This window comes from Phoca vitulina, unplaced genomic scaffold (assembly GCF_004348235.1).
Source record: "Phoca vitulina isolate PV1807 unplaced genomic scaffold, GSC_HSeal_1.0 scaffold54, whole genome shotgun sequence".
Lineage (NCBI taxonomy): Eukaryota > Metazoa > Chordata > Mammalia > Carnivora > Phocidae > Phoca > Phoca vitulina.
The window spans coordinates 8,042,187-8,114,275 of record NW_022589757.1 but is presented as its reverse complement, the minus strand read 5'-3'; the positions used below and the strand labels follow the sequence as shown (position 1 = coordinate 8,114,275).

At 45.6% G+C, this 72,089-nt stretch overlaps 1 protein-coding gene and 1 pseudogene across 1 annotated transcript; both read right to left on the bottom strand.

The window, feature by feature from the left end:
• Positions 1-27,504: 27,504 nt before the first annotated feature.
• Positions 27,505-51,281, bottom strand: TBX19 (T-box transcription factor 19). Its single transcript, XM_032389483.1, has 8 exons — positions 51,079-51,281; positions 41,255-41,519; positions 39,815-39,949; positions 36,990-37,051; positions 35,697-35,758; positions 33,775-33,963; positions 31,532-31,667; positions 27,505-27,790 (listed from the first exon to the last, which is right to left on the bottom strand). Exons 1-8 carry the CDS (start codon positions 51,279-51,281, stop codon positions 27,505-27,507), a joined length of 1,338 nt encoding a protein of 445 aa, XP_032245374.1.
• On the bottom strand, positions 36,375-36,532 carry LOC116622807 (annotated as a pseudogene).
• Positions 51,282-72,089: the final 20,808 nt, after the last annotated feature.

Sequence of the window (72,089 nt, the reverse complement as noted above, 5' to 3'; positions counted from 1 at the left end):
GCTGTATGATAAATTAGTCATCAGCCATATTTTCAACTCCCCAATCATTGCAGATAGAATCACCATTTGGACTCTGCTGTCAGTGCCAACAAAAAGGTTCTTCTCTCCCGAGGTTATCCACATCCCAGACAGACGTTGGGGGTGCGGGGGGCAGAGAAGGGGCACAGGCCGAGCCTGGTTCCCCAAAAGGTGGCAACTGCAATGTTCCAGAGAACACGGGACCCCGAAGCATTGAGGAAAGGATGCCTGGACACTGGGTGGGATCAGAGACCTGACTGTCCCACTGATGCACCAAACAGCTTTCTTGCCTCTCTGGGCCTCAGTTTCCCCACCTTTAAAATGAAGGGCTTGGCTTTGTGCTCTCTGAGGAGTCCTCCAACTCTAAAAATAGTTGAGTCTATCCAAATACCGAAGATGACTTGATTCAAGCCAGGTCATCCCTCCATGCAAACATCTTCATTGGCTCCCCAGCACCCTTAGAATCAATACTCAGTACTGTACCCGCAACAGGATTGTGTGCTCTCACTCTGGCCTGCTCCTGTCTAACTCCCCACTTCCCATCCAGGTGAAACTCCTCCTTTCCCTATTGAACAGGCCCCTTCCCTGTTCCTCCTGTAACCACCTGAAGTACCTTCCCTCCTCTTTGCAGATCTGACATCGTCCTTCTTTTCTAGAACCAAGTCAAACCTCTGCTCCTTCATGCAACTGTCCCCAGCCGCCCAACCCACTGGGGCCATGACCTTCCTTATTTGTCTACAGTCTGGGTCTGCATAAGTGGATCAGACCACATGATTTACTGCCTCAGATCTTGCCTTCGTTGATTCCTACATAGGAGCATTTTCTCCTCGGTAGGAGTGGGGGCTTCTCAAGGAAGAGGTCCTGTCTTCTTTCTTGCCACCCTTTCCTCTTACCCTGCCTCAATAATCCGTGAGCCAGAGAAGAGTATTTGGTGAACAGTGGCTGAATAAGCAACTTGCTGGCTGAATCATACATCCTCCAAGTAGTCACGGGTGTTCAGAGGAAAGGGCTAGATGCGGGCAACGATAGAAGGCCCCACTGGTTTATCAACCACAAAGACAGTTTTCATAAACAAGATGCTTCAGGGTATGCCAGCTGTCTCATCAGCAACCAACCAGTCACCTCCCTCGTGTACCGGAGGCTCCTTCCAAGAAGAGAACCACACATTCCTACTGTCATCTTCCTCCTGTCTCATCTGGCCCCCATACATCCTTGGCCCCATCCCTGATGGTACCAGAAAAATCAAAGATGAAAGGAAATTCGAAAGAGAAGAGCCTATCAAAGCACCCCACCTCCCCGTGGGCCTCCTGCCAAACGTCAACCCGTCAACCCATTCTGGCCTTGTGGACCCAGTCTACTTTTCATGACTCATTTTTACCTAAAATGGACTCTCCTGACTGCTTATTTTCTTTTTTTTTTTTTTTAAAGATTTTATTTATTTATTTGACAGAGAGAGACACAGCAAGAGAGGGAACACAAGCAGGGGGAGTGGGAGAGGGATAAGCAGGCTCCCCGCTGAGCAGGGAGCCCAATGCGGGGCTTGATCCCAGGACCCTGGGATCATGACCTGAGCCGAAGGCAGACGCTTAACAACTGAGCCACCCAGGCGCCCCTTCCTGACTGCTTATTTTCTTTTCTCCAACAAGAATGCCAGGAATCCTTACCCAGTGGTATCTGTTCTGAAGTATCCAATGTTGCTGCTCCTTTCATGAGTCTTCCAAACATAGAAGACTCTAGCACTCACCTCCTCACTTCCCTCCCTCCTTCTGTGCACGCTTTCCATGCTGTGTACTAATAATCATCACAAGCACACTCACCAGGGTCGGCAAAGCCCTTCACAGCCCCCATCTCGTTTCTGTGGAGAAGCAGGCTCGCCAGGAGCCCTGCCCCTGAGCCCTCCACAGCTACCACCATCCCCAGACCTCCACCTGACGTCTAGGGACAGAGAGGCCTGCTGTGGTAAGGGAAAGTGTCCAGACAGAACGGCAGGAGCCGGGAAAGGTGGCAGGGAAAGACCGTGACAGGAGGACAGGCAGAAAGCCAAAACGCAAAGATCGAAGTGAACGGGTCAGTGGAAATAACAAGACCCATTTAGAAACCTCTCTCTCCTCTCTGGGTGTCATTTCCAGCTGGGGGTTTTCCCGGTGTCATGATAAGGTAGAGCTGGGGAATAAAACTGAGAACAGCACTTCCTTTCCCCCAAACCCCAGATGGTGCCAGATACAGATTTCTTTCGGCCACAGTGGTCTGCTGATTTAGAGCAGATTTAGAGTCCTCCAGCCCAGCACCCCGGTGGCCCCCGTGCAAAGAGACAGCGCTCCATTTGTGCCTAAATCAGCTTTACCAAAAAGACACTGCCCGGGGCACCTGGGTGGCTCAGATGGTTAAGCATCTTCCTTCAGCTCAAGTCGTGATCTCTGGGTCCTGGGATCGAGTCCCCACGTCAGGCTCCCCACTCAGTGGGGAGTCTGCTTCTCCCTCTGCCTCTCCCTTGTGCTTGTGCTCGCTCTCTCTCTCTGAAATGAATAAATAAAATCCTTTAAGAAAAAGACATTTCCCTATAGATTATTTTTATAAAGCATGGCTAGGTTCCAGAACCACCTGCAAAAAACCTATTTCCACCCAAAATGTAGCTGAAATAGTACACGCTTAGAAAAAGAAAAACCATTTAGTGGAGGAGGTGGTGGATGAGTGTGAAATACGGGATGAATACAAAGAAATGATGTTAAATAATGAGTAAAATTGGGTTGAGAGTTCCTTGAGGGCATGAGCTTTTCTTAGTGAATTATTTGTCTGCCTTCCAGGTCATAGCTCACAACCCATCACTGAAGGTTTTTGCTCCCTGAATTCCGGTGCTGGAGAATAAAGCCGGTTTCATCAGAGGCGGATAAGGAGGGACCTGAAGACTTGTGTGGATCTTCTAGAATGACTTCCAGGACTTTAGATCCTGATTGTCCCAGTTGTCTATTATCACCTCCGATTTAGAACTTTCCTTTCCTCGACACAGATACGTTGGTAGCAATATCCATGCATTTATCAATAATACCAAGAATCTTTTTTTTTGTCCAAAATGAACAAAACAAATTAAAAGGGAAAACAGAGGAGCCCAGAAAAGGAAGTAAGTGAAGGAGGGAGTTTTCCCCAAGGTTATCTGGGTAACAGTGTGGAAAGAAAAGAAACATTTTTAAGCTGGAAGAAGAAAGACAGCAAAAAGAGAAAAAAGGAGGGAAGAGGATGGAGGAGGAGGGAAACGGAGGGGAGGGAAGGAGGGGAGCAAAGGAAGGTGCCTAACATTTACAGGCCTCAGTTAACCCGCTTACAAATGGAAAAGTACCTTCCTCCAGGATGCGAGGATGAAAAGAAAGAGCCCAGTAGAATGTGAGGCGCAGTGCTTGGCATCCCGTGCATCCTCAAACACGGCAGCTGCCATTTTTGTTACTACCATAGGCCTCCTAAGAGTGTTCCAAGACCAGCAAGGTTGCAATGAGGACTGTGTCACCTCATGCCAACCCTCAGCTGTGGCCCACAGAGAGACACACTGCACATCACCAACCAGGACGCCGGGGAAAGGAAGAAATAGCAAAAGCAGAGGCTGCTGGCTGTGGACGGAGCACAAACTCACAGCGTGACCCAGGCGTGCAGGGCAAGGCTGTTCCCTCGGCACCTGGAGGTCCCTGGGAAGAGGTGCATTCAGCAGTGGGGGGACCGGGGACTTCTGCCACATTGTCCAGTTACCCAGCAACCAACCCGTTCCCTGTTTGGGAGAATTTCCTATTTTGTGAGTCTTTAAGGAAAGAGGCCGCTGCATTCACACTAGAGAAGACAGTGAACCGTATCGCCCAGAATGATAACTAAGACACCGTGTGCTCCCCGCCTCATGACCCACCAGAGCCAACCTGGTGCCCACTCGTTTGCCAAGTCTGCTTCTCCAGCTCCCCAGGTCTTTATGGACACCCGAAGGAGTCCCATCTGGCACCCAACTCAGGGGATCTGCACTGCCTGCCCAGTGATGACTTTGTCACTTCATCAGGTCACCTCCTGACTCAGCAACAGAGCACCTTGAAGACCTGCCATTCCACCCTAAGCAGAGATGCTCTGCACCCCACACCCAAACCAAAGGCCATCAGCCCCTCCTTCAGCGTCTCTGGTGCCCTGAGCCCCTACCTCCCCCGACAGCCCTTCTGTTCTTGAAGAACTCTGATTGGGGGCAAGTTCCCACTTACAACAAAATAGCATCTGGTTGTTGGAAACTCCCACCCATGAAACCTATCTGCTCATCCTATTTTCAAAGAGCAGTTACTTTGTCATAGGACTGAAACAAAACAGAGTTCCTGCTTTTATGCATTCTAGTGTGGAACAACAACCCAGAACAGAAAGCAGTTACTGAGAACAGAGGCTGGCCTGCTGCTAAGCTCTTTGCAGGAAGACATTTAATGCTCACAACTTCCCTGTGAGGAGGTGCAATTATCACCCCCCCCCCCAGGTTATACATGACGGGATGGAGTCCAGAGAGGTTGCCGAACATGCCTGAGGTTACACACCTAGAAAGACACAGGCCCAGGGTGTGAACCCTGCAGGCAGACGCCACAGCCCAGCATCCTATGCGAGGTCCCGCTGAGACAGAACAACGGCCCAGAACAAATGTCCTTGTTCAGTCGCTGACCTGCGCTTTGAAAAGAAGAGCAGCGAAGCGGGGAGAGGGGAATAGAGAGTAAAGGGTGGTGGGCTGACGTTCACATGCTCAGGGAAGGCCTGCAGGAGCAGAGGGTGCAAGCAGGGGAGGCCCGGGGACAGGGAACTCGTTCTGACCCCTGATGCCACCTGCAGCTAGTCAGTCCCACCTCTGTATGAACAACTCTCATGTCCCCCTTGCCCTTCTCTGCGCCTCCTTCACACACCCCTACTTTCCGTGTTTTGTTTGCTCTGGAGCCTGCTAACCACCTGCAGGCCGGCCCTGCCCACACCCCTGGGGCCCACGTCTTCCCCCACGGCAGGTGATCGGCGGGCGGCAAGGCCGCCCCGCATCCCCTCGCTCCGCCCAGGCCCGCGCATCTCTGAATTCTCACGATCTCTTCAGCTGCTGCATCGAATTACTCCCAGATCTTTTCCCAGAAGCAGTTCGCAGTCTATATTTGGACCGTTGCTTTTTTTAAATCTGTGAAGTTCTAACTTCATCCTGTTAGTTTCAGCCTGCTATTCCAGGCCACTGAAATTATTTTTGAATCTCTGGCCTGCCATCATTGTTACTAGGTTCCACGGAGCTTTGTCTCATCTGCTGGATTATAAAATGTCTCTCTCTTCAATTGACACATAACTAAAATTTTTGAACAGGTCAAAGCCAGGGTCAAAGACAAAGTCTTCTGCCTCAACCAGAGCCCATCCTCCAGGCTCAGAAAGGACGACGCCGTTATTCCAACGAGTCTGGAACATCTGACAACAGTAGCATCCAGTCAAATATGATACACTCTGCTCCCTGGAGATAACACGGAACACGCTTTCCTAATGTCAGGCAGAAACGGCAACACACTATATCCACAGCTCTCCTTAAACTTGCAAATTAATTGCCCTGTTTTTAGAAATAGACTGATGTTCATTTCTTATCTCTTTTTTTCCTATAGGAACTGATCCCTGCATCCATTTCAAAATATTCAGCATCTCTTTAAGAAATGGATTTTGAGGGGCGCCTGGGTGGCTCAGTCAGTTAAGCATCCGACTCTTGGTTTTGGTTCAGGTCCTGATCTCAGGGTTGTGGGATTGAGCCCCGTGTTGGGCTCTGCGCTCAGCGCAGGGTCTGCTTGAGATTCTCTTCCCCCCACCACTGGCTCTCAAATAAATAAATAAAACCTTTTTTTAAAAATGGATTTCAAATGTGATCTGTATTAATAGCTTACTTATCTGCCTGCAGTTCTCGGATTTCTCAGTGTCATCTGCGATAGTCTGAAGTCCTAGCTACATATTTCTTCAGGAGAGCTCACCATCACTTTGTCCCAGAGGAGAGGGGCCTGGCTTTTTTTAATTGTCCATTCTCTCTTCTGGAGAACAGGAAACTGGAAACACATTGGGGGATAAATAAGCATGAATAAATGTAATAAGAGAATCAGAAGAGAAGATTAATTTTTTAATATTGAATGAGCCCTCCATAGAGTGAGGATCTCTGGATCCAAACAAGGTTTCAAAAGCCTTTTCTAGGGCGCCTGGGTGGCTCAGTTGGTTAAGCGACTGCCTTCGGCTCAGGTCATGATCCCGGAGTCCTGGGATCGAGTCCCGCATCGGGCTCCCGGCTCAGCGGGGAGCCTGCTTCTCCCTCTGACCCTATCCCCTCTCATGCTGTTTCTCACTCTCTCTCTCAAATAAATAAATAAATAAAATCTTAAAAAAAAAAAAGCCTTTTCTATTATGCACAGCAACTTGTAGAAGTCTGCCCTGCCTAAGCCCCCTTCCTAACATGTTTTTCCCTAGGTATTGAGTATAATATTCTTTCCTTTTCTTTCAAGCTTCCTCCAGCAGGCAGCACCGAGTGGGAGGGCCAGTGGGGGTGGCCTGCACCCCCAGGTGCTAGCCCTGGTTTCTCCCTGGCTCAGTGCTGGCCTGTTTTGAGTCACTGCACAAGTTCACGCCACCACCCAAACCCACCAACCTTCCCTCTATACGGTCTGTCTTCAAGGAAATTGTTGGAGGTGTCAAAGCAAAGGGATGATATGAATCTAAGTCAATGGCTGAACACTTCCCCTCAACAAAAGGTGAAAAAAGGAAGAAGAAGAAGAAGAAGACACACACTGCAGTGAAGAAAATAAAAATAGAGACACCTGATTAAGATCTCAGTGCCATTATGTACCCAGGACCTGAGACCCGCTGACTTTAGGACAGTACACGCCGCTTTCTTCCAGCCATTCTAGACTTTCATGGGAAATGAAATGATGCCTTTGAAAAAAAGAGTAAAAAAATGATCATTCTTAATGCTAATGGGCATATGTGAAAAGTAGTGTACTTATTTAATGCCTGTCATAAGCTAACTTGGTTCAATCATTTTGCATCGTTAATGCAAAGCAAAGGTCAATACGAAATTCACACTCCCAGGAAGTTTCCCTGAAGAAACAAAGAGAAGACAAAAAATATTTAGACCCAACGTTTTTTGGTGCAGCATAAAAATGTCAGCCCTGCACAGTCCCAGTTAGATATTATGCACTCAAAAATATTTTTTGAAAAGCTAAATAAGTCCAACAGTCTGATAATGATTTAATAAATTTTGGCGAACAAGATGAACAAGAAAACAAGATGGAATATTATACAGAAATTAAAGTTACAATAGAAAGTCTCTAAAAAATATGAGGATGATTGCACAGTATAAAATTAAGTAAATATACTATATTTCATAATAACATCCACATTGATGGCAATTAAATAGATATATGCACACAAAAAGAGGATAATATGCAAAAATAGAAAGAGTTATGCAAAGTGAGAGCACTGAAAGAGATTTTTATAATTTTATTAACTTTTCTTTTATTCGGTTGTATTTTACCACTTCAGAAGTGCTTTTTGCAGGGGCCCCTGAGTGGCTCAGTCGGTTAAGTGTCCAACTCTTGGTTTCTGCTCAGGTCATGATCTCATGGGTCATGATCTCATGAGTCATGAGATCGAGCCCTGCGTCAGGTTCCACACAGCGGAGTCAGGGAGTCTGCTTGAGATTGCACCACCTGTGAAGGGAAGAGACTGTAAAGATCTTTGGGATATATTTAAACAATTATTTTAAAAATCATTTTGTATGACGCTTAGAGGGTTAAAATGCCTGTCTTAGTGGGAGATACTCTTAGCCTCCCTTAGACAGAACTGCCCAAACTGGATTCTTCCTTCTTGAAACTTAGTTACTTGATTTACTCTCTCAATAAAATGGAGGTTGAATATCTACTTTGCCGCTGGATTCTCATACTCTTTCTGAAAATACAATCGCTCTCTTTTTCTAATGTTGTCACCTAAACTTCTGGGGCTTGTTTTGGAAGTGCCTCTCAGGACTTGTCTTCCCTTCCAAAAGGTCACAAAAAAAAGTGGCCCGAATTCAACACATCACCAAAACCAGCCATTTGCAGGGCAGGGGGCACTGAGAGGAGCTATCTCTTGGGATCAGACATCTGGGTGAATCTCGGGGGCTCTCAGATGGCTGCCTTCTTCTCCCCAGAACACATGCAAAAAAAAAAACAAAACATATTTTAAACAGGCAATAACCAGGCTTTGTTAAACATGGAGGGTGCCATGTCCAGAAAGAAAAATAAGCACCCATCTTGCAGCCCAGGAAGAGTGTGGAAGAGAGAAGGGAATTCTTCCCAGCTCAGCCTTCGTACTGTTAAGAGGGCAGGTAATGAGGTGACTGCACAGAGATGATCCTCAGGCGAAGGAGGAGTGCATCTCCCGCCCAAGCACTAAGGGGCTTATAGGAGGGCAGAGATTCTTCCACTAGATCTCAGGGCCAGGCCATTGTATAACATCCTAGCAACTCTGATCAATTAGGAGATTGGGTCTACTAGTTTCTATTGAGCTTCGCTACCTCCAAAGTGCCAGGGATTGGACAGGTGTCACCTCCCTTGGATCTCACAACAGCCCTGCAAACTAGGTATTATGATCCCTCACTCTACAGAGGAGGAAGCAAAGGCACAGCAAGTTTTAAAAATGATGTCAACTTACTCATCAGGGCAACGGAGAGCCAGAGTTTCAAGCCAGGTCTGCCGAGCTCCCAGAATGGTGGTGCCTTTCACACTCCCTAACCCTATTTACCACGCCATCCAACAGAGGAAGAGTTTGGGGTGGAAGGAGAATCTGGTCCTTAGCAGCACCCAGCAATTTGCTCAAAGCCCGAGAAATAAAAGACTTGCTCCCCTGGTTTGTGCTTGTTTCCTCTCTTCCCAGTCTCCCCATCACTGTCATTGTGTCCCCTAAATTTGGAGAGCATTCGTATGGCTTTTCATAAATAAGATTCCTTTTGTTCTACAATAAGCATGCTAACTTTGATATTCAGGAAAAAAAATCAGTAAAACCACGTTTAAAATTCAGAAAACCGAGGAGACAGCAAAAGAAAACAAACTAACCAACATACAATTTTCAGCTTGGTTTTTAATCTCTCTTAACACAGTTCACATCTCCATCCATTGTCATTATGAGTGTGTATCCAGGACCTAATGATGTTAAATCTGGAACACTTTAAGCCATCCAAGCAAGGCTTGGACCTCAGGGACCAAGGAATTGGATTCAGGTAGATGCTGTGATCCCGCCAAGAGCCCACACCTTTGACCTAACCTTTCCAGACACGACACTTGCCCTCGTCTGGATTTGCCTCCCTGGGGCGCTAGCGCATGCGCACAACAGTGCCCCCACCCCCCACCCCCGCCCCGGGAACTCAGCCGGGACTCTCCAGCCCCGGGACTCTCCAGACCCGTGTAGCTCCTGCTCATACACAGCCACCTGCTGAGCCTTGTGGGCTCAGGACTCCTGGCCCCAAAAGTCGTTCTGAGGCGGCAGCTTTAAACGGGGTGACAGTCACCATTTAGACTGGCTGTGTGCTGGGACCCCAGCTTACAGTCATCAGAGCTCCCAGGTGTCTCTTTGCAAAAGAGATGCAAAAGATGCCCGCGCAGCCTACCAGGCAGTGCAGACTCCTCCAGCTATCCCTGAGGTGGGGGAATACGCACATGGGTGTCAGGGCTCAGAATGTGGTAGATGCCAGGTGACCTCGGTAGTCCACTCCTGCAACCCGGCCTCTCCTGAAAGTGGCTCTCTTCTGGGTCCATGGGTCCCCTGATCTGTGCCCCAGGTCCCGCCTGCGCAGTAGGCACCCCCTTGGCTGCCCAGGACCGCCGCGGCCCTCCAGGTCTGTGGGCTGGTCCTGAGCCACCTGCAGAGTCTCCTGAGGGAAAGGAGGCCCCCCACCACACAAATCTCTTTTGAGGCGACAGCTGCCCGTTGGGACTTGCTGCATGGCGGGGCCTGGAGCTTCTCCAGCAACTAGAGCTACCCTGAGTCATAGGAAGATACTCAGGCCAGCCCTCCCACCACCACCACCCCGCCCCCACCCCCGGCATTGCACTTGAGTTTCCTCCAGACCTGCCTTCAGGGAAAACGTTCTCTATTGAGTAGGTTAGGGCTTGCAACGAGGCAAATGACATATTCCTCCAAAAGACACTGTGACCTGGCCTCTCTTGAACCTCTTGCCCTGTTCCCTGTTCCTGGAGCCCCTGAACTATATGGACAGGACCAGGAGGCACCCCTCAGCAGACCTTGGGCAGCTGGAGCCCTCCAGGCCTGTGGAGTTAGGACCCATCCCCACCTGCACGGCCTCAGTCGTGGAGGGAACCACCAGCCCAGAAGTGCCATTAGGGTGGTAGCTGCAAACTGGTGATAGTCAGTCCCCATTTGAACTTGATACCTGATGAGGACCTAGCAACCACGGCTCCCAGCAGTCTTTTCCTGAAGACTGACCTGCTCTGCCCTGGGAAGACAGTAGAGTTCCCTCTTCCCTCCAGCTCCGCTGTCAGGGTAGGTTGGGGCTTGGCATTATGCTGATGCCTTGCTCACCCAAGAGGCCAATCCTGTGAGCCGCCTCTCCTGCCCCTTGCTGTGTCCCAGGTCCCTGTCTTCCCTGAGGTGCTGTGCACATGCCCCCGTGCAGCTCGGCGCACAGAGTGAGTGTCCTGTACCAGTGCCCTACTATATCTTTCTGAGCCTCCATTTCCCAGTTAAAACATGTGGATAATAGTTTTTGCAAAGGTCAAGTTAGATAAAAATACCTGACATCTCTTTGTAAGTTATAAAGCACCGCGGCCGTATTTTTGCATGCTATATTTTATACATGGATTTCCTTGATATTCTTCTTGTCAACCTCCTCATTTGCATGCTCTCTGGCAAATGGAAATCTGAGACACAGCGGAGTAATTCTGGAGACACAGAAAAAATGCAAATTATGAGCAAACCTAGCATTCATACACAGATTTATCGGGAAATGCTTTACATTATAAGCAAAGAATTAATTTTGGTGAGGTAATATGTGAAAATAGAATTGTAGAATTTGAATGTATGGGATTCCAAGTCTCATTCATTAAGCCAAGAAGGCTTTCTGAAGAAGGAGGGATTTCAGGCAACATATAAATATGAGAAAGATGAACCTAAAATGCACTTATGTGGGTGAAGTGGTCCACTGACCCAGCACAGCAAGTGGATGTATCTCATCGATCACCCCAGCTCTTAGGAGAACACACGGGGTACACGGGTCATGTTCTCCATCTCACTGAAGTCACAGGGAGACCTCGCAAGATGAGAAAGTCAACCCGGCCACTTGGATGGCAAAATCAGGTTTCTTATCCTCTGTAAACCTACAGCTCTCCGCTGCCCTTGGAACGGAAGGCTACTTAGATGATGACAAATGAGGAGAAGAAGAGACATCTGACAGGGGCTCTCCTGCTCGCACCCACCCTAGCTTCCTCTCCACAGCCTTTGGTAGCCACATAAATAGCTTTCAGGCAAGCTGAAAAACTCGTCCTCAGCAAGAAGATTGCTTCTGCAAGTGCAACAGGCTCAGCTGAAACAGGCTGGCTTCTTGGGGCGCCCGGGTGGCTCAGTCGGTTGAGCGGTGGACTCTTGGTTTCAGCTTGGGTCACGGTCATGGTCTCAGGGTGGCAGGATCGAGCCCCACATCCAGCTCCACACTCAGCACAGAGTCGGCTTGGGATTCTTTCCCTCTTCCTCTCCCTCCCGCTCTGCCCTTCCACATGCTTGGTCTCTCTCTTTCAAATAAATAAAATCTTAAAGAAAAGAAAAGGAAGGAAATAGGCTGGCTCCTTAAAAAACTTTGACAGCCCTCTAAAAAAATCCTGTTGAAGTAGTAGTACGTGTGGGAGTGAGGAGCAGGGGTGATGGGGGTGGGTTTACTAAATTCTAAGAACCATTTGGCCTTTGGGAGACAGGACTCAGGTTTTCTGGGCCCTAGGAGAGCACTTGTTTTCACACATACCCCTGCCCGCCCCCCTTTTGTCCTTTTCCTTCCTCTGGGATGCAGCTTGATGCGATGGGTCAATCATCTACTCTCTGAAGGCTCTGCCTTAGAAGTAGATAGATTCTTCCTCCTGAGCTAATCCTTGTCAATTAGAAAACCCATCTTGACATCTGTCTGGGGTCCATATGCTATCTACAAGATGCCCATTAATACTGCAGGGCCTGCGGTCATGGATCAGAAGGCGGACATCATTAAAGCATGCAGAACGACCTCCTCTACAGCCGACAAATTGTCATGAAACTTTCACATTTAACTGCCAAGCTGCCAGGAGAAAGCGCCTCGGAAAATCACAAGCTCTGCCTCCTTGCACACCTCCAATATCAAATGGTCAGCTCCGGAGCATCAGGACCAAAATTGTATTGTATTGTCCTCAGAGGTGTTTCATAAACGACGGCCTGTTTGGGGTCTTGTTTGTTTTGTTTGCCTATCCTATTCAGAAGGCAGCTTTTGTCCTGACAAAGTTTCACTTATGGCTATTGCTGTCTTTAGAGCTGCTCATCTTGCATGGGTAGGTATCTCTCTAAAAGGAAAATCTGCAATAACACTTTTTTTTTCTTAAGCTCTGCGGCAGAGGACTGCCGGGCGCAATAGGGTCGGCGCTTTGCTGCCACCTAGTGTCAGGCCTCGAGGTTGCAGCAGGAAAGAGGCCGGGGCCGCTGGAGGATGGGATCTTGCAGACCTTCACAGCCCGTGGTGGTCCCAGGTGAGGCCTGGCAGACTCCCGGGCCCAATGCTGCATGGAGACAAGGGTGAGGGATTGTGCAGAGTTCTGGGTCACGACTGATTTCAGGAGGCTGACCATACATACCCAGAGGCAGCAAACTGAAGCCTGCCCCCCACGTCCTCACCAGGGCAAAGTCGGTGTGGCCCCCACTCTCCCACTCCCCGGAAACCTTTCCTTTTTTTTAATACTGTGATTTTTTTTTTTTAAGATTTTATTTTATTTATTTGACAGAGAGAGAGAGAGAGCACAAGCAGGGGGAGCGGCAGACAGAGGGAGAGGGAGAAGCAGGCTCTCCGCCGAACAGGGAGCCCGACATGGGGCTCGATCCCAGGACCCTGGGATCATGACCTGAACTGAAGGCAGACCCTTAACCAACTGAGCCACCCTTGCCCACAGACTTTTCCAACTGGCCTCGGTGATTTTTTCTGCCTGAATCCCACGCCCCTCTGCCATTGATGAATAAATGGATAAAGGGCAGAGGAGAGAGGGAAATATTAGCAGTGTGATGTCTGGGCTCCGCAAGCCCCTACAGAGAGTTTGAGCCTAAAACCAAGACTGCTGAGGGAGAGAAGGCAATCCTAATTAAATCCGTGCCCAGAAATCTCCAGGAGACACCAGCCATCAAGGTGATGTGCGTGGTTTCTAGGAAGGGCTGGACAGGACCCCATGACCCAACTACAAACAAGCACTCAAGGAAAAAAGCTAAAGCTAATTTAACTAAACATATATCTGATGGTTGTTTGTGGTCCGCCTGCAAGTCCAAAGCCCCAGGAGCACCTGATGTGTATTCTGTATGGGAACAAAATGGAGAACACTCACACAAGATTTCCTCGAACCTTTAGTAATAATGCTAGGAACTTCACTTAATCAGAAGGATCGGGGTCAGGAAGGTTTAATTCTATTTTCTAGTGAACTGAGAGTAAAGACAGAAATTGTCTCTTATCCAGGAGAATGGTTTCTGGTAGTTACAATGCCCATAATCTGTGTCCTATGAATATTTCTGTTCATACATGGGAAGAAGACTCTGAGATGTGCTGATCAAATTTCATACTGCATAGGCTGGGGAAGATTGATAATGCGTTAGGTGGCAGAATTTTCATTCAAAAATCATTCAACAGGCGAAAATTCAGCAGACTTCTAAGAGATGAGACTAAAGCCTGCAAATAGTTTTTGTTGAAGTTGATCACACAAATAAAGCATGTGCAAACTTGGCTCGATAGCAGCAGATATGGGTTGCTACCCGCAGGTGACCAGGCACCGCTGCCGAAAATGCCAAAACAGTCTTCGGCGACACCCACAGAGACAGGTGCCAAAGGTGAACAGAGGCAGACGCTAGTTAAAGTAGTCAGGACGGACTGAATCAGGAAGAGGGAAGCGTCTGGCATGAGCTGAACTCCACTTCAGCTTGCACAGAGGTAACTGGGTGTCTGAGGGAATGGGGGAGTAGAGTCGGGGAAGGAAAAATGACAAAAGGGGGGAGGGGGTTGGTCCGTGTGACACCCCCGTCTGGGGGTCTGTGTGACACTCCCATCTGGGTTGGCAAACTGGCACTTCGTGCAGTTAGTCTCCTACCTCTCAGAGGCTGGGAGACAGTATCGCTGGAAAAACAAGAAATTCCTTTGACAGCCTTGGGTTTCCTAGCACTCCATCTCCTACCTCATCTTCTCTCCGTCGCTCTGCTTCTCTCCCAGCTGCCTGGATTTCTCTGCCTCGCCAACAGCATGGGAGAGAGGGTGAATGGAGGACCCAAGGGCGGAAGGTGGCCCCTCCCCAGCAACCTGGGTCATCGCTCTTCCATTGTAGACTAGCTGAAATTGAACTGGAATCTGAAGACTAACACCAGATTCCTGGGAAAGAGAGGGCAAAGAGCCTGGCTTGGGTCAGGAGGAACAGGGGAGGCAGAGGGGTTCGATGTAAGATAGTACCAACACCGCTTCAAGGTTCTCAACTCCCCCGGGAGTGAAGGAGCCCAGAGCTATGTGATTCACCCACGTTGAGTGAAGAGCGTGATTTCAGCGATTTCACCGGCAAAGGGGGTGGGTTTACACCATGCCGGGCCCTTTGCCAGCCTCTTGCAGAATGGTCAGGACCAAGGACACCTTCTGATGCCATCTGAGGGAGAGTAGTTCACTGGCTCACATGCTAATCAGGTTCCTATTTCCTAGAACTTATTTGGGGGGTTCTAACAACCCCTCCTCAGAGTTTCAGTGCTAGGTGAGGGCCAGTATGTGGTTCTGGCTCTCAGAGATCCCCACCGTGGCTCTTTTCTCCCCAGCCAACATTTATTCAACCGGAGAGCACTAGTCTGCTCTAAACCTGTGTCCTCACCTGGCTTTCCTGTCTACTGTTTAGTACACAGACGGTGATGCCCTGGTTCTTTTGGTCTTTCCAAGTCAAATACCTTTTTCTCTCAAAAATACTAACTTTTTACAAGTTGTGAGAGCCTATTTTGGATCACAAAAGCTGATGTGTGTCGAGCGCTTGGGACAGGCGTCGGTAATGCACGCCGACAGGGAAGGTGCAGGTAGTGACTTCAGGGGGTGTGGAGAATCTCAGTTTTATTCTGCTTCGTGTTAGAGATAATTTAGAAATAAGGAAACCATGATATATATGACCAGTTCTCTTTCCTCAGAGACCAGAGATACAGGAATCCCAAAGACTTTTTAAAAAGGGGGAGTGGGCAACAGAGGGGGCAGAAAATAGATGGTGTGACCATAGCCAACTCTGGCATTCCCCCAGGGCATGGCTAAATATGAGAATATTCAGCATTAAGGTTCCACAAAAGGTAACTCTACCCTCCCCTTTCTCACAGGCTCAGGAATTAAAGGTGTGAAATATAGTCAAGCCCAATTTCAACTTACCATCACCCTAGATTCACATAGCTCTTTTCCTCTCATTATCCAACTACCAGCCCCTGTTATATTCCCCTCAGAATCTTGCCCATGCAGTCTCTGGACCCATTTGCTGGATCCCTGCCTTGGGGATCTTGAATTTGCCTACATAGATCCCACTTGGGAGCAGGGGACCAGGGCTGTCTTTCCTTTGGAACGCTGGAGTGCCATATATTAAGCTGACCCTTTGCCCCGTGCTAAGAGGATCCATCCTGGACCGTGGAAAAGCCTCAGCCAAATGAGCAGCTGGCTCACATAGCCCAATCAATGCCTGGCAGCTGAGGAGAGCTGGGACCATCCCAAAGCCCCATGGCACTGAGGCTAAAGCAACTGCCCAATGACACGAAGCTCATTGGCAGACAGCAAATCTGGGGAAAGTGCCTGGTTCTCCAGCAGAGGGTTCTCCTACCAAGAAGTGCTTTCCAGCTGGATCCAGAGGCCCCAAGTGTTTAAACTTTCTATGAGCAGGGCATGCTGATGGGCCACTTGAGACACAAAGAGACATGATCCCTATCTATAAAGAGATTACAGAGCAGTCCAAGAGACATGGTGTACTCATTAAAAGGTAAATAACAATCTAAGGTAGTAAATAGAGTAAGTGAAAAAATGTCTGTTGATCACAGATCACTTCACATAGACTACCTGATTGGGTTCTTGCTACAGTAAGTCCTTGAAGGATTGCTCAGGGACAGCACTGGCCCAGATCTCATTCCCTTTCTAACTCCTCTGCTCCTGCCGGTGGAAGTTCTGTTCCCTTCTCAGAGATTCCTTGAGGAGTCCAGTCTGCCCTTGGGCAAGGCTTTGCTCTCTGGGACACACTCTCATCTTCTCCAAAGATAGGAATGTGTGACCGACATGATGGCTGATATCCAGGCTAAGATGTCCATCTAGTGGCTACAGAAATAGGGATGAATCTTACCGTCAGACACAGAATCAGCTCCTGCGTGATGAAGGCTTCCGGATCTGCCCCAGAAGTCATCGCCGCGGCCTCCGTGCTCACCACGTTGTGCACATCACCACTGCAGGGTCCTCCCGGCCTGTTCACAGAGCACCTGTCTCCCTCCACGTGAACGGGAATCGGGTTTGCTTCAGCTCAGGGTCACCAGCACCCGCGCCTGGCAGGGCCAGTGCCCAGTGAGCATTTAGTGCACCGTACCGCATTTAGTTGAAATCAGAGGTATTCGTAGGTATTTCACCTTCCTTTCCTTTTAGTTTGCATCTACTTTAGAGTTCTGTACAGCTTACCTAAAGAGATGTCTTCTGTTGTTGACCAGCGCTACCGATCCACTTGTCCAGTCCTTCTTCCATTAAGATGCCCCTGACTTGGCACAGAGTCAATATTCAATGTCTGTGATATACCGAGAACAACCTGCCTACAACCCCACAGCATGAGATGATGAAGACCTAAGACTGTCCACACTCACATGACTTTACTATTCCAGGATATTCTTTCCCAGAAAGATGAAATAGCAAATTACATTATTGTTTGCTTAAATGTCCTAGGGCGCCTGGGTGGCTCAGTTGGTTAAGCATCTGCCTTCAGCTCAGGTCATGATCCCAGGGTCCTGGGATCAAGCCCCACATTGGGCTCGCTGCTCAGTGGAGAGCCTGCTTCTCCCTCTCCCTCTGCTGCTCCCCCTGCTCGTGCTCTCTCTCTCTCTGTCAAATGAATAAATAAAATCTTTTTAAAAAAACACAGAAATGTCCTAAAAATCCATGCATCTGAATAATACATCATTCAAATAGTCCCTTTCTCAGGCAACTAGACAAACCACTTGCTTATTAAACTATTTATTCATCAAGACCTGCTTCAAAAGCCTCATGTCACTGTTCCTGCCAAACTTAAACTGTTATATCATGGGCTTGTCCATTCCCAATCAGATATCATCATTGAAATGCCCACTGTAAATCAGACCCTGAAATTCTATAAACATCCATCCTTGATCTTTCTCTTCTGAGACCATTAAGACTCTGTCAAGGTGGTTTATACTCCTTTACTGCAATAAGTAATAAACTCAATTTTGCTTCGTCAGCAGGTTTTCCTGGTGGTCTTTTTGGGGGTTGGCACACTGTGTTTTGTTCAACTGAACCCTGTCCCAGGCCTGGCCCTGAAGCTGTCCTCAAGTCAAGATCAAAAAGCCCCAATCCTCTGTTGGGTTCATGCCAATTAAGGTGCATCTGAAGTCCACAAGCCAACGAATTGGCAAATAAATAATATTCTTCCCAGTAACACAGGACATATGTAATGGATTGGGGTTAAATTATCAAGATTGAACTGTTAATAGATTCTAGTTGCTACAAGAGAGAGGGCCAGATGTCTCTAGGAAAGCCGATTATGGTTGATACTCGGATGCATCAGGCTCCTGAGGAGCCTGACAAGAGGAACGCCAGCCATCTCCATCATAGGGTTTAAGGGCCTGCAAGCAGAGGTGTCACAAGCCACCTCTGAGCACCTGAATTGCCACAGTGTGAGACCCATTCCTTTTCATTTCCAGGACTTTATTTCTTAAGTGGAGTTAACATCCTGTCATCATTTTAGCCATTTCCTATGAAAACCTGCAGTCGGAGGTAGCTGCCATGCAGTTGAGAGCAAAGCCCTTCCTTGGAACAGAGAAGATAGGATCCCAAGAGCAAGAGATGAAGCCTCAGTGGCAAAATGCCAAGGCGCTGGACGTTCCTTGTTCCTAAGTCTCTTGACGTGGAAGACACTGCAGTAGAATGAGTACAAAAATGACCCGCATTTGTCACTCCTTTCTGTATCCACACCTCTCGTGAAGCAAAATGGCTTCTTCTCGCCGGGAAGCCATGTGGGAGGGTCAAGTGAGTGATCGCTACAGTCTTGTTGAATAAAACCACTGAGATTCAGGGTTTTACCTGCTGCCGCATCCAGGTCCTTAACAAAGACGCAGACCTTCATATGCACTGGAGGGAGGAGGTATGGAATTTGTATTTTCTTTTGAATGTGGGTCGAACAGAAATAGAAACATCACCCCACAGGAGCACAGAACTAGGGAGATGCTTTTCTACCCTGCTACCTTTTAAGTGCATTGCACTGAAATATTTATGCTTGCTGCTTTGCAAATATACAGAATCATATAAATGCTAAACTCATAACATTATTAATTTATTGGATATCTACAGGCCTTTAGCTCCAGGAATGTCAGGGAGTTGTTAAACGACAAGTAACTTTTTAAAAAAAATTCCAAGATAAAATAATGAAGTCAGCAGGAATGAATGGATACTTAATAAAGGACAGAAGCATGAGGTCAAAATAGAAGAAAGAAGTTCATTTCCATTCAGAAACACTGGTTGAGCTTCTACCACAGAACGGGTGTTTGTGTTTATTGTTAGAAATACAAAGATGGAGATATAGCCGCTGTTCTGGGGGAGCTTCATCCCGCGTGGGAGAAAAGGCCTAAAAAAATAAAACAGAGGCATTTATAGGAACCCTGACCTTCAAAAGGTGACATTGTCCATAAAAGAGCGAACTTGGGAAAGTCCACCCACTGGCATTGGAAGAATTACGTGGAAGATTATCCATCTTTGTCTGGGCTCTGAGTGGGAGAAAAGTTCTCCCTTCATAGTTTAAAACTTTGAACTGAGACATTGGATTTAAGGTCAGTTAGTCTAAAACCTTGGATCTGAGACTCTGGACTTAGCACTGGCTCAACATTTGGGAACAAGCAAACCCCAAGTTGCAAAAGTAACATTAAAATCAAGACTGGACTACTGTGGCAGATGGGTTTTTTCAACAATGGCCATGAGAACATTTCCCATGTCACATTCTTTTCTCCCAGTATGGCTTTGGCATGCCTACTATCAAAAGGTAGAGTTCACATTCCCTCCTCCTTAAATCTGGATTGGTTGGAACTAGGACAGAAGGGATGCTATGACTTTCAAGGCCAGGTCATAAAAGGCAAGATAGTAATTTTTTAGACTTTTTTTTTTGAGAAAGAGAAAGAGAGAGAGAGATAGAGAGAGAAAGTGTGCACATGACCAAGGGAGGGCGGCGGGGAGGAGGGGCAGAGGGAGAGAGAATCCCAAGCAGGTTCCACACCCAGTTCAGAGCCCAATGCAGGGCTCGATTTCATGACCCTGAGATCATGACCTGAGCCAAAATCAATAGTCGGACGCTTAACTGACTGAGCCACCCAGGTGCCCCTAAATAGACTTTATTAGAGCAGTTTTAGGTTCACAGAAAAATTGAGAGGAGGTTACAGAGATGTCCAGTATGCCCACTGCCTTCACACAGGCATAGCCTCCCCATTATGATTGTCTCCCACCAGAGTCGTTACCATCAGTGAACCTACACTGACATATCATATGTGCCCCAACACCACAGTTCACATTAGGGTTCACACTTGGTGTTGTACATTCTATGGGTTGGACAAATGGATGACATGTATCCATCATTATAGTATCTATACAGATACTATATGCCCTAAAAATACTATAAAGATACTATTCACCACCCTAGAAACCCTCTGTGCTCTCCCTATTCATCCTGTCTCCCCCCAGGCCCTGGAAGCCACTGCTGTTTTTATTATAACCACTACTCTTTTAGCCAGCTTTTTCCTGGTTCTCTTCAGGATGTTCACTGATGTTCAGCCACCATGCCGTGAGCCTAAGCAGCTATTTGCAGAGGCCATATGCAGGCATTCTAGCCAACAGTTCCAGCTGAGGTCCCAGCTGACAGCCAGAGCAACCACCAGACACATGATTAACAAGTCTTCAGATGATTCAGCACCCAGCCTTTGGTTCTTCTCAGCTGAGGTCCCAGATATTGTGGAGCAGAGACCAGCCATCTCTGCTCTGCCCATTTTGAACTCCTGTCCAACAGAAGCCGTAAGCATTATAAATGGTGCTTGTCTCAATGCCACTAGGCTAGAGGTGGTTAGTTATGCCGCAATAGTAACCAGAACAACTGGGGATGAGCCAGATGTAGAAAATAGGAGCAAATGTCAACCTTTTTGAAAAAACATTCTCACAACTCAAACCAATCAAAAGTACAAATACACATGTAAGAATTTTATCATAAACACAAGTCAGCAGACTCAATAAGCTAGAGAATTAGTCCCCAAGAACCCAAGATAACAATACAACAATCAGGAAGAGCACATAAAGTAAGTATCTTTAAAAATTTTTTAAATAACAAGCCAATGTAAAAATTAGGAATAGATTTTGCTGCTGCAAATAACACAAAACCAAAAATAACTGACTTAAACAAGATAGATTTTTTTTTTCTTATGTAGACAAAGCCCAGAAGAAAGAGGTTCTGGGACTGGTATGAGGGTTCAAAGAGGTTGGTGAACTCAGAATCCTTCCAGCTTGTTCTTCCATCATTCTCAAATCGTGGCCCGGGTCCTCTCTGCCATCACCACCAACTGCAGAAGGAGGGGAAACAGAGGTGAGAATGATTGCTACACCACACCTTCCATACCTGTGATTCTCTCCTCACTCTGTGCTCTCTTATGTCTCTTGGCTGCCAAACACCTGCCAAGTTTTATGCAGTCATCAATAATCTCTTCACCTCAACCTGATGTCCTCTCAGGAACTCGTTCAATTACTAGCTAAATAATAGGTAATTTCTATTGCCTACAGCATTGTAAGCAACGGAAAATTGACTTAGATATTCACCACAGATAATATTTACATAATAAAAGAGAGTTTTTGTCTTAACCCAAAAGAAACACAAATTAGAAAAAAAAAAAAAACTGGAGTAGGTCAGGCTCCAGAAGATACATACTTTGGGGGTCCTTTTTCTTTGGCTTTCAAATCCTATCACATACTGTGATCGACTCCACTCATGGGTGATGCTAAACCAATGTTTTCTCATCTGAAAAGAGAACGGACTACAAAAATGCATTCTAAAACCCTTGTAACAAAACAATCTTGCAACAACCAGAAATGTGCAGGGGTTGAATTTACTATGCTGCGTTGGGATGTGGTTGTGATTCAGGGAGACAGAGAGAGTAAGCATCTTCGAAAAGAAGATAGACACTCTCTCTGCTAGTGATCCAGAGAGAAGGTGGGAAGCCACAGAAGAAAAATGCTTGCTTTCTTCTGGGCAAGTCTTGGTTTGGATATCAAAGAATTTAATTATCTACCGAGGGTATTTCAACTAATGAATGAAAAGATAATCTTCCAGGATGGAGGGTTAGGTGGGAGCTAGACAGGGCACTAAAGACACAGTGTTCAGACTCAAAAGGTTCCCTCCCTTTGCATTCCACTTAGATGAAGGTCAAGAACAGGTTAAACTAATATACACACTGAAAGTGGTCACAAGAGTGTTTATCTTGGGGGTGAGCCTTCTGGGATGCTGGAAATGTTCTCTATCTTGATCTTGTTGGGGGTTTTATAAGTAGATACATCTGTAAACATTCATCAAGCCATACACTTAATATTTGTTTACTTACTGAATGTTACATCTCAATACAAATAAAAAATCTTTAAAATAGACTCCAATAAATGGAAGGTGATTGAATTCTACCAAGTTTTCTAGATGTATGTAACCTGTCATGTTTCGTTTCCTTCTATAAGCACTAAGCCTTCAGAAAAAAAGACGTTACAGCTTGGTTTGAGTATCACTGCGGAATGGTCACGTGTCCACACCGGAGCCAGCCCCAGAGCCCAGTGCAACAGAGGCTGTGGTGATTTGAAAGATTCATCAGGAATCTAAAAGCTGCAAAATCTAACTGCCCCGCCTCACAGAACATTCTCCCTCCATTGCCAACCGACGAGGATCTGGGTTCGCTTCTGCTAATGGGAATGGGGGTTTCCCTTGCAGCCCCTTCTGTATACTTTGGTACTCATGATCCAAGACCCTAACAGCAGCCTAAGAACCAAGATGTGTGTGGTATTACCAGGCAGACAAGCTGAGCAGTGGGACAATGAGCGCGTCCCCACTAGGACCCAGCCAAGCATGGGGATAGTCTCCACGAGTCAATCAGAGAGAGATGTTTGTCCAACTAGACCGTGACTTGTGCTTAGCACGGAATCTAGCCAGTATGTTGGATCCTCCAATGGGAAAATCTTTACCTAAAAGGATCATCTCAGTCCCTTTTCTAGGCTGGACTAGTCATGTGTGCTAACAAAGCTGTCTACTTGCCACAGCTTTTAACCATTTGCCTTAATAGGTGTTTCCAATTCCATTTTGTTCACAATAAATGTCAAGTTTCAGCTCCATTTCCTCCATTTTGAAGGCATTTTTGGTGCATTTCCACAGGCCTAACATAGCCTGTAACATAGTGAAACTTGGACTTAATGAGCCTTCTGTGTGTTTGACCATGTTCGGCTGCTTGTTCTTCCTGTAGTTAATGGGACACCAGTAGTGAGTGTCAGAAACCCCCAAACCAACCAACACAGCAGGATGGAATGTGAGCATGGTGGCCCCCCACTAAAGACCTACAGGGTGGGAGGAAGGCAGACAGTTCCCCCATGAGTGTGGGGAGGGTGGTGTGGGATTCTTGTCCCAGAAGTTTGGGGTGCCGGGCAGACACAGATGTCTCTATAACAAGGATAGAAAAGATCTGATATCTCCAGACAACAGAAACTCTTCCCTTAGGCTTTTTTCGGCACCGTGTATCCCCCCCAGACCTCTGTTCCAGGAGGCCTGTGTTCGCTCTATCAACCTGCCCAGGAGCCACCAAGGGGTTCAGTGAGGTGGGAAAGGGTAAAGAAAATAAAAAGGAGAGGTTGAAACAAGTTATCAGTGGAATGCTTCAGTTGCTCTTCTCCAACTTTGACATGCAGTTTATAAAACCGAATTCATATTCTCCAAAATTGTGATATTTTAACTTGCTGATATTCATCCAAATCTATTCCAGTCTTGGGGGAAAGTGGCAAATACCTACTAGGCTTCAAATATCTTTTATTGAGGGTTTTTTCTTTCCAGTATTTATGTGACATTTTTATTTCCTTCTTTATGAACTCTGCTCATGTCATTGGTGATAACAAAAAGATGATGATGGTGGGTTTTTTCTTACATATTCATAGATACACTTTATATATTAAGGAAAATGCCCATTATATTAGGAAAGGCAAATATTTTCCCAGTTGTTAATGGTTGCTTTATATTTTAACTTTTTACTGGTGTTCAATATATAGAAAAAAGTTTACAAATCTTACTGTGCAGATAAATAAGTTTTCACAAACTGAACATACATGTAAAACCAATATATAGGTCAAGAAACGTAACTGAAGAGGAATCACAAGAGAATCCCTTTTTATTCACCTTCCTGTCTCTACTCAGTTCCAAAGATAACCATTATTCTGTTTTCTAATATTATAGAATGGTATGTAAGTTTTAAAAATTTATGAAATTTAAATCAAACAATATGTAATTTTTATATCTTGTCTCTTATGTTTGTGATACTACATTTGCAATATTGTTTATAATATTATGTTTTTAAACTTCCTCCATTCTATTTTGTGTAGCAAGTGATCAATCATTATTACGTATAATATTGCATTATTTAAATTATACCATGTTTATTTATCCATTTTGTTCTTTTTTTATTTAAATTCAATTAATTAACCTTAACCACATAGTTTTTTCACTCTCCTCCTATTACGTCCTTCTTCCCAGCCCTAGGAGGTGCCCACTGAGTGTCAGGAAGCACCTGGAAGCACCTGGCCTAGGTACGGTGGGCTGAGGTGTTTGGTGACAAGGCTGACTCACCTGGAGCAGCGAGGGCTGGTGAGGTCACACAGACCAAACAAAGGCCCCACAAGGGGAGACACCTTCACAGACCAGGCTTTGCTAAAAGAATTGTATTAACTCTTTATTCCAGTGGGATTTTTTTTAAGATTTATGTATTTATTTGAGAGAGAGAGAATGCAGGGGGAAGGGGCAGAGGGAGAGGGAGAGAATCTCCAGCAGACTCCTCGCTGAGCTTAGGGCCCGACGTGGGGCTCAGTCTCATGACCCTGAGATCACAACCTGAGCGGAAACCAAGAGTCAGACCCTCAACAGACTGAGCCACCCGGGCGCCCCTATTCTGGTGGGATTTAGGTTTCTCTTAAATTCAGTGTGACAGGCCTAAATCTCTGAAGTGGCATCACTGTTGTTTTATAATGAGCTGGGTGAAGAGGGTGCCTGGGCAAGGAAGGGGTATTAAAGGCTCCAAAGTTTGTCTGGTACATCAGAGACTCTGTCATTCATTAAAATGACTTAAGCAACCAAGGGTTGTTCTCCCAATCAGAAATTAGACTATCTGGAGAAACCTCCAGAAAGCATATCGCTCTGGTTGCACGGCTGACACCACGCAAATGGAGACCCTCGATGCAGAACCAGGTATCGTGTCACCTGTTCAAAAATCATGGCAGGGTCCAGGCTGATGAGACACAATCACCCAAAACTCAGCTAACGTTTACGCTGTCGCTGTACAGAGGACCCAGTCCCCCGAGCAAGATGGATGAGAAAAGAAGAAGGTTATCAGCTTCTTTCTGCTCTCTGACCTGGGCCAAGTTTCCCGTCCGCTCCAGGCTGGGGGGAGGGGGGCAGAAAGGGCAAGACCAGAGACGGGTTCATGGACCTAATTGTGCTTGCTGAGCTCCGGCTGCATGACCGACGGCTTTGGTGACCCCAGCAGAGCCTGGGCCAGGCCTGCTGGGCAGCTGAAGGCTGCCGTAGCCTAAACTTCTAACAGAATGAGAAACGGCCACTTTTTAAAACTTACCAAAATAGCATCTTGCAGAGATGCTAATATATTAATATCTTAATGGCCTCTTACGCTGTCACAGGGGAACTAGGGGAGCAAAAACACTCCTGCCTCAGGGATGTACTGAGCAGGCAGCTTTTCAAAGAGCAGCCGTGTTGGTACTTGGGGCCTCAGTCACTCATACATCAATTAGGGACCTGGAGCACTGGGCAGGCTGCCCTGAGAGCATAAAGTGGCTTCCCGGGACACCATGTGGCTGGAGGGGCATTGTTTCCAGAGAGCCGAGTCCAAAAATGGAATGGCACGGAAAGATCGGGCAGTACTAACCACAGAGTGGTGAAGGCCCCTTCCCTGTGGAAAGAGCCAAGCACTCAATAGCGTCATGTCTGGACACCCCAGACTAAGGCTTGGCGTGCGGTGGGCTTGCGTGGGCTCAGCTGATGGAAGAGAGGTGGGAGCAGGGTCTGAGCAGAACCTACTTCCACTGCCTCAGGGACGCCCCACGTGAGCACTCCGTCGGTGCAGGGTGATTGATAACGGACTGGGAGAGCGATGCATCACACCGGTCTGGAAACCTCACTCCCGTAGTTAGCAGCGCATCCCGCAGTGGTAGAAAAGGAAGAAGGCAAACCAAGGACCAGCGACTTTGCTCACTGGCTCCATTCTTGCTGTAGCAACAACCTTGGCCAGGGCGGAGGTCGAAACTCTTACCTGAAATGAGGTTCCTGCAAGATTTATCACTCTATTTCTCTATTCTAGGCAAGTCGGTTCCAAACTTGGCTCTGCGACTGTTGTCTGGAGCACTTGTTGACATGCAGATTCCTGGGCTCCAGCCCTAAAGATTCTGATCCGGTAGGGATGGAGTGTACCCGGGAATCTGTGTTTCTAACAGGTGCTCGTGGTCATCCTGGCACAGGGGATCCAAGGACCAATATTTGGAAGTAACCGCTCCAGCCCACACTGTCTCCATGGCATCAATCGCTGCAGATGGGCTATGGCTCAGACAGGGAGCCCGGGGGGAGCACCCAGCATGTTCTGGGCTCCCAACACTGACATACTAGTGTGTCCCGGACACGTGTCTCCAGCTCTGCCTCACAGGGGGCCCCACGGCTCTCGTTTTTAGCACACGTGCTCTACACACCAACTGCACTCGGTCAGTTTATTGGGCACCTACTATAGACAAGGCACAGGACCAGGTGCTGCGGGGTACAAAGACAACAAGGCTAGTCCTCACCCTCAAGGGGCTCACAGTCTAGTGGGAGAGAGACACACTCACAGGTAAACAAAAATACAAGGCAGAATGGGACGAGCTCTCGCGCAGAGGCAAAGCCCGCGGGACGGCAGGCAGCGGGCAAGGTCCCACGTGCCGAGGCCCGCCGGGTGCTGGATGCAGGCAGTGGTGCTTCGGCCAGTCCCCCGGGGACGGGCAGGATTCACACAGGTGGGACTGACCAGAGAAGGATGTTTCAGGCCCGGGGAAGGCGTAGAGGGGGGGAAAGTATGCTGAATGTCTGCCTTGACCGAAACATAGGCTGCTAATGGGATGGTGAAGGGAACTGAAGCTGGAAACGTGGTTTGAGACTAGATGGTAGGGGGTGTCCTGATGGTCAGGATGTCTGACTTCGTTCTGTAGGCAATGGTGAGCCATGGAAGGTTTCTGAGCAAGGGAGGACATGATCTCATTTCCTCAATTCCAGGTACATGGCTGTAATACATGATTAGCGCTACTGTTGATAACTTCACTCTGGGGACTTACACCCTCTCTTGGTCTCAAACCAGAAGCCCTGGGGCCACAGATACTTTCCAGGGCTGCACAAGGCTAGGAAGCCTTAGTCCAGGTAAATTCGGAGCTCACTTAACAGCTTTGCATCACCTCCACAGAACAGGAAGCGGGGCCTTCTAGAATCATTTGAAAGTAAGGGGCAGGGCCAAGGAAGGTACTCCTTGAACCCTGGTGACCTAAGCATGTCATGGATGAGCTGCAGAGAAAATGGGAGTGCGAAAAGAAACCAGGGAGCATCACCAAACTAAACCACCTCCCGTTACCCACCCCACCCTCCAGCTCACTGGGTGGGGAGACCCTGCAGTCTAACTCCCTAGAATCAGTAGATGGGGTTTCTAAATGCTCCATACAGACAAGGTTCTCCGCTGACACCTTCCCTAGGATCCTGCCTAGCTATCCAGGGAGGAGGGAGAATGGCGCCCTCCCCCACCTGGGCCACCCCAGCCCGAGAAGGGATGTGAGGCCACTGCTGTCCAGGTGGACACGGCGATGCTGGTCAGCGAGGGCTCCCCCAGAACCTCCACTCCCGCCGAAGTGGGTGCCTGGGCAGAGAGGGGCGAAGTCACAGCTGGACTCCCCAGAAGAAATGCTCCCGGGGAGCTGGTGTGCACGTCGGGTCCGGGCCCAGCCGGGCCCCCGCCGCTGTTGCTGATGGTCCACAGGCACGGGTAGGGGCTGCAGAGACAGAGACACAGAATGCTTGAGGACGCTTCCAGAAAGGCCGGCCAGCTGCCCGGCACATACACGGTGCGAGGGGGCCCAGGGCCAGGAAGAAGGTGCCCAGCCACGGCTTTCTTTCTAGCTCTGACACAGAATAGCCCTGTGCCTGTGGGGAAGCTGAGGCCAGCAGGGAAATGCAGTGCAATAAGCATATAATTAGGCATCCTGACCTGAATTTCCACGCTTGGCCCTGCCACTGGCAAGTTTGATTTTGAACACAGCATTTCATTTCTGGAGGCCTGCCCTGCGGCCGCGTGGGTGGGCAGGAGAGCAACAGGGGGGGATCTGGACGGCAAGGCCTGCAGGGAGGACCGCTCACTGGCAAGAGAACTGACGTGGTGCGGCAGCCGGGACACACAGGTGTCGGGAAAAGCGGGTTTGCATCCCAGCTCCACCACTTACTCCTCCGTGACCTTGGTCCAATTCACACCTCTGAGTCTCAGCTTCCTCATCTTCAAGACTCGGAGTGATAATTATGCACACGTTACAGATGTTGTTGTGACGACTGAAGAAGATGAGCAGATGGCGCCTAGCACACGGCACTCACCAAAGGGTGGTGGTTATAATGAACTCTTCCATTCCTGGTCTCCACCCAACAGCTCTGGTCCCTGGCAGAAAGGCTGGGGAGCGAGACCTCCTCGTGGGACTTCTCTTATTCTAAAGCCCTGGTTCACAGACCTGGCTGCACATTGGAACCCCTGAGCAAGTTCCAAAATAATACTGATGCCTGGGTCCTGCTGCCACGGATCCTGACTCAACCAGTCTGGCATGCAGCCCCGGGGATCAGGATTTTTAAAAGCTTTCCAGTGGATCATAATGGGCAGCAATATTTGCACCCGAACACAGACGAAGATGCCTGCTCTTGGAACAGGTGGGATAAACACCCATGCTCTAAGCCTTCGGCCATCCCTAGGTCCTGACATTTTAGAGTCTCTGCATCTTCTCATACTGCACTGCGTGCGAATAGGCTCATTACGCGGTGACGGTCCTGGGCTATTCTCTAGCAGAATCTTTATGGAGTCAGTAGTGGGTTAAACATGCTACTGAGGGAACGAGAGGGAGAAATGCCACCTGCACTCTGTGCCCCAGTCCAGAGACTACAGACCTCACTGGGCCAGAGGAAACCCACGGAAGGCCAGGCTTTGAGTGTTTGCTTGTTGTGTGTTTGGGTGTTAGCCAGCTCGGCTTGCTGAGATTCGGGGCCTGATCTCCAGAAGAGACGCTTCCACAACATCGCTCAGGGCAGGACCCCTTCCTGATGCCTCCCGGGCCGGTGGGAAAACCATGCACTCAGTTATACCTCTTACTGCGTGACCTTCAGGACGTTTTTAATGCTTCTGAGCTTTAGTCTCTCCAACAGTAAAATAGGAATTTTAACGCCAGCCTTGTGGATGTCTTTGATACTATAAATTACTTGCATAAAGTATCTAGGACAGAACCTGCCACACGATTGTTTAATATCTTCAAGGACTCGCTGTCTCCCTTCCTACCACAACCCAAATCCATGCTTTTCCCTTAGATAATCCAGTCGAGCACTGTCCAATAGATATAAAATGTGAGCCACAACAGCAAGGCTGAATTTTCTAGTAGCCACATGAAAGAAAGAAAGAAAGAAAGAAAGAAAGGAGAGAGAGAGAAAGGGAGGAAGGAAAGAGAGAGAAGAAAGAAAGAAAGAAAGAAAGAAAGGAAGGAAGGAGAGAGAGAGAAAGGAAGGAAGGAAGAAGACAGAAAGAAAGAAAGAAAGAAAGAAAGAAAAAAAGAAAGAAAGAGAGAAAGAAAGGAGAGAGAAAAGAAGGAAGGAAGGAGAGAGAGAGAGGAAGAAAGAAAGAAAGAAAGAAAGAGAGAGAGAGAAAGGAAGGAAGGAAGGAAGGAGAGAGAAAGAAAGAAAGAGAGAGAAAGAAAAAGAAAGAAAAAAGGAAAAAGAAAAACGAGACTTAAGGCTAATTATATTTTATGGAACCAAAAATATTTAAAATATCATCATTTCAACACGCATTTGAGGTAAAAAAAAAAAAAGTTGAGATTTTTATTCTTTGTTTCCTGCTACATCTCCAAGCTTGTGTGTGCGCCTCACTGCCAGCACACCGCCCCCGGGCCCCGCGGCATTTCGAGGGCTCAGTGGCCGCCAGCGGCCGGTGGGGGCTGCGTGGGGCAGCACGGCGCGAGACCCTGAGCACCACGTATCAAAACCACCAAGGTCAAGCGTACAGCACACCCACGAGCTTGTTAAAAGGCAGAATCGCAGGCTCCAAGCCAGACCTGTTCCTTAGATTGTGCATTTTAACAATATCCCAGGTGATTCTAACACACGTGTAAGTGTGAGCAGGCCCGCTGTAGCCCAAAACGCTACGATCTCCTAACGTTTTCTAGACGGGCAGATCACACATCATCGGACATCTCCCAAGACCCAGCTTTTAATTTTGAATCCCTTTTTGGACCGTCTCAAAATTCTGCATACCTATGTTGAACTTCACAGCTGGCATTTATATAGAACGTTACTGCTCACAAAGCATTTTTTTTTTTTTAAGATTTTATTTATTTATTTGAGACAGAGAGAATGAGAGAGAGAGAGAGAGCACATGAGAGGGGGGAGGGTCAGAGGGAGAAGCAGACTCCCTGCCGAGCAGGGAGCCGATGTGGGACTCGATCCTGGGACTCCAGGATCATGACCTGAGCCGAAGGCAGTCGCTTAACCAACTGAGCCACCCAGGCGCCCCTGCTCACAAAGCATTTTAATGCATTTTCTCCTTCTGGGCTCACCACAACCTACGGAGTAGCTTCTATTATTTCCATTTTTGCGATTAGAAAGCTGGAGCTCAGTGAGGCCAAGAAAACTGCATGAAGGCACAAAGTCAGTAAGAGATAGAACCGGGACTAAAGCCCAGTCCATCAAACTCCAAGGTCCCTCCCTGTCCTCTCCCCCACACTCTTTTCCAGAAGTCAGAACGAAACTCAGGTCTCTGGTGTGCACGTTATGCCATGGGTCCTACATGCTACACTCTGCTCATTACCTGGGTTGTGGGCCAGGCACCCACAGTCTGTCCCCCTGTTAGGACGGGTGGCTTATGAGAACACACACAGCCCAGCATCTTGAATTCTCAACGTCTATTTACACTTATTCCTTCAATCCTCCTACAGTCAGTATCTATCTGCTACCATCACAGTTTACAATATTTCTGACTGGTTCAGGACAAATGATTTCAGGCCATAATGTCTTTTCCCTTTTAAAAATAGAATACCAAAGCTACAGAAGAAAGAGCATACAGCTGAGCAAGTGCTTTCCCCTCCCTGCTCTCTGGGAGAGAAAAGTCCATCCTGGGCGCCTGGGTGGCTCAGTCGCTAAGCGTCTGCCTTCGGCTCAGGTCATGATCCCAGGGTCCTGGGATCGAGCCCCACATCGGGCTCTCTGCTCAGCGGGAAGCCTGCTTCTCCCTCTTCCTCTGTTGTTCCCCCCCCCAACCCCCGCTTGTGCTCTCTCACTCTCTCTGTCAAATAAATAAATAAAATCTTTAAAAAAAAAAAAGAAAAGAAAAGAAAGAAAAGTCCATCCTGTTGTTACCCTCTCTTCCTAGTGGCTTAGAAGTCAGGACAATGGCTTAACCCAAGCCACCCTAGCGAAAAGAATGAGCTTGAGTCTCCAGTGCTCACGTCAACCCCCAAGACCACCAATGAGCAAGTTGCTGGTGTTGGTCTTACCTGGGCCCTGGATTGATCGGCCCGCTGGTGTGGGGTACGGACAGGATGCTGGTGTGTGGTGTGGAGGACAAGGAAGTCCAGCTGTCAGCTCCGGAGAAAACTTGCAGGTTATTGCTGGAGCTTTCTATCAAATTCACTTTGGGGAAATAACAACAGTTCAGTTGATGAAGCACGTAGAACATACAAAGACGGTGGCCAATGATACCATTTTACGGCAACATGTACCCACGGTTTGTTAGTACTTTCTGAGGGAAACAGAAAAGACGGAGGCTCTCAGATATACTGAATGTCAACCATATGCCACATGCCGTTCATATTTTGATCTTCACAACAACGACCTGTCCTCTCCACTTTATAGATGAGGCTCCGAGAGGTGGGACGATCTGCCCTTTATGAGGCAGATCTGTCTGACTCACAGTACCACACTCAGTCCCCTGTAAGAACGGACTGTGTCAGCATCCCCTGAACACAAGCCCAAGGGCCCGCCAGTGCCCCCGATGAGATTTCTGAGGAGCGGCACCTTATTCTTCTCAGCAACCCCAAGTAAATGGAAACATCTCAAGAATAGTGTCTTCTGGGGCGCCTGAGTGGCTCAGTCGTTAAGCATCTGCCTTCAGCTCAGGTCATGATCCCAGGGTCCTGGGATCGAGCCCCGCATCAGGCTCCCTGCTCCGCAGGAAGCCTGCTTCTCCCTCTCCCACTCCCTCTGCTTGTGTTCCCTCTTTCACTGTGTCTTTCTCTGTCAAATAAATAAATAAAATCTTTAAAAAAAAAAAAAAAAAGAGGGCGCCTGGGTGGCTCAGTTGTTAAGCGTCTGCCTTCGGCTCAGGTCATGATCCCGGGGTCCTGGGATCGAGGCCCGCATCGGGCTCCCTGCTCCGCGGGAAGCCTGCTTCTCCCTCTCCCCCTCCCCCAGCTTGTGTTCCCTCTCTCACTATCTCTTTCTCTGTCAAATAAATAAATTTAAAAAAAAAAAAGAATAGTGTCTTCTATGTCTTTGAATCTCCATTTGCATAAATAGTGTATAATAAGAGAGAGGAAGGAGGGAGAAAGAGGAGAGCGAGGAAGAAGATTCCGGCATATACGCCTGGCTGGCCTCTGCAACTTCTTCAGCCTCAGCTCTGGTCTTCCACCTCTCCCACTACCCTCTGTTCCAAATCCATCCCCCAGACACCCCAGGTCCTCTCCCCGTTATGCCTTTGCTCACACCACTCTTCCCTTCGCCTCTCCTGGATCCCTTGCCATCCACCCTCACTCCTGCCCACTCCCACCTCTGTCCCCTTCTCTTCATCCTGCAAATCTCAACGTAAGCGTCAACCCCCCTGGGCAGCTCAGGCTGCTCTTTTTCCTTCATTCCCACAGCACCTTGGCTTGTGTGTTTCATGGAATGTTTCTCGAACTTTAATGTGCATGAGAATCACCTAGGGATCTTGTTAAAATGTGGACTCTTTCAGAAGGAGAACCCAAGAGTCTACATTTCTAACAAGTTCCCAGGTGATGCCACAGGTCCGAGGACCCACAGGAGAGCTCTGGCTACACTGTGTTATGATTTGTTATTTATGTATTCGTGTAGCCCTGAGCTTCTTCAGGGGAGAAACTGTACCTTCCTCACCCTCCTATCCCCACCATCTAGAAGAGGGCCTGGCACCTAGCAGGGGCTCAGAAGCTGTGTTTTATGTGCTGACCACACGAAGGAACCAGGACGCAGTGGGAACGTTGCCCACTTTCTGGTATCATTAAGCTCCATTTTATTCCTTCCTGGCAGCAGCTTCCAAGGTTGCTGGGGGCGGCATGTGAAGGGACATAGGCAGCTGGTGACCCTCTGCAGACAGAGCTTAGGGTGTCCCGATGGAGCCATGGAATACGAGTGGTAGAAAAGAGCCACGGGAAGGCAGTGAGCTGAGGATCCCAGAGCCCCCAAAACTTGGCTCTTAGAGATGCAGCTTAAAAAGCTGAGTCCACCGGCGCCCTGGGAGGAGGCCCTACACACCCAATAGAAACCAGGAGACTGCCTTATGAAATAATTATAAGACACGAATAATGTCATAATTACATAATCAACTATTAATATATAAAACAAAATCTTAAAATAATAATATATAATACTATTACATGTATTAGATGAAAGGGATGCCATCTTCAGATACTTCTTTTTACTACTAGCTATTGACCATTTCTCCACATCGCCACCCCCACCACCCCCCACCCACACCCCCAAGGGCTTAATTAGCAAAACCACACACCTGAGGGAGAATGGTTTCTATGCATGTAGGCAGAAGGGTAGGGAGCCTGCCGGTGCCCTCGGAGGCCAGGATAGCGCTCACAGCCATGGTGGGAGTGGGGAGCAGACAGAGGTAAGGGGGTAGCATACTGGTAATTGGCGTTTCCTGCTGCGCACACTCCATCCGGATTGGAAAAGATCCAGCCTCCCACTGGAAGAGACAAGAGGAAGACACAGGGACCAACCCTGAGCTTCCACACCAGACGTCAGGTCCCCAGCCACTTGGCATACCACGTCTCTGTGTGAGCGACTCTGAACGTCTGCCCCAGAGAGACGGAGGCCAGCCCCGCTGCCGCTCCCCTTCCATGTGAGCAGCTTCCCTGCTGCTTAGCACAAGGATGGCAGTTCCTATCAAAGTTTGGAAAGCCTCTTGAGGAATGCTGGAACAGAGCCATATAATGAAAGACCCTTTAATGAGTAAGTTACAGAAATGCAAAAGTTAAGTTGCTTCTGACTTACTTGAGTTAAATTAAAAGTCAGTCTGAGAAGGGGATGTTGGATGTATGTGTCCTCTCCAGCTACTCGGAAATGTTTAGTGTGCCTACATGCGAGTGAAGGTCTCTTTCTGCCCCGTGGGAAAGTGTCTGCTTTCTCACTCCCAGCAAGAGGGGCCACGGTGGCTCCCCTCACCACCCCACAGAGGATTCTGGAAGCAAAAAGTGGGGAGCTGGCTGGGACACCCTGACGCAAGAATCATGCAGAACATTCTGGAAGGCTATAAAACATTTCACAGAGATTGGTTTTTGAATGAAAAAGACAAACAAGAAACGGAAAGAAAGAAAAGGCATCCAAATTGGAAAGAAAGGAAGAAAAGAAAGAAAGAAAGAAAAGAAAGAAAGAAAGAAAGAAAGAAAGAAAGAAAGAAAGAAAGAAAGAAAGAAAGAAAGAAAGAAAGAGAAAGAAAATGTTCTCGATGTTCAGTGGACAAAGCCAGGCTTGGGGGCGCCCGGAACCAGGCTCCTGCGCACTTGGCTCACCACAAGTAATGGACACACCCGAAGACGTTCGAGGAGAAGACTGCAACGCCTGACCTTAATAAAGATGCGGTTCTGCCCACGGGGCCGGTACTATTACAAAAGGCTTGTTTCTCCAGCTCGCTTTAAAAAGTGCTTTCCTGCAAGCTGCTCCCTTTCCGCTCCGCCCTGGAACATGCACAAAGGCTTAGGAGAAGCAGCAAGGAGAGAACCCCAGAGCCTGACGGCGGCAGAGAGCGCCTGAACGGACCACTAGGATTCTCAGTCACGCTTCTCCGACTCCGGGGTTAACCTTCCACGCTGACCTCACTGGCCCGGGTTTCTGCTGCAGCTTCAGGGGACCTCCTCCCTCACGGGGCCTCCCCTGCCATCCAGACACGGGGAGCCCGGCGCCCTGTTAGGGACACCCAGCACCTGCAGAGTCCCCAGCAGCCTATCACTCACCTCACCTGGGGCTGTCCAGTCAGCCACCAGACTCCTCCCCACGGGCAAGGCCACAGCCTGCCTGAAGCATTGTGGTGGGAACCTACTCGAAAATGAGCAAACACTAAGAACAGGGGCGACCAGGCCAGACCGCCAAGAGGGGAGAGTGGAGAGGTAGGAGATACTCCCAGAATGCACTTGGGACAGTCCTTAGCCTCTGGGACAGGAACACGCCAGTCTGAGAAGTCCATCACTCCCGTTCCTATCTCCCGCCTGAGATCCCGTCCAGCCCCTCAGGAGCACCAGTTCTCTCTGGGAGTTCTGGAAAGGGCATACACTTGTCTCAAGTGGAAGAAATAACATGTTGAGTCTTAAGAGAAGCTCTGGAATGGGCCATGAGCACTCGCGACAGGTAGCATCTGAGTGTGGTGGGCGATGGGTCCCAGTGCCCCCCAGGCGCATCCCACCCAGTGTTCGCCCAACTCACGGTGAGAGTAGGCCACGTGCTGGCTCTCAGAGACGGCTTCCGGAACGTCTTTGAGGTGATTCCTGAAAGAGAGCGAAAGGGCGCCCTGGCTGTCCAGCATATTATACAAGTCCAGCAGAAAATCTACCCCAAATTCTCTTTGGAAAGCAATACATTTCTTGGAATAAGAAAATGAAACACCTTTTGTCTCAGATCTTTCCCCCCTTCTTCATCCAGGGTACTTTATCTAATGTGCAATTCCTCCTTGAACTGCAACCTAATGTTACTCCAATTTGCCGTATTTACAGCTATCCCTACTTAGTATGATCTCACTGGTTTGTGGTCATTGGTCCTGCCTGACAAAATTCAAGCAATAACAGCAGCTGGGATTTGCGTAGGACTTCGGGGCATGAGCGCATCTGTGATATGCTAGATCCCCCAATAATCCTGCGAGGAAAATATTGCTATGCCCACTTTGCAGATGTTAAAAAGTGGGCTTCAGAGAGGCAACGTGACTTATGTAAGATCCAACAGCCAGGAAACAGCAAAGTCAGGACTCCAAACTCCAAGTCAGGACCACCTACTCAAAGTCCTGTTCATCTCACACATGAGATTTTCCTCAGGCTTTTAGTTATCTGAAATTAAATTAAATCAAATATTAACAGGACAGACAAAGTCTGTCAATTGAAGTCAATTAAGTACCAATGTTCTTTTTTTTCCAAGAATGGAAAAGAAAAACACGAAGATGTAGAATCACTAGCCTCAAGTGGTAGCATTACCATTCACCATCCCAGAAGTCTCTAAACTGATAAGAACGGATACTACACTTGATCTTAGCCAAAAGGCCAAGAAGCGATCCCCAGAAGTCTCTGAATGGTCTTCCCTTGGACCTGAAAGATATGAAGCTCTCACCTTTATGAACTACTCATCTGAATCACTCCCTCTCCTGGACTACATGTAGTTTAAAAAAACATTATTGAAACCATACTACTCAGAATTGAGGAGGAAGGGCAGAGTGAATTACTAAAAATCTAAATCACTTCATTATTTCTTTTGCATGTGCCTGTGTTACTTTCAAGAACCGGTAGTAAAACAGAGCTGAGCAAACATTGCCAGTTAGAGGTTCTCCTGGAGCTCTGTTCTGAGGGACAGATGATTAGGAGTTCATTGAATTTTGTTGATTTTGTTGAATATGGAATTGAATGTTACCAACCTATTTTTATCAAAGCTAATGCAAGCTCCTTTCAAGATGAGCATAAATTTCACATTTGCAGAAGTCAACTCATAAGATTTTACTGAAATTTCTCTACTCACCTTTCCTTGGCATCCAAGAAGGCTTTGGCAAAAGGGTTGTACTTGATTTTGAGAGCTGTTATCTTACGTTTGCAAAGACAAGAAGCGTTAGTGAAAGTGGAACATGTATGAACAGATAGAGCCCTTTATCTTCGCCTGTGAATTTCTGTAAAGTCAGAATAACCCCCCTCGCTTGTTCTCCCTCTCCATGTTTCTTTGCTCAATTCTGCACGAAATTACCAGTGTGCTGTCTCTGACAAAGAACGTTGTGTTGCGGCCCGTGGTGAAAATGGGAAATGCAAAGTGATGTGAGCAAAGAAAGGGCAAAGCATTAGAAATGTGCAAAGCCCGAAGTGCTAAACCCAGCATCCCTTCTTTTATTTATTCATCCGGTTTTTTTTAAACATATTGAACATCCCCCTCACGTCAGTTACTCTTCTAGTCCCCGGGAACACGGTCGGAGTGATGCAGGTGTGAATCCACGTCTCCCAGACAGCACGGTCCAGCATCACTCCCTGAGTTTAAATGATCACTTACTCGGTGATTCAGATCACAGAAACACAGTTTATCACTCCCACCCGCTGCCACTCCATCCCACGGCCTTCGCCGGCTTCATTCTTCAGAGCCACCGACATCATACACACATACATGATGTATATTTGTTCATGATGTACAGATGTAGGCAGCACACATCTGTGATGCCCACCGCGGCGTTCCCAGCAGGCGGTCACAGTTGACAAATCGTTGCTAGATAAGAAAGCATTGAAAAGAATGTTTATTTCAGCAAGGGCCTGGTAGAAGGAAGAAGAGTTAAATGAAAGCACCACTCTTTCTGACCCGGGGAACGGGGGAGAAGTCAGAAGAGGGAGGAGAACCACAGGGTCTGATGTCCGGGTCTTTCTCCTGGTCTAAACCTGGAGGGGTCAAGGTGCATAGTGAGACCAGCATCTACCCACGGGCCCGCTCCCCTCTCAGGGGGCACCAACACGACTCAGCAGGAAAGTGCTGACAGCAGAGGGAGGCTCTGAGGTTGGACTTCCCTGAGCTTGATTCCCATGGGGCATAATCAAGGCTGAAATACGGCATCAGGCGGCTAAGATAGAGTCCCCAACACCCCCCAACATACACAAACACACACTCTCGAGAGTTGCTAAAGCCAGACCCTCCCCTCAAAGACCCAGACTCCATCCGAGGAAGAGAAGCAGGAGAGGGCTGGCCATCTTGAACACAGCATGTTTTCGCCAACAAAGACAGTACCTGTTGAAATGATCCAAAGATTTAACCTCTGTTCCCACTGGCCTGTCAGAGGGGCTCAGCCAAGAGGCCAGACTACTTGTAGAAAAGAAGTTACATTTTTCTCTGCACATCTGTGATGCGAGTTCAGCCGACAGCTCAATGTTACCTGTAGGCACTAAGGTAGTATTTCCAAGCCCGGATGCTCATCAGAATCCTTTAGGGAGACTTTAGAAACTACAGATTCTGGGTACCATCCCTGGAGATTCGGACTCAGTTGGCTGGGAGGGAGCCCAAATTCTTTAAGAGCTTCCAAATAAAGAAATGCAGATGAAAGCAGCAATAAGATACTTTTTGGGGTTTGTTTGGTTTTTGGTTTTTTGGTTTTTTTTGGTTTTGGGGTTTTTTGTTTGTTTGTTTTTTTAACCTATCAGGTTATCAACGCTGCAAAAGGCTGCTAATCCCCACTGTCAGGAATGGTGTGGGGACTGAAATGAGTATGCTCTCTGAGGGAGGCAATTTGGTGATATTTCAGGATTCTAAACCCACGCTCTCCTTGATAGAGCAATGCCATTGCTGGGTGTTCATCCATGCAAGCAAACAACAGTGGATGTGGATGTTCCGGGACATTCTTTGCTGCATTATTTATGATAGCAAATAAAACGACTATAAACAACCTAATGTCCATCGGTGGGGAGCTGATTGCCTGAAATACAGTATATCCTCTGCAGGCACTTCAGAAAAAGAGATAAACCTGAAAAAAAAGAAATTTGCAGACTAATACGTACGACACGAGCCAACTTATGTGAGGAAGCCCATATTCTCATATATATTTATATATACACAGGATATGTGTGGGGGAAAAACACACTTGAAGCTATTATTTGTAGTGTCCTTGGGGAGTGGGATTCAAAAGGCAGGACAGAAAGAGATCATTTGTACCTTTTCTTCTTCATTTTCACTGAACATACTTCTGTACTATTTATTATGTGGGGGTTTCTTTAATGAACATGTATTACTTTAAAAAAAAATTTTTTTTTTTTTAAGTTTAGTCAGAAAGAATCCAACCCTCCCCTGGCGCTTCTGATGACGAGCAGACCTGGGAAGCTCTTGAGTGTGCAGATGGACCCGAACATCGTGCCCACAGCTAATCCACAGAGGCCGGACTCTGGCTCCTCGGCTCTAAGGGCTGTGGCTTCCTTCAGGCAGGAAAGACCTAAGCGTGCTCAGAAGATCTAGCAAACAGGACGGATAGCATAACACAACCCAGAGGACTGCAGGTGCGGCTCAAGTCTCACAGACTTGCTCCTGGAGCGGGAGCTCACCCAGCTCTGTGCGGGCCAAGGACCCACGGGGCCCTGAGAACAAAGACCCCTGGGCTTCTGTTGGCTTCCATGCAATGCACAACCTCGCCTTCTTGGCACCCAGAGATGAAGCTCTGGCAGGCCGTTGGCAAACAGGCAAGAGAGAGTGGAAAGGGCTACTCCACTGTTCAACTTCATCTCTGCTGAGATCACTGAGATCCTGGAAACCCAGCTTTCATCCACACGTGGTCCCCATCCTCCCACACCCTTCCAGGGGGCATTTCTGCACACGCGCCCATGCACGCTTACCTCCTCGTTCTGATAGGCCGTCACAGCTATGAACTGGGTTTCGGGGAAGGAGCAGTTCATCACCATTCGATGGGCACCTCCAACACGCACTATGTGAACCTGGGGCTCATATTTATGCAGAGAATTCAACATTATCTGTGGAAGCGGGAGAAGGAGAGAAAGAGAAGCCTTGCAGAGTGTGTGGCTCGATGGCCCGCCTGGCCAGGGCCACCACACCACTCCCCTCGCCTGAGAACTGAAGAGGGGGGCAGTTTTCCGGAAGTTTCCAGGGAGCCTAACATCAGCGCTTATGCCGGACTTGCCAGAAAGTTGTTCCTAAAGAGTGTCAGTTCTCTGCCCAAATCCTTCGTCCTTTTTTTTCCTTTCTCTCCCTATTTTCAGAACAACGATGCAGATTTTGATCCATTAAGATATATTGTTGTTCTTCATAAGAGGAAACCTGAGATCTCAAAACACTGGCATGGCTGCATTTCGCAAGCGACTACCTGAAGGGTGATGACATCGGACACCTGCCGGTCACACTGCGTCCACTCTCTGTGACTCACACGGAGGTTTACTGCAAGTCTTATGCTGTGAAACGGGGGGGGCAAGAACCGTTTACTTTTCAATTTCCTGTTTTAATAAACACCTGGAACCTTCTGAACACTGCCAGGACTTGGGTGGCTCACCTCCTCCTGCTAAAGCCTGAGCTCCCGGGTCCCCGCAGGCTAAGCACAGGGGTCAGAGGAGGCACGAAGACCCAGGGCTGAGAGGCTCACAACACGAAATAGCGGGGTCAGCAAACCTCTCCCCCAGGCATGGCGCTGCCCCCAAAACCGTCCACATTTTCTAACATAAATCACAACCCTACCCGATACCCTAGTATTCACAACCCTCCCAGAGAAAACAAAAGAGGAAAAAGCCCCGAATTCTTGTTCCCTCTAATTGGAGACCTTAAATAAAACCTTCCTTATTTAAGGTTTGTTTGTTTTTCTGAAAACCCAAAGCCGCTTCACTATTCTATTGACAATTATCGTAATGTCCCAGCGGAGACAGCAATTATTTCATTTAGGAGCAGCTTTTTATTAAGGCATTTGTCTATTGCCAACATGCCACTTACACCAAAAAAGAGGAGAGAGAAAAACAGAACCCTGGTACCCGCAAACATCTCCTCCCCAGGGCTGGGTAAAAAGCACCACACACAAGACAAAACTATGAAAGGACTCTTGATGATTAAGTAAACGGCAGCACTCTCTCACTCTCTTAACATCAGGAAGTCCATTAAAAACCGAAAGCACCAATTAAGAGCTGTTTATTCCTGTTCACATTTGGACTCCAGGGAATAATTGGCTTCTGTGGGAGAAGAGGCCGGTGAGGACCCCTCTAATTGCCTAAATGCACCCTTGATATTTCTTGATTGGTGTTGCGGGGCGGCCGGGTGGCCGGGCGACCCGATCGTACCTGCCCACCTCCGTTGAGCTTGTTCGTCAGCTTGACTTTGCTGAAGGAGATGGGAGCTTTCATCCAGTGGGCCCCGAAGTTGGGGGAGTCCGGGTGGATGTAGACGCAGCTGTGGCCGGAGACCTCTGGCTTGCCTGCGGGCACCCACTCCCCATTGACGTACTTCCAGCGGTGACTGTCCGTGGGCACGAAGTCCAGCAGGAGGGAGTACATGGCATTGGGGTCCAGCCCCGTGACACTAATCTTGAGGACGGGGAACATCCGTCTAAAAGAAAAGGCAGAAACTGAGGCACAGGACAGACGTTAGCGTGTGCGGGACACCTTGCGCCTTGTCCAGCCATCTCTCCGCTCTCAGGAGATCTGCCGTGGAGCGCCTCGGGGTGCAGAGAATGTCCCAGGGCAGCATCCCCGGTCCCAACAGAGCCTCTTTTTACAAATGCATGTTATATTGGGGTTTTTACTTCAAACCATTGTGCTCCATTTTAAAGTCTGAAAACCACTGATGTAGTCATTTGACAGAGGAACCTAAAGCCCAAAGTGCTTCAATCAGATGCCACATTCTCACAGAGAGCTTTCTTCAAAGACTTCCTCCTGGGGTGCCTCAGTTTTCACACGAATGCCACAAACCAGTCCTTCCCCCTCTCAGAGAGAACACCAGCTCGGAATGACAGTCATGGCATGAACAGTGAAAACATGGTTTCAGGGTAAAGGAAGTGAGGGAATGCTTGGCTCTACAGAGTTAGACCAGTTCCTTCCCTGCGTGACTTCTCAGAGCCTTTAATATGCTAAGGTGCGCTATAAACCTCTGCGAAGATAGGGTCTGTGCACACACTGAACTTACATGACTGTGGAACCGTCCCTAAACTGAGCATTTTGTGGGAATTTGGGCTCAAGACGCACCGACCTGGGTTCCTCGGTCCTGCTGCCATCCTTGAGAACAGTACCAGCAAGTTTGCTCTCACATATTTGCAGAGGCCCCCCACCTGGCTTCTCATTCCCGCTGGTTTGTTTTTCCTTCACCAAATGTACTAAGTTACTCCAGATTATCCTTAAAAGACCTGGTTTCTAGACATGCCCCCCACCACCACCTGATTGCCCCAGACACTGTCTTATTTGTCAGTACCTCTTTTAAAATCTGAATCCCCAAAATGAGAAGCTAACAATCCAGAGTCTAGACACTTGCTGCTCAAATCGGTCCCTGAACCAGCAGCATCGGGATCAGGTGGAAGGTCATTTGAAATGCAGAACCTCAGACCTCACTCTAGACCTACTTAATCAGAAGCTGTGCTTTTCCAAAATCCCCAGGTGAGTCACAGGATCATTAAAGCTTAAGATGTGCTGGTATAGAGCATCTTTAGCTTTTGAGAAAATAACTCAGGAGATGTGCGAGGAAGTGAGGGCAGGGAGAGTCAGAGGACTGTGCTCTACGAGGCTGGGAGGAGAACGGGGCAGGTGGCCGGAGTGGGAAGCTGGGATGGACCGGACCGGCTGCTACTGAGAGCAGGGGTCTGCGGATGCCAGGAATGGGGTGTTGAAAGCAGAGAGGGGCGCACACGAGGATCTGGAAGGTCACCAAGGACATCCTACTATGGCCAGAGGTGGCCAGCGTTGAGAGGAGGTAGAATGGAATTGATACATATGGAAAATGAAGGAACTGACAGACAGATGACAAGGGACGGACCTAGAGACAGACTCCAGCCACGCAGGCTCCCGGTCTCCTGAGCTGAAATTACGTGGGCTTCCTGAGCAATCTGGACATAGATGGGAATCGTTTTCCCTTGGCGCATCCCACCTCACTGATATTTCCTTTCCTGGCTCCTCTTCCAACTTAGTCCTCCCGCTGCATGGAGGGGTTCTGTTTTTACCCCCACCCCGCAGTCCCCTTTTCTAAACGCCCTGCCTTCGAGACCACTTCCCATCTCTTTGCGCAGAATACAGAGCCTGGTCTGTGTCTCTGGTCCGTGTCTCTGGTCCGGCACTTGGCAAGGATTCGACAGTCCCTCTGAGAGGCCAGATAGAAGGGTGATTTTGAGTGAAGGTTCTGGCTCCATCTCCTGCCCTTCCTGAAGCTGCCCTCCAAGCTTCCATCTCATGGTCTTGCTCACCCAGCCTCATTGAGTTGTGGCAAGAACTCCATGAGCTACTTCATCAAAGTGCTTATTCTAATGCCTGCCACCTAACAAGGGCTTTGCAAGTGTTGGCTATCCTGTCATCACAACCAAGCCCTTCAGCTGGCCCCGCTCTCCTTCTGTTCCAAAATCCGACCATGGGGCAGTGACTTCGGAAGTTGAAAACACGAAGGACATCAGCTTCACCTCTCTCCCGCCTGGCTGACAGGTACCACTTGCCTCCACTTTTCTCTCTGGAGAGAAGTCTAGGCAGAAAGGGGAGTGACTGCTAATGGCTTTGGGTTTCTTTTTAAGGATGATGCAAATGTTCTGGAATTAGATAGTGGTGATGTTTGCACAACTTTGTGACCATTCTAAAATCTACTGAACTGTATACTTATGAAGGGTGAATTTGATGGCATATGAATTATTTTTAAAAAACAGAGCAAATCAATAACTTATACCACCTCAGCTTTTATTCTCCAGCTGGCTCACAGTCATTTGCAAGGAGACCCTGGCCTTGGGGCGCCTGGGTGGCTCAGTCGGTTAAGTGTCTGCCTTCAGTTTGGGTCAGGATCCCAGAGTCCTGGGATCGAGTCCCACATCAGGCTCCCTGCTCAGCAGCGAGTCTGTTTCTCCCTCTGCCCCTCTCCCCACCCAGCTCATTCTTTCTCTCGCTCTCTCTCAAAAATAAATAAATAAATAAAATCTTAAAAAAAAAAAAAAAAAAAGGAGACCCTGGCCTTGGGATTATGCGTGGGAAATGCTGAAGGCTCCCTCCCTCCCTCGGCTCCCAGCAGAGCTGTCTCTCCCCTCCCTCAGTCTTGGCGGGCTCAAGGAGAGAAAATCTAAATAGGACGTTAGGACAAGTATATGAATTAAATGAAACTCCTAGGGGAAAACCTGCATCAGATGATGCATCTCTAGTCCAGGTCCTGCCTGAGTGCTGCGTGACTCACCTCGTCACTCCTGTCCCTTAATGACATGATAACTTTCATGTAAAGGAAAATGATGGTCCTTCCCTCGGGAGCTACCTGTGGCATCGAAATTCGTCCACTTGCATATTCTTTTGCTTTTTCTTCAACAGAAGGATTTCCTCTATTCTTTTCTCTTCATATCAGAGGAAACTATTCCCTTCCACAACATATTTTAACGTTTTCAATTATTTTAATAATATTGGCCAAGTATAGAAAGCAGAAGCCCCCTGAAAGGCACAAATGCCATTTGCCAAGAATCACCGAAGTGGACATCAGAAATGATCCCAGGGGCCACACTGGGTCACTGTCAAGAGCCTGGCTTGTTTCTGTGAGGTACACAGAGAGATTATCTGATATCCGGTCCATTGCTTTTTCTGAAATGCTAAAGATGTCTGGTTTGGTTTGTTTTAAGAACACACAGGAATGAGGGGCGCCTGGGTGCCTCAGTCGGTTGAGTGGCTGCCTTCGGCTCAGGTCATGATCCCAGGGTCCTGGGATCGAGCCCCACATCGGGCTCCCTGCTCAGCGGGAAGCCTGCTTCTCCCTCTCCCACTCCCCCTGCTTGTGTTCCCTCTCTCGCTGTGTCTCTCTCTGTCAAATAAATAAATAAAATCTTTAAAAAAAAATTGAAGTATAGCTGACACACAATGTTACATTAGTTTCAGGTGTAGAACATGGTGTCTCTCCTTTTTGATTTTTCTAGAAAATAAATATGGGTCACAAAGAAGGGAAAAGTCCCCTCAATGTTTTCCCAAATCTTAATACCTAATTAGAGGTTTATTCACTCATTGAAAGAATGATTTTTGAGCACCTGCTCTATGGCAGGAACTGTCCGAGGTGAGGGTTCACTGGTAAAAAAAAAAAAAATACGGACCCAGTGTCTTGTTCATGAAGCTTACCTTGAAACACCAGAAGTCAGGCAACAAAAAATGTAAACAGGCTTCTTTTTTTAAATATAGGAGATAATTTTCAACTGCAAGAGTGCTATGAAGGAACAAAAGTAGGTGATGTCACATAGGGAAATTAAGAGTGAGAAATACTCTAGATGGATATTAGTAGGTCCAGGGGGACAGTAAGCTAAGACCCAAATAAGGAGAGGAAATGAGTCCTATAGACACCAGAAATGACTTCTATAAATGCAACTACACACAAAAGGAATAGCAAGTAAATGGCCCTGGGGTCCTATAAGCCTGGACCATTGAGGACTACTGAGGAAAGAGAAAACCAGTGTGACTAAGGCAAAATGAGGAGGGGGGGATCTAATTTTCATTTCTGCTCTCCCTCCTAACTGTATCACGCTAGGTCTCACAAAGAACGTAGCATGACCTTTAATTCCAGAATAAGGGACTGTGTAATGGCTTTTCTCCTTTCCTGCTATGTTCAGGTGCTACACCTGATGTTCTAAAGAACCCATGACCACATGAAAAGGTTCTCAACATCATCAGCCAGCAGAGAAATGCAAATCAAAAGTGCAGGGAGGGATCATTTCCCCATTCACTAGGATGACTGTGATTAAAAAGTGGACAATGACAAGTGTTGAGGAGGTAGAGAAACTGGAACCCTTGCACATTGCTGGTGGGGATGTAAAATGGTGGAACCACTTTGGAAAACAGTCTGGTCGTTCCTCCACCAGTTAAAGACCCTGCTGCCATATGACCCAGCAATTCCGTCCCTAGACATATATGCAAGAGACACGAAAACACACATTTACACAAAAACTTGTATCCGAATGTTCATAGCAGCATTATTCCTAATAGCAAAGAAAGCAGACACAGCCCACATGCCCAGCAACTGATGAATGGATTAAAAAAATAGGGCCCATGTATACAGGGGAATACGACTTGGCAAGAAAAAATGCTACAACATGGATGAACCTTGAAGACATTACGCTAAGTGAAAGAAGCCAATTACATATTGTATGATTCCATTCATACGAAATGTCCAAAGTAGGCAAATCCATACAGATTGAAAGAAGATTAGTGGTTGCCAGGGCTGAGTAGGATGGGGGACCACGGGGGTGATGGCTAGAGATGCAGGATTTCTTTTGGGCATAATGAAAATGTTCAAAAATTATTTGAGGGAATATATGTATAACTTTGTGAATATACCAAAAACCATTGAATTGTACACTTTCAGTGGGTGAATTGTATGGTATGTGAATGATCACAATAAAGCTCTTTTTTAAAAGTAAAGAAAGAAAAAGTAAAGAAGCCATAGTGCCCTGGCTTTTAGAAGGACACAGCTAAAAAGTTACAGAATGGGGGCAGCTAAGTGGCTCAGTTGGTTAAGTGTCTGACTCTTGATCTCAGCTCAGGTCTTGATCTCGGGGTTGTGAGTTCAAGCCCTGCACTGGGCTCCATGCTGGGTGTGGAGTCTACTTAAAGGGGGAAAAAAAAAAACCTTTGTGAAAAGTTACATAATGGTTTATTGCTTTATTCTCTTTAGTCTTCATCTGCCAAGACTTACAATTTTTTTTATTTTGTTTAACAGCTACACTTGCGGTAAGCATAGCATAATGTATAAACTTGCCAAATCACTATGTTGAAAATAATGCAACACCGTGTCAATATACTCAAATAAAAAAAACTTATTTTAAAAATGCTTTTATTCTTTTATCACCACACAAATGAACTAAGAGATGCTATGTAGTTTTTAACCTCCGTTATCCCGAGGAGGAATAAATAAGTCAGTCACCTTGCCACAAATCTTGTAACCGGGACTGGAACTCATCCTAACTCTAGGCCAAGTTCAGCTCCTCTACCTCACCTCCACCTCTCTTTCCACTTCACAATGAGCAGGATGCATCGTCTGGGGATACTCTATGTATTTACCTGTGGGCAGCATCCACGCCCAGCTCTGTTGTCCAGGATGAACTGCACTTCTAATCCAGTTAACCTTTCCTCCTTTTCTTTCCAAGGTCTGGCTAATCACAGAAAAGCCCCAGAGTCTTAGAAGAGCTGAGAAACATGTAAATTGGTCCCTAATTCAGAAGTGGGGGAAAGGAGAGAGAAAGAGAGAGAGAGGGAGAAGGAACAGGAAAGCAAACGTGGCAAGATGAACAAGCACTCCCCCAAACCATGCTGAAGAACCATAGGTGGTTTGGCTTTGCCCATGAGCTCCATGTGCCTTTGCCAGGAGGCCAGTTTCTCAGTTTCTATTTTCCTAACAGGTGATCTCGAGAGCCAGTGCTGCTGAAGGAGGCTATGAGGAGTGAGGTTTGCAGGAAGAAAGGGGGCAGCTTTTGTAGGTGGGGGAATAGCAGAGATGGTTAAAGATAAAATTCACTCGCACCTGTAAACACCTTCCTCTATCTCCTCACAGAACTATAATATTCATGAAATGCTCATCGGAGCATTTGGAGTGTGTGTGTGTGTGTGTGTGGGTGGGTGGGTGTGTGTGTGTGTGTTTGGCGCATATGCGCATGTGTATATTGAAGCTCGTGTGACCTGGTTAGAAGCAGATTACACAAACACATACGATCCTCATGAATCGTAATTGTAAACTTGGGAGAAAAATGTCTGTGGCCTACAGGGCACAGAAATTTATTTGGCTGATGCACAACCTCCATTTTCTCCCCTCCTGCACGGTCCTCACGTCAGCTCGCTGCCCTGAATCACTGGCAAATTCAACTTAATGATTCCCAACACTTATTTCCTGACAACAAATGGACGCACCAGTTACATTCGAAATGCTTCCAATTTCTGAAAACCTTTTCAAGGCAAATCTAATCAGAACTGGGTCAAAATTATTCAACTGCATGGAAATATATATGAAATATAGCATTGTCCCCTAAAGTGAAGATGTTCTAGTAAAGAGGTATCATAATTGTTGTTATATCTGAAAGACAACTGAGCATGGAAAACTAAAAGTTATATTTAAAAAGAGGGAAGGAAAAAAGCAGGGGAAGAAAAGGAGGGAGAGACAGGGAGGCAGGAGAGATGGAGGGAGGAATGAAGGTCGTCAGGATCCCAGTTTCTGGGGATAATCCAGAGGAAAACCCTCTACTTCTGATCCATGTCAGAGGCAAGCCTCCTGTTTATATATACAAATGGGTCTCTGTTTGAAAATGAGACTGAATTCTTTCATCAGTCCATCCTATGTTATTTCAAAACTTTCTCTTTTTTAATTTTATTTAAAATCAGTTAATTAACATAGAGTGTATTATTAGTTTCAGAGGTAGAGTTCTGTGATTCATCAGTTGCATAGAACACCCAGTGCTCATCACATCATGTGCCCTCCTTAATGCCCAGCGCCCAGTTACCCCATCCCCCTACCCACCTCCCCTCCAGCAACCCTCGGTTTGTTTCCTAGAGTTAAGACTCTTATAATGGACAGGAACTATCTGATGACCCCACTAATGCTTCTAGAAATCCAGAACTCTACCCACAGGGGCTGGCAGGTTATATGAATGAAAAAGGCTGGAGCTGGGTGTAAAATAACAGAAATCATCTTCTCCACAGAGAACAGCCACAGGGGCAAGTTCCCCGGGCTCAGGAGTTGGTGTGAAAGGCAGGGGTGAAGCATCCGGAGGAGACGGGCTGTGTCTGCAGGCAGGAGACAGGGGGTACAAGGGAGATTCACAGGAACAGATGGATAAGAGAAGAGGGGACAGGAAACAAGATCTTTCTGTATCAAGAACAATAAGGTGTCACTAACAATTTAATCTGTGAAAATAAAAGATTGAGAGTAATTCCAGGCCAAGCTCGTTCATTACCAACACATCAACTTCTTAGACGTGTGTCTTCCCTTCTCTATCCGAAGTGTAAAGGGAACTGTCTCTCTCCTGGCAAAATCTTGACCCTAAGGGGTTCAGAGACCATAAGAGAACCCAAGAGAAGATTCAGTTCACTGGAAAATGGGAAAGGGCAGCCAGGACCTCCAGAGATAAGAATAACCAAGTTGATTGTAATGAGACTTTTCTACAAAGAATATTTTTCACATATTTAATATTAAAGGACATTAAACATGGGAAGGATTTTACATTTTAAATATGCAGAAAAATATCATATAGGTGAACACAGGCAAGAGGAAGCTCTTCCTAAATTGTAAAAGTACATGCCAATATATCATATTATTAAACTAAATCTGAAATGGTTTCAGAAACTGTAATTTCTTCCCCATAGGAATAGATAAACTGTATTTTTACTTGGTGACTGTGCTTATTTTACTTTCATAGATGGCCCCTTTGACAGCCAAATAGATAGCATGAGGCTAAATATTAGCACAACCACTACCCACTGAGTACAAGGAATAATAAACAGTTCCACCTATTACTGGACATCACAAAACTTTTACAACCGCATCATCGTTCAGCTATGAAAGGAAAGAAAGTAAATCCAACTAGAAATTTAGGAGTGATCCTTTGAAATTAAAAACAGATTTTCTATTTCTTTCTACCAAAAATAATGGATAAATACAGATCAAGAGTAGGAACGGAGGTCGTTACAACTACAAATATTAAAAGTAACAAATCCTATATATGAAATAAGTAGGGGACCCATTTAGAGACAGTGAATAGAAATATCAAGCTTGTTTGGTTGGTATTCCAAGCAAGATTAATATTCCTTCTACTAGGAGTGATCACAATTTATTGAAATGCCCTTATTTCTGGCACACCTTCCCCTTACAGAACACTTTAACGCCATGCAGCAGCGTTGGAGTTCATAATTCTCCCAGAGAGACAAGGGATGGTTCGTTTTCTATAGTGTGCATTTTATTCAAAAATAGGAAAGCAAGACATTGGGAAAGGAAGCATTTTGCACAAGGACAAAAGCCCGCCAGAAGTCCCGTTGGCCTCAACTTTTCTCCCTTAGCAGAATTTCTCCTAAGGGCCACGATCGGAGTCCTGTTGAAACTAACCATACTGAAAATGTCTTCTGACTTTTGTGCTTCTTGACCTTGTGAAGCAAAGGATCTGTGAGCATCAGCTGAACGTTGGGAGCCAGTCTGGCCAAGCTGGGAGCAGAGAGATTTTCTTTCCAAATATTTGCGTTTCCTCTACTAATGAAAGCTCCCACAGTTACTCTGACAGCCACTTAGCAGGGCTGGATTTAATAGAATCCAAGAAATGCCAACAGAGATCAGTTTCTGTTCATCTCTAATTTGCTGCAGTGAGAAAAAGGAAGGTATCTTCTCTTTTCTCAGGCAGTGCATTACGGCTTCAGGATGGTATTATCACTTCCACGGCTCTCACGTCATCACAAACATACACAATATCAAACGAACACTCACCACAAACCCACACCAGGAAGCAGAGGTAGCGAGCAATTAGCAATGAGATTACATTTGCCCTTTGGCTCCCGATCTTCAGCTGGTCCAGAATTTCCGGCAAGTTTGCTATACCTAAGAGGAAACATTCAGCTTCCAAATAAAGTTGACTTTCACCTTATCTGAACTGAGTTGGAGCTCAGGTCTGCCCCAAGATAGGCAGTCAGTCAAAAAGTAATATTCTCTTCAGACTAATTTCCCTAACGCATAGGGCGGGCCCCCACTTCTGGTACCTTCCCAGAATTTCTCCGTTGAAAATGCATGCAAGGTGGCTTCGTCCTCTACTTCTCTGTTGATCTCGGGAAATTAATTAAGTTGGCTGGGGGAGAGCCGAGTGAGACTGTCCTTCTCCTGAGCATTTTAATCAGCCCCCACTGCCTCTGAGTGAAGAAGGGCAGCCTCTTCGAAATTCAGGGGACTCACCACCCTTGCCAAGCCCTCCCAGCCCAAGCAGGGCCGCGGAGAAACTCACCTGCCATTCTTGGTCACGATCATTTCGTTAGTGACTTCCTTGAATCTCTGCCAGAGAGGGGCATCCTCCAGGATGATCTGAAGTTGCTTCTCCGTAGGGTCGCCTTTCTCCCTCCCTGCCTGCAGCTCACTTTCTACCACGTTGAGCAGGCGAGAAACAGTACCATCGCTGCCCTTCTGGGTGCCCAGCTCGCTCATGGCCATAGGCCCCTCTCAAACTTGGTTGAGAAGCGTCACCTATCTCGCCTGCTACCACCTCCTTCCTCCTCTCACTTGCCTGCTTCGCAAACCCAGCTGGGCAGTGCCTGGAGAGCTGGAGAGAAGATGCCCTGGCTCTTGCCTAAGCTCCTAGCATGACACCCCTTAAAGTCTCCAAATTATACCACCAACCTGTTAAGCTTTAGTGGGGTGGGGGAGGGAGGGGAGAGGTAGGAAGAAAAAGCCCTCTCTTAATTACTTATTGGATCAGGTGGGAGAGAGCCTGGCTTTCCCATTGGCTGCTGTGCATAGAATAGACGTTTAAGAAGAGTACTCCATCCAAATTATCAGGCTTTTATCTTGTTGTACCTGAAGAGGTCTAATCACTGTTTTGAGGACCATTTTCCCATTAATTAAAATTGTTCCGGGCCCAGACTGCAACAATCAGGCAAATCATGTTTGTGTATAAATCGTGGCATGTGGCACCTATAGGAAAAGAAGTCCTGGGGAGGACTGGAACTTGATGCCAAAGCAGGCTTTTCAGACACAGTCGAGAACCCAAATCCCGCAGCTATCTACTAGCCCCAGATAGAATAGCATACATGGAAGGCCAAAGGCACTGTGCCAGGAATATGACAGTTGTACCAGAGAGTGAAGGAAGATGCTCTGTGCACCACCCACTCAAGGGTCAAGGTCCAGAGGAAAGGAAAGAGCTAAGGTCTCCTTTCTCCCCGGGCACCCCCTCCTGCTCCTCTCCCTCCTGAGGGATCCTATGCACACACACACCCTGCTCATTCCAAGGGCCCTCAGCGCCTCCAGCAAACAGAAGGGCTCTGAACCTTGTCCTGCCTCCCTTAAAACTCAAAGCCCCAATTTGTTTTTGTCCAGCCCTTGCCAGAGGGACAAAAAAACTCATTTGGCACCGTATTACTCTCTCTCTACGGAGGCACTCTGCCCTCAGTGACTGAAAATAAGCTGTTGACATTACGATGCAGAGCAACTTTGATCCAGAAGGATCCAGAAGGGCTCCCTGGCTTTTCTATTAGACAGTCCATGACCTATCTGGCATTCCGGGGTGAATGCCCACATGCCCTGGTAATATACTACCAGTGGAAAATGCTTCTCTTACCCATGACACACAGTACAAATTGGGGAGGTGAGGGAAAGGACAGAGGTAGCTAGCTCTACCTTCCCAACCCGGAGTAGATCCTGGGGGTTATGAGTTTTTCTCTCAATACAACTAAAAGAGGATCAAAACGAAAGGAAAAATAAAAGCAAAAATGATAAGATAAAGTCAGGGTAAAGATAATACTTAAAATGCACTCAGGGCAGAGGCGCCTGGGTGGCTCAGTGGGTTAAGCTTCCGGCTCTTGGTTTTGGCTCAGGTCGTGATCTCAGCTTCATAGGATCGAGCCCCGTGTTGATGTTGGGCTCCATGCTCAGCGGGGAGCCTGCTTGAGATTCTCCCTCTGCCCCTCCCCCCACCCCCCACCCCCACTCACGCTCTCTCTAAAAAAAATAAATAAATAAATCTTTAAAAAAAAAAAAAACTAAATATACTCTTACTGTATGATCCAGCAATCACTTTCCTTGGTGTTTATCCAAAGTTGTTGAAAATTTATGTCCATACAAAACCTGCACACAGAGGTTTTTAGCAGCTTTATTCATAATTGCCAAAAGTTGGAAGCCACCAAGATGTTTTTTAATAGGCGAATGGATAAACAGTGGTACATCCAGACAATGGAATATTATTCAACACTAAAAAGAAATGAGTTATCAAATATGAAAAGACATGGAAAAACCTTATATTCATACTATTAAGTGAAAGAAGCCCATTTGAAAAGGCTACGTACTAGAGCCTGTGACATTTTAGAAAAGGCAAAACTATGGAGACGGTGAAAAGACTGGTAGTGGACAGGGGTTGGGGAGAAAGAGGGATGAATAGGTAGAAGAGAGAGGATTTTTAAGGTAGAGAAAGCACTCCGTAAGATACCATAACGATGGATACATGTCATTATACATTTGTCCAAAACCACAGAATGTATAACACCAAGAAAGAACCCTAATGAAAACCCTGGGGGGAGCCTGGGGGAGCTCAGTCGGTTAAGCATCTGCCTTCAGCTCAGGTCATGATCTCAGGGTCCTGGGATCGAGGCTCAGGTCAGTATCTCAGGGTCTTGAGATCGAGCCCCCAGTCAGACTCCCTGCTCAGTGGGGAGCCTGCTTCTCCCTCTCCCTCTGCCACTCCCCCTGCTTGTGCTCTCTGTCAAATAAAATCTTTTCAAAATTTTTTAAAAATTAATAAAAATAAATAAACTTTGCTTTGAAAAAAAGCAAGCAAGCAAGCAAGCCCTGGACTTAGGGTAATGATAATGTGTCAATGTAGTTCATCAATTATAACAAGTTTACCATTCTGGTGCAGGATGTTGACAGCAGAGCAGGGGGCAGAAGGTATATGGGAAATCTGTATGCCTTCCGCTCAATATTGCTCTAAAATTAAAACTGCTCTAAAAACTAAAATCTATTAAGCGCAGGGAGTGGGAGGGCACTCTGCATATGTGACTAAATTAAGGATCTGGAGATGGGGAGATTATCCAGAATTACCAGGGAGAGCCCAATGTAATCACAGAGGTCTTTATATGGAGGAGCAAAAGGATCAGAGTCAAACAGAGGTGTAAGGAAGGAGAGCAGCTGTCAGAGAAGAGAGAAGATGCTACACTGCTGGCTTTGAAAATGGAGGAAGGAGTCACAAGCCGAGGAATGTAAGAAGCCCCCAAAAGATGGAAAGACAAGGAAATGGATTCTCCCCTAGAGCTTCTGGAAGGAACATCTGCCAACACCTGGATTTTAGCCCAATGAAACTGATTTAAGACTTTGGACCTCCAGAACTAGAAGATAAATTTGCAATGTATGAAGACACTAAGTCTGTGGTACTTTGTTTCAGCAACAATAAGAAACTAATACAAAGACCACAACACATCCATCCAAGTGGAGATTTCAAGAAGGCATGGCTTAGAACCATGGCGTAAGTGTGGCTCTGAGCTTTCTCTTTCAAAGAGGGGGGATCAAATCTGGCATAATTACACTGTGTTCCTAAAATAAAAACATGCCATTTGCCTGGGAGAAATTTTTCCCATGAATCTTTATGAAGAAAACACTGAGTGATACAGTGAACAGTGTTTCCCCAAATAGTCCATAATATCACCAAAATGAGAATCCCTGCCTTCAAAGAATTTAACAATCTAAGAGGGAGAAAAAGGCATCGGCCCAGAGAACTCTAATACAGAGTGTGCAAAGTGTTTTGGAAGTACCAATAAGGGAGAAAAGTAGGAAATAATAGTGTTTGTTTCTTGTTAGTTACATCCCAAATCATGAGCTCCTGAAAACTAGGTTAGCAGGTTAGCTCATGAGTCTCCTCAACCTGGGGGCCCAGGAGAGTACAGCTCTTAGAGAATAGCACATGCAATGGCCAGCCCCAAGAGAGGGTCCCCTTACAATAAAAAATGGTGTACACTCTCTTGGCTTTCAGTCTGGCCTCTCTAGACAGCTACTCCACCTTCTAGTCTGTCTCCTCTGAGATCTGTATTATATATTTTATTTTTTTTTATTTATGAGATCTTTATAAAAATATTCTATTTTCTTTTTTTATTGTATTATATTAGATATTTTAGATGGAACCACATGAAAGTGCTGATACTCAACCTCTGTTTTACCTGAAAAAAAAAAAAAAAACAGCAATTTCATATGGCTCAACCTAATTCTTGGATTTGAAACTAATATAAAATGCCTTGACTGATACATCTATATAATAATACCATTTTACTTGGATAATTGTTTTTTGGTTACTAAGTTATCTTATCATAGACTTTGAGAAACATAAGAAAATAAAAACTACACATAATCTTGACACCCAGAGATGACTTCTCTTAACAAGTCTGGCATAGATATTTTTTTACCCACAAATACACACATACTTTCTGCTTTAAAAAACAGGATTTAAAAACAGCATGGCAGCTTGAACATATGCTTTTATATCTGCTTCCCACCAAGCCCCTCTAAAATGGCACTAAGGAAATATAAAATGTGAACCCACAAAGTTGAAGCATACCGAAGAGGAAATGGGGGCAGATAAGAGATGTCAACCAATGCTGGAAACTGACAAAACACATGGCTGAGTGGTGACTTTTGGAGCAGATCTGAGAACGTTGAAATCTAAGCTTTGCAGGCAGAAGCCAGTAAGAAGCAAGCCAATGTGTGCCACAGAACTCTGAAATATCTCAGGCATTGGATACATCACATACCTCTGAAATGGAGGGGGTGGGTGCTTCTGACTAGGACCAAATGGGAAGAGTTCTTGAAATTTTATTGAAGAAACAGTTACCTTTTGAGATCCCCACCCTTCAGCCAGGCCCCCATTTTAGCAAAAAACAAGAGACTGACTTTCAGAAGAGAGAGGGTTTGAGAGGATTTGTACTCAGAGACAGCAGTCACTGTTGGGGGGCAGGGGTGAGGACCATATTGAAAACAGAGGATTAAGACACAGTCCTTAGGTAACAGATTTGATGAGTCCTCAGTGAAATGACCCATCCCCAATTACCACTGATGCCAATCAAATGGGGAAAGCCAACATTTGTAAAGCCCTACCCAGGCACACAGGCATTCCATCAGCATTTATGTACCTCACCCTTAAATATAACCACACATATCATCAGATATGAGACATGCCAGTCAGACCAAAGGAAAAGAATAAGTTAAAAAAGGAATTCTGAGAAAACAGAGTCCATTCTGTAACCTCACCTAAGACTTGGAGTCCTTTTCCAACCTCATTCAGGTTGTTGCCAGAATTCTGTTCCTTCTGGTTGAAGGACTGAGGCCTGCAGCTCCTAGGAGCCACCCTCTCCGTTACCATTTCAGAACTTGGCTGTTTGCTTTTTTCCTCCAGGCCAGCAGAACATCTGCTGCTGCTTCATTTTGCTTTTAAGAGCTGGTATGATTAGGTCAGACCCACCCAAGATGATCTCCCTTATATTAAGCCACAGTCAACTAATTAGGAATCTTAATTACATCTGCAAAGTTCTTTTTGCCATATAAGGTAACATAATCACAGGAGAGATATCTCATCATCTTCAGAGGTCCTGCAAAGACTCAAAGGGAGGGGATTATATGGGGCATGTCCACCAGGGACAGAAATCTTGGCAGCCATCTTCAAATTCTGCCTACCAGAGTACATTAAAAATAAACAAGTGGAAAACCTGAAGCAACTACAAACTACAAGGGAAAAAACAAGTTGCCCAAAAAAATGTAATCACAGTATACTGTGGCTTAACTGGAAACACAATTGTAAAAACATAAATATTAAATGTTGATTTCAACAAAAGTCATGATATAAGATGATGAGAGAAGGAGAAATTTATATTGTAAGGAAAAGGGGGTGCTAAATTCTCATCTCCTATAGTGGGAAGATAGTAAATAATGTCTAAAATTGAAAAAGCAAGAAACAGCAGTATAGACATAATGTTTAGAAATCTCGAGAAAACTGACAGAAGTAACAGCAAAAAGAGAGGAAAGTGATCGCCTCTAGAAAGAGAAACAGACGAATGCTGTTTTTTTCTTATAATAAGTTTTTAACCTTATGAGTAAATAAAACACTAATAAAATTTATTTTATAATCCAATTTTTTTTAAGATCTTATTTATTTGACACAGAGAGACACAGCGAGAGAGGGACACAAGCAGGGGGAGTGGGAGAGGGAGAAGCAGGCTTCCCACAGAGTAGGGAGCCCGATGCGGGGCTCGATCCCAGGACCCTGGGATCATGACCTGAGCTGAAAGCAGACACTTAACGAATGAGCCACCCAGGCACCCCTATAAGCCAATTTTTAAAATATTACAGTTTATAAGAATATTTTCCAATGTTATCAAATAATAGCCTACATTATTATTTTAATGTTTATAAATCATTCCATCTTATAAATGTTTTATTTAACCTATCTTCTATTCTTAAATATTTACTGGGTCTCTTCTCCGGGTTTTTTTTATAATTTTAAAAAATTTGACAAAAATTCTAGACAATAAATATTTGGAAACATCCATAATTATTTTCTTACACTGTATTTTCAGAAATAATGCTAGTTGATGAGAACAAAACATGCTAAGCACTTCATATGCATTATCTCATTTAATCCTTATCACAATCCCATAAGGTCAGTGCTATGATTATAACCAATCCATTTTTAGGTGAGAAAAAAACATTGAAACTCAGAGTGGTTTTAGTAATTTGCCCACACGCATCTAGCCAACAAATAGTAAGGCCAGTATTTGAGCCCAAGGAGTAGTTTATTCTCTTAACCATTATGTTATACCAAGTACTTACTAAGTAAGTAAACACTGCTTATATACATGATCTCATATAATATTCATAACCTGGTAAAGAATCACTGCCACCACCACCACCCTTTCATTTTTAAATACAGGGAGGGCACTCAGGCTCTAAGGAATTAGATATCCTGCTCATGTCACATACCAAGTAAATTGTAAAGCCATTTCAGTCTGGGTTATTCTCATTCCAAAGGCTATTATTATTTTATGTACCAGCAAGGGATCAATCATTAAGAAAAAAAAGGCTCAGAACCCCTCATGGAGCGCTTGTCTTGCTCAGAGATAATATGCTACTCCGGCTTTCCATTACAGCGGGTTGCTGCTTTCTGAATTACTCTCTAAGAGCCTCTGTTTTGCATCCCTCACATATTTTATAAGTAGGTGTTCTGGTCAAGCTTCTTAGAAAATAAGTCACTCGGGGCGCCTGGGTGTCTCAGTCTGTTGAGCATCTGCCTTCGGCTCAGGTCATGATCCCAGGGTCCTGGGACCTAGCCCCCGCATCAGGTCCCTGCTCAGCGGGGATTCTGCCTCTCCCCCTACTCTTAATGCTCTCCCCCGACTAGTGCTCTTTCTCACTCTCTCTCAAATAAATAAAATCTTAAAAAAAAAAAAAAGAAAGAAAGAAAACAAGTTACTCATCTGTTCTCTCTTCATGTGTCTTTGCAGCACAATGCTTTCCTAAAATGCAGAGTTCAATCTTAGATAATACATGATTTAATGTCATATCTTCATCATTTAAAAATAGAACTTCATACCTGCATCTTAGAGCTAAATCACTAAACTGTTTTGCCTCCAGTATCATATGCCATATTACTTTAACCTAAAACCTAGCAGCTAGCTAGAAGGCCCTCTATAATTACTGTTTATTGTTTAATATATCAAGATGCAATGAGGTAGAAACTGCTATTTAAGAAAAATCACTGTTTTTGTTTAATTATATGCTTTTAGAGGCATTATAATATTTTTTTAAAGATTTTATTTATTTATTTGACAGAGAGAGAGAGACAGCGAGAGAGGGAACACAAGCAGGGGGAGTGGGAGAGCAAGAAGCAGGCTTCCCGCTGAGCAGGGAGACCGATGCGGGACTCAATCCCAGGACCCTGGGATCATGACCTGAGCAGAAGGCAGACGCTTAACAACTGAGCCACCCAGGCGCCCCGGCATTATAATATTTACTGAGACATTTTTAAGAGACTACTAATATTTCATAAGCATTTTTTCAAGAATATTTTTGTTTTTAAAACACATTGCTAAAAAATAAAATAAAACATATTGCTATCTTTGAGATAACCTAAAGGTATTTTGATGAAAAACATTGAAAGATAATATTCCATTAAGAAAGCTAAAAATAGTTTTAAAGGAAAATAATGAATAATAAAACTAGTAGATTTTAAGTCATATATTACATGCTTCTTCCTAGATTGGGGAATGCTGCACTTTCAACAAAGTGTCAAAAAACAAAAAACAAAAAAACACACACACACAACCAAAAAAACTCAACACAACTAAAAATATATATACTAATCCTAATCTGTGAAGAAGCTATGCCCTGGTGATTTAATATCAGAATGGAGATGAGGGGACGCCTGGGTAGCTCAGTCAGTGAAGCGTCTGCCTTCAACTCAGGTCATGATCCCGGGGTCCTGGGATCGAGCGCCGCGTCTGCCCCTCCCCCCCAACCCATGCTCTCTCTATAAAATAAAATAAAATAACATGAAATGAAATGAAATAAAATAAAATAAAATAGAATGGAGATGAGGAACTGAGATGTCACACAAAACCCTAAGCACCTAAAATCCTGGCCCCTTGCTAGCTGCAGAGACAAGCAACACTCTGGGGTGCTCAGCCACACACCATGTCTCGTCCACAATCCACCAGTGTAATTGCTGCTCCAGGTTCTCACCAACGCTTCCCAAAAGGCATGAGTGGTGTACAGGGCCTGCCCCACATTCCTCATGAAGAAACAGATACACAACTACACAACCCATGTGCCAAAATCCTCTTTACAGAGCATTTGAAGTGTAACGAGGAAACTTGCTGTGTAAGTAATTCTATTGTGAATTCTATAAGAGAGCAAAGACCTTCTTCTGTAAAAATCCACCTGCCTAAGAATTTTGTGTGGATCTGGATTTTCGCTTATGGGCCTACTTCGAAGAGGGCTTGGTGCTCACTCTGTGCTAGGCACCACGTCTGACCACAAGGAGCTTGGGGTTGGAGGAGACTGATGAGTTACCTGCAATGCAAGTTTGGCAGGGAGTTCTCCCAAGGAGGAGGAACAGGAAAGGGAGAGCCAAGGACTCCTTCACAGAGCAAGGAACACTTAAGCTGAGTTTTGAAAGAATAGTGGTTTGCCTTGGGCACAGAAGGAACTATATTCCAGGAAGAGAGAATACGCGATAAAAAGGTCAGAGGACTACAAACACTGAGCATTTAAATAACATCAAGGAGGTCAGCCCATGGAATACTGGACCACATGACAGTGGGCTTTGGATGTTCGGTGTTGGCACAAGTAAATGATTTTAGGTGGCACATGGACTCACGCTGGTTATTATAATAGAGAAATGTAACCAGCATGGGAAACCCATGCCTCTAAGGATAATATTTCTTAGGCCAAGTAAAAAGTAAAACTAGAAAAGAGATGTAGTTTAAATTAAAATGTTAATAAGGCAATAGTGAAGGTAAAACTCGAACCTCACAAAGGCGGTGAGCTGACCAGTGCTTAGCAAAAGCTGCCGTGCGTGATGAGGAGTTGCAGGGTGATCTGAGGCGAGTAGACACACTGAGAATAGTATTTTAGGGTGAGTGCTTCAGGTGGTGTAGGAGCTCGGTGGGAAAGCAGGCAGGCAGGGGAGCCCTGGTGGGGGTGAGGGAGAGCAAGGAGGGCCAACGGGGAAGGAGGACTCTGCAGGGGTGAATGCTCTTGAGAAGGCAGGGTCCACGGAAGCCGTTGCCCCTGGTATGGTGGTCAAAAGAGAAGGCACGTGTGGTCACACTCAAGTGTCTGGCTGGACAGCCAGGTGGGGGACAAGACGGTTCCCCAGGACAGAACACGGAGAAGAGCTGGGAGGAACAGGTTCCATGTTCCCCACGGGCAGGGCCATTCACTTCCAGGAAGAGTCAGCACAGCCTGGCTGTGAACACACCCTTGGACACCACCTCAATGTTCGGAACTGGGAGCTGGGCCAAGCAGATGCCCGGTTCCGTGACCTCTGGTCTTGAACGCTGCTGAAGGGATTAAGAGGGCAAAATGTTCCTCTCCCGCCTGATGATTCAATAAAGTTCTATCTCTCGGGCCCAGCAGCTGCTGGGGGGGGGAGCATTAATTAGGGTGTGCAGTCTAGCTGACACCTGATAGCACTGCTCTGTCCTCTGGCACACAGCGGCCCGTGTCTTGGACTTAAAGGGCAGGCATTGAAAGCCAGGCAACCTGAGCTCATGGGCTAGAGCGCCCCTGAACACTGCCCGGATCGCCGAGCACAGCCACAGAACCCACGTCTGCACACTGGGGGCCCGCAGCCCGTGGAAACCTAACACCTCTCTCCACCCACTTCCAGTGACACCGGGAAATTAACACTCGCCCAGGTACTGGTCAGAATTAAACTGAACCAAAAGACAGCTGCTCCTACCTTTCTTTTTTAATCACCAACATGCAGCCCTGGGGATTACTAGCTTTGGGGGGACTTAGGGAGGATTACTCTTTCATTAGTGTCTGGGGTCAGTTCCAGTACAATGTCATCAGAGCCTTTTAAGATGCCCTCCGAGGCCAACAGCCCATCCCTTTCCATGTCTAAAAGGTTAGATTTTACAAAGCCACGGGCAACCTACTATTCATCAGACCCCCGAATAGCTGCAATTTTTCATCAGAAAGATCACTCAAAAATGAATTCTGCTCGGAGTTTCTAGGTATCTATGCAAATGTCATTCTAAATCCCCAATTCAGTCCCTGACAGTGATAAGAAGGCACAGCACAGGGACGGGAATACGACCGTCTCCACGTGGACAAAGTTGAAAGATCGGTGCCTTCCCTATATAGCTACCCACCATACATCCACCACCCCCTGCAGCTAAACTGGGGACTCGGACACATGGACAGCGCGTGGGAAGGCTCAGCACGTCAGAGACCAGGGAAGTAGGAAGACACATGTGTAGCCAACGGTGTCAAAAGACATCTTAAATACTGTGTGTGTGGTGGGTAAGCAAAATGTGTCCACAGACTCAGTCTACCTGCCTGCTTGTGACCTCATTTCCCTATTTATACTTTCATTTATTCAGAATATATTTCTCAAGTGCCTATTCTCCTTCAGGCGCCGTGCAAAGGGCCGGGGGTAGAGCAGTTGGCAAGAACGGACACAGCCCACGCCCTCATGGAACAGAGTCTGCTAAGGGCAGGGGCACAAGTCAGGGAGGTGAGGGTCGGTCTCCCAGAGGAAGCGAGGCTCACGCTGAAATCTGAAGGGCAAGTAGGAGAAATACAGGCAAAAAGGAGAAATACAGGAAGATGAAACCGCATACACCAGGCCCACACGGCCAGAGAGCATGACGGGGAAGTGACTAATGAAGGAAGGTGGGCAGGGAGGTAGGGGCCAGACCAGGCGAGACGGTTCAGTCTTGTGGGTCAGGGTGTGAGACATTGCCTCATCCTAAAAGTAATCCATCTCGAGAAGACCATTCTGGTTACAATGAAGGGAATGTACTGGAGGAGTGGACAAATTAGGGGTGCAAGTGACAGTGGGGACTTGGACCACCCCCCACCCCCGCACTATCTCTCAGAATCACAAGGTCACGTCGCCCCCCCCCACTGTACAGCAGTAACTCGAATCTAAAATGGCCTCTGTTGGTTCTCAAGGAACAGCTCCAGTTCTTGGATCAAGAATCTGGGGCACCAGCCTGTGTTTGCTTTCTTGTAGGACACGCATCCTCTCCATACGCGGTGTCCTCTTATAGACTGTCAGCCAGCTGCGGTTTTCTGTCATGAAGACCACAAACCTTTCTCTTCTGGCCCTTTCTCTTCACAAAACCTTTCTCTTCACAAACCCTGGGAATTGGTGAACAATTTCCAGCTCTATCACAGATTTCTCGACGTGGGCCATCATAATTATTCCCAGGGTTTTGGTTCAAAAATGCCGCAGGAGGATTTTCTGCTCTGTTGACAATACCCTCCCACCATATCCACATGAACGTCCAAAGACCTTCATGGCAAGTTGGAGCCCATACACACACACACACACACACACACACACACACACACAGTTTGAGCTGTTTTTCACTGTGCGCTTAGTCAATCACCACTTTTCTGCCCAGTTCTAAGAATTGCTTGGATATTCCTGCACTTTTATATCAGCTGCAGAATTTTTATTTTCAGGTGAACTTTGTACTATCTATAAATTTCTCAATTTCACCTTGTACTTCCTCTTGAGGAATGTTTATGAAAACATTAAAATAGAAGCAATTTCAATTTTGATCCTCAGTGGACCTCACTACCTGACATATTCCCTTCTTTCTTATTTTAATCCCCTCAACCTCATGATAATTTAATAATCACTACAGTCTCGTCTGTTCCGGCCCCTACCTCCCTGCCCACCTTCCTTTGTTAGTCTCTTCCCTCCTCGTTCTCTGGCCGTGTGGGCCTTGCATATATGGTTTCATCTTCCTGTATTTCTCCTTTTTGCCAAGTTCCTTCCTACCTCCCCTTCAGATTTCAGCATAAGCCTTGCTTCCTCTGGGAGACCTACCCTCACCTCCCTGACTTGTGCCCCTGGTCCAAAATCATTTCTATATACAAACTTGTTAGTGATTTTTTTTTCTTTAGACATTGTCCATTGGTTGATTGTCTTATCTACCTCAAATCAAGTTCTTTGACTTTCTAAATAGAAGCTAACATTTCCTCCTTCGTGAGTTACCTTAAGGATAAACATGACTCCAGAAAACAGAAGCATGAGTTCTATCCAACAGTTCAGAAGAAAGTAAGTTGAAAGTAGATTTTTGGGAGTGGGGGGATGGGCAAAATAGGTGAAGGAGATTAAGAGGTACAAACTTCTAGTTATAAGACAAGTAAGTCATAGGGATGAAAAGTACAGCATAGGGAATATAGTCAAGATGTTATAATAACTTTGTATGGTGACAAATGGTAACTGTATTTACCATGTAAGCATTTCCTAATGTATATAATTGTCAAATCACTCTATTGTACACCTGAAACTAATGTGTCAGCTATACTTCAATTGAAATGAATGAATGAATGAATGAATAAATTTAAATTTAAAAAGTTTAAAAAAAGAGACTTTGGGGGGTGGGCCTGGATGGTTAAGCCTCTGACTCTTGATCTCAGCTAAGGTCGTGATCTCGGCTAAGGTTGTGATCTCAGGGTCGTGAGATCAAGCCCCTCATCAGGTTCCACTCAGCAGGGAATCTGCTTCTCTCTCTCTCTCTCTCTCTCTCCCCCCCCCATGCCCCTCCTCTTGCTTGTGTTCTCTAATAAATGAATCTTTATTTCTTTACTAAATAAAGGGGGGAGGGGGAGGGAGAGAGGGAGAGAGAAACTCTAAGCAGACTTCATGCTGAATATGGAGCCCAACACAGGGCTTGATCTTACAACCCTGAGATCAGGACATGAGCCAAAACCAAGAGTCTGATGGTTAACGGACTGCGCCACCCAGGTGCCCCAAAAAAGAGGCTTTTAATACCCACTATGTATATATATCTAAATCTAATGAGAAATGTCTTTTATAATAAAAAACATATACATATATATGAGGAACCAAATGAACAGATTTTTTTAATGTACAACTGAAGCATTTTACCTAAATTAAATGTAATCTTCTAAAACTAAATGCTGAAGCACAAAAATTCTAAGGCAGCCCAACAAACTACTCTGGTTATGAGGAAAGTAGGAAGAATGAAATCAAATTTCACCCTGCCTACACAGACATATTCACAATACTTAACTATTCTTTTGTTTTGTTTTGCATCTGCTTTGATAGAACTTGAAAGAAGATGGCAAATAAAGGAAAATGTGAGAGCTGAGCAAAAAAAAATACAAAAAAAAAAAAAAAAGAAAGCCAGGAAGGGAACTAAAATGGTCATTACCCTTATTAGTCAATTAGTCAAAAGCTTAAGAATTATAAAAAAGCATAAAAAGGCCATTTGAGGCTATGATAGAATCTCAAAAGTTAATAGGAGGGTATTTTTGTTTCCACTAATGGCAAAACTAAATAATCCGGAACAAGTCCTCATGCTGAGGACAAATAGGTAATCTGAACAAAATAGAATCATCTCCTTGAAGTCATCAGAGAACCAACAAGATGGCAAAGAATTACAAGGTCAGGGTACAGAGGAAGTTAGAGGCTAGGGAAGTGATCTGGGTGTTTGCAGTGCTTTTTTTGGGAAGATTTTTGCTGATTTCAAAAGAGGCGGCTAACAATCTGACGAGCACTTTGAAGGCCTCCAGAGTCGGGGGGCCAGGGAGACTAGGGTGCAAAGAGGTCGAACAACTGATACATCCTCCTTATCTTTGGATTTGGCCTTGAAGAGCTGTGCCCCGGGTGAATAAACCAGGCGTAACTTAGCTACTAATCGCCTTGAATTTACCCTGAGGGCTGGTACCCCCCAGCCAGTTGGCAGAGCAAGTGTAAATTGTCTCTGAAGATCCCAGGCTTCGAATGATTTCAACTAAGCATTCTGCAAATGCAACACCAATGCCTATAATAAAAAGAGGCAAACAAGGAAAAAAGACAATATGAAGGAACACCAGAAAAACCAAAGGACACTACAAACAGAACTACAAGGGCTTCAGATAATGGATTTGACAGATACATGCTGACCATTATCAGGGAGGTAAAAGTGTAGGGATTTTTCCACAGGAAACTGAAAACTATTAAAAGAACTAAATGGAAATTCTAGAACTAAATGGAAATTCTAGAACTAAAAATACAACTGAAAATAAGAACTCAATGTGGATAGGTTCAACAATCTATTAGACACAGCTGAAGACCACCTAAACTAGAAGAGGCCAGGATATCTAGAATGAAGTCTGAAGAAACAAGAGAACTAAAGCACACAGAGGAGAGGGAGAGAGAGATCATATTAGAGTCCCAGAAGGAGAAGAAAAACAATGAAGCACTAGTTGAAGAGATAAAGGCTAAGACCTTCCCAAAACGAATGAAAGACATGGAGCTAAAGGTTCGTGAAGCCCATCTTAAGAAGATGCTGAAAAGAAACTGGCACCCAAGTACATCACAGTAAAATACTGAAAACTAAGTACAAAGATGGCAAACGGCAGACTTTCTTCAAAGACACACCGATTATCATAAAGCGGACTTCCTAACAGAAACAATGGAAGTAAAAGGACAACAGACTGCTGAGGTGGATTCTGGAAAGATGGCACACTGGGAAGAACCTGAAATCTGTCTTCCCACCTAGGTAACAACTGCACTGGCGGAATCTGAGAGAACTACGTTGGAACTCCGGAATCTGTTGAAGGCTTGCAACTTCCAAGGGAAGGCTTGGACAGTAAACTGCAGTGTATTTCAGCGAATTTCAGCTCTTAGCACAGGAAGAGCCACCCGTCCCCAACCCCTGGGCACCTGACAGGCAGCTGTGCACAGGTTCCTGGGGCAGAGACACTCAGCTTGCGAAAGCGAGGGTAAAAAGGACCCTGACCTCTAAATGTCGGAGATCTGTGCTCTGGTGGCTGACTGCTGCTCTTTATCACAGAGGTGCACAAAAGAGGCAAGGAGCCATTGTTGTTGCACACTCCCTCCGCTTATTGCAAGCTCCACCCCCTGCAGCTGAAGTCACTTCCAGGAGATTTAAAGGGCCAGTACCCTCTCCCCACCCACCTTCATTCTTTTCTTTTCCCCTTTGGGAACCATACGTTCAAGACTAAGATATTCAAAAACGAGACATATACTGGGAAAAATAGGAAGTGCAGGTCCAAGAAAAGGCTCAGAAACGACTACACCTCAGGCTTATCCTTGGCACAGAGACAGCCTACAACAATCAAAAAAACAGTAACAAGGGGTGCCTGGGTGGCTCAGTGTCTGTTGAGCATCCAGCTCTTGATCTTGGCTCAGGTCTTGATCTCAGGGTCATGGATTTGAGCCCCTTTGGGCTCTATGCTGGGCATGGAGCCTGCATAAAAACAAACAAACAAACAAACAAACAAACAACAAAACAGCAAATCCTGGAGAAGAGAGAAAACCTGATTCCCAGAGTTACCACATTACTATATTCAAATGTCCACTATTCGACAAAAAAAAAAAAGTCACAAGGCATACAAGGACAGGAAATGGCCCTTTGAATGGCGCATTCAAAGGAAAGAAAGAATTCAACAGCATCTGTCCCTGAAAAAGATTTAATGACAGATAGATTAGCAGAGACTTTAAAACAACAGTCCTAAAGAGGCTTAAAGAACCAAAAGAAGATGTGGGGAAAGTCAAGAAAATGATGCGGGATCAAAATGGAAATAGCAATAAGGAGATAGAAAGCCTAAAAAAAAGAAGAAATTCTGGCACTGAAAAGTATAATAACTGAAATGAAAAATTCACTAGAGAGATTCAAAGGCAAGATTTGAGCAGGCAGAAGGAAGAATTTATTAAACTTGAAGGTAGAACAATGGAAATTATCAAGACTGAGAAACAGAAAAGACCAAAGAAAAGTGAACAGAGCCTAAGGGACCACTGGGATACTGTGAAGTGGACCAACATATGCACTGTGGGTGTCCCTGAAGAAGAGAGAAAGGGACAGAGAGAATATCTGAAGATATGACTGAAAACTTCCCAAATTTGATGAGAAGATATGAATATAAACATCCAAGAAGCTCAACAAACTCCAAGTAAAATGAACTCTGAGACCCACACCAAGGCACATTATAGTCAAACTTTTGAAAGACAAAGACAAAGAAGTGAATCTTGAAAGCAGCAAGAGAAAAGTGAATCATCACATACAAGGGAACCTCAGTAAAATTATCTGCAGATTTCTCATCAGAAATTTTGGAGGCTGGAAGACAGGAAGCCAATATATTCAAAGTGCTAAAAGAAAACAGAAACTGTCAACTAAGAATTCTATATCCAACAAAACTGCCCTTCAAAAGTGAGAGCTGCCCTTCAAAAGTGAGAGAGAACTCAAGACAAATCACAGAGAAACAAAAGCTAAGGGAGTTCATGACTACTAGACCTACCCTGCAAGAATGCCCAGTAGCTCTGCAAGGTGAAATGAAAGCACACTAGCCAATACCTCAAAACCATATGGAGAAGTAAGATCTCAATAAATGAAAACACATAAGCAATTATGAAAGCTAATTTTGTTCTAAGAATGGTTTGTAATGGTATTCTTGTTTTCTACATGATTTTAGAGACAATATACTTTAATACATTTAAAGCAAAAAAAGGATTACTGTAAAAGCTAGTATTATTGCAACCTTGGTTTGTAACTCCAAATCCTGTTTTCTACATAATTCAGGAGACTAATGCTTTTAAAAATCATTATTAGTTTGTGTTTGGGGGTACACAACATATACAGAGGTGTAATTCTGTGACATCAACAACCAGAAGAGGTAGGTACACAGCTATAAAGGAGCAGTTTTAGTGTGTTATTGAAATTAGGCTGTTATACATTCAAATTAGAATGTGACAACTTTAGGATGTTAAATGTAATCCCCAGGGGTGCCTGGGTGGCTCAGTCGTTAAGTGTCTGCCTTCAGCTCAAGTCATGATCCCAGGGTCCTGGGATCAAGCCCTGCATCAGGCTCCCTGCTCCATGGGAAGCCTGCTTCTCTCTCTCCCACTCCCCCTGCTTGTGTTCCCTCTCTCGCTGTGTCTCTCTCTGTCAAATAAATAAATTTAAAAAAAAAAAGTTTAAAAAAAATAATAAAAATAAATGTAATCCCCATGGTAACCACAAAGAAATCACTACAGAATATACACAAAAGGAAATTAAAAAGGAATTTAAACATTTCACTACAAAAAACCAACCAAATATAAAAAAAGACAGGAGTGCAAGAAATCAGGGGCAAAAAAAGCCATGGGGCCTATAAAAGAACAAATAACACAGTAACAGAAGTAAGTCCCTCTGATCAGTAATTACTTTTAATATGTGTATTAAACTCTCTGATCAAAAGACAGATTGGCAGAATGAATAAAAAACACACGATCCGATTATATGCTGCCTCTAAGACACTCATCTGAGATCCAAACACATAAACAGGTTGAAAATGAAAGGATGGAAAAAGATACTCCATGCAAATAGTAACCAAAAACGAGTAGGAGTATCTATTCTTATAACAGAAAAATAGACTGTAAATCAAAAAAGTTTATAAGAGATGAAAAGAACACTATATATTAATAAAAGGTTCAATATGGCAAGAATATTTAACAATTATAAACATTTACACACCCAAAGACAGACCATCGAAATATAAGAAACAAAAACTGACAGAATTGATGAAAGAAATAGTTCTATAATAATCGCTGGGGATATCAATACCCCACTTGGAATAATGGATGGAACAACCAAACAGCAGTTAGGAAAGCAAAGACATAAAGAACATAATAACTCAACTTAATCTAATAGACAAATATAGAACACTCTACCCAAAAACAACAGCATAAACATTCTTCTCAAGTACACATGGGAAATTTTTCAGGATAGAAGATATGTTAGGCCATGAATTAAGTCTCAAAAGATTTTAAAACACAGATAGCACACAAGATATCTTCTCTCACCACAATGGAATGAAATTAGAAATCAGTAACATAAAGAAAACTGGAAAATCCACAAAATTGTGAAACTTAAACAACACACTTTTATTTTTTTTTTTTAAGATTTTATTTATTTGAGAGAGAGCAAGCACAAGCAGGGGGAGCAGCAGAGGCAGAGGGAGAAGCAGGCTGCCCTCTGAGCAGGGAGCCTGATGCGGAACTCGATCCCAGGACCCTGGGATCATGACCTGAGCCAAAGGCAGACGCTTAACCAACTGAGCCACCCAGCCGTTTGGATCAAAGAATAAATCACAAAGGAAATTAGAAAATACCTAGAGATGAATGAAAACAAAAACACAATATGCCAAAATTCATGGGATGCAGCAAAAGCAGTGCTAAGGGGGAAATTTATAGCCATAAATGTTTACATTAAAAAACAAGATCTCAAATCAACAACCTAACTTTACAACTTAAGGAACTAGAAAAAGATCAACCTAAACCCAAAACTAGGAAAAGGAAGGAAATAAAGATTAGAACGGAGATAAATGAAATAAAGAGATAAAAAGAAAAATAAAACAAAAAGTTGGTTCTTTGAAAAGATCAACAAAATTGACAAACCTTTCACCAGATGAAATAAAAAAAAAAGACGTAAGATTTAAATTACTAAGAGCAGAAATCAAAATGGGGACATTACTACCAATCCCACAGAAATAAAAAGGATTATGAGTATACTATGCACAAGTATATGCCAAAAAATAGGAAAACCTAGTTGAAGTGGACAAATTTCTAAGAACACAAAACCTACCAACACTAAATCATGAAGAAATAAAAAATCTGAATAGACTTATAACTAATAAGATAGAATCAATTGGTACTCAAAAATCTCCTGCTGTGGGTGCCTGGGTGGCTCAGTCGGTTGAGCATCCTACTCTTGATTTCAGCTCCAGACATGATCTTGGGGTCATGAAATCAAGCCGTGTCAGGCTCCCCCACTCAGCCTTCTCTCCCTCACCCTCTCCTTCTGCCCCTTCTCTCGCTCTTTCTCTATCTAAAATAAATAAATCTTAAAAAAAAAGAATCTCCTGCCAAAGAAAAGTCCTGGACCTAATGACTTCACTGGTGAGTTCTATGAAACATTTAACGAACTAATTCTTAGAAATTTTTCCAAAAACTTGAAGAGAAGGGAAGACTTCCTAATTCATTCTGTAAGGCCAAAGACACTACGAGAGGAAACTACAGACCAATATCCCTTATGAACATCAATGCAAAAAAAAGCCCCACAAAATACTAACAAACTGAATTTAGCAGCATACTAAAAGGACTGTAAGCCATAACCAAGTGGGATTATTCCTTGGTTCAGAATGGTTCAACATAGGAAAATCAATCAATACCATACACCCCATTAACAGAATGGAGGGAAAAAAACCACATGATCATTACAATTGATGCAGACAAGGCATCTGACAAAATTCAACACCCTTTCATGATAAAAACACTCAAACTAGAAACAGAAGGAAACCATCTCAGCATAATAAAAGTTGCATATGAAAAATCCACAGCTAACATCATACTCAATGGTACAAAACTGAAAGCAATTTCCTCTAAGATCATGAACAAGGGAAGGATGCCCACTTCTGCCACTTCTATTCAACACAGTACTATAAGTTCTATCCAGAGCAATTAGACAAGGAAGAGAAATAAAAAGCATCCAAACCAGGGGCGCCTGGGTGGCTCAGTCGTTAAGCGTCTGCCTTCGGCTCAGGTCATGGTCCCAGGGTCCTGGGATCGAGCCCCGCATCGGGCTCCCTGCTCAGCGGGCAGCCTGCTTCTCCCTCTCCCCTCCCCCTGCTTGTGTTCCCTCTCTCACTCTGTCTCTGTCAAATAAATAAACAAAATCTTTAAAAAAAAAAAAAAAAAAAAAGCATCCAAACTGGAAAGGAGGAAGTAAAACTGTCTTTGTTTGCAGGTATGATCTTACACGTAGAAAACCCTAAAGATCTCACACACACAAAACCTATTACAGCTAATAAATGAATTCAAGAAATTAACAGGATACAAAGTCAACACACAAAATCAGTCGCATTTCTATTCAAGAAAAATGAACATTCTGAAAAAGAAATTACAAAAGCAATTCCATTTATAATAGTATCAAAAAGAATAAAATATTTTAAAAATTAACTTAACCAAGGAGGTGAGAGACTTGTACAATGAAAACCACAAAACATTGCTGAAAGAAATTAAAGATATAAATAAATGTAAATATATCCCATGTACACTGATTATAAGACTTAATAAGATGTCCATACTTCTCAAAGCAATCTACAGATTCAATTCAATCCCTATCAAAATCCCGGTGACATTTTTTGCAGAGATTAAAAAAAAAAATCCTAAAATTCATATGGCATCTCCAAGGAACTGAGTAACCAAAACAATCTTGAAAAAGAACAAAACTGGAGGATTCGTTTCCTGATTTAAAAACTTACTACAAACTATAGTCATCAAGAGAGTAAAGACAAGTAAAGACAGTAAAGACAGATACATAAACCAATGGAATGGCATAAAGATCCCAGAGATAAAACCTCATATATGTGGTCAAATGATCTTTGACAAGGCTGCCGAGACCATTCAATAGTGAAAGGACAGTCTCAAGGACAGTCTCTTCAACAAATGGTGCTAAGAAAGCCAGATAACCAAATGCGAAAGAATGAAGTTGAATCTTCATTTAACACAATATAATAATA

Excerpts from the sequence above, each read along its gene's own strand:
- TBX19 (XM_032389483.1), bottom strand. The coding sequence starts at position 51,281 with ATGGCCATGAGCGAGCTGGGCACCCAGAAGGGCAGCGATGGTACTGTT. Across the intron at positions 41,520-51,078 it reads ATCGTGACCAAGAATGGCAG|ACGGATGTTCCCCGTCCTCA; the intron begins GTGAGTTTCTCC and ends CTTTTCTTTTAG. Across the intron at positions 35,759-36,989 it reads TTCTTGGATGCCAAGGAAAG|GAATCACCTCAAAGACGTTC; the intron begins GTGAGTAGAGAA and ends GCTCTCTTTCAG.